At 32.5% G+C, this 72,089-nt stretch overlaps 3 protein-coding genes, 2 long non-coding RNA genes and 1 pseudogene across 5 annotated transcripts; 3 read left to right on the forward strand and 3 right to left on the reverse strand.

The window, feature by feature from the left end:
* The first annotated feature begins 680 nt into the window (after positions 1-680).
* On the forward strand, positions 681-3,165 carry LOC107914005 (prefoldin subunit 6). The gene is made up of 5 exons (XM_016842706.2): positions 681-1,050; positions 1,141-1,211; positions 1,318-1,442; positions 2,035-2,095; positions 2,833-3,165. The coding sequence occupies exons 1-5, from the start codon at positions 969-971 to the stop codon at positions 2,887-2,889; spliced, it is 396 nt and encodes a 131-aa protein (XP_016698195.1). The 5' UTR covers positions 681-968; the 3' UTR covers positions 2,890-3,165.
* Positions 3,166-25,328: 22,163 nt separating this feature from the next.
* On the forward strand, positions 25,329-26,149 carry LOC107916065 (uncharacterized). The gene is made up of 2 exons (XR_001689366.2): positions 25,329-25,594; positions 25,935-26,149. It is a non-coding gene; the product is annotated as an uncharacterized lncRNA (long non-coding RNA).
* A 9,866-nt stretch (positions 26,150-36,015) lies between these two features.
* Positions 36,016-40,077, forward strand: LOC107913785 (potassium channel KAT1-like; annotated as a pseudogene).
* Positions 39,447-40,162, reverse strand: LOC121222318 (uncharacterized). The gene is made up of 3 exons (XR_005919556.1): positions 40,021-40,162; positions 39,704-39,905; positions 39,447-39,581 (listed from the first exon to the last, which is right to left on the reverse strand). It is a non-coding gene; the product is annotated as an uncharacterized lncRNA (long non-coding RNA).
* Positions 40,163-44,845: 4,683 nt separating this feature from the next.
* Positions 44,846-45,829, reverse strand: LOC107915212 (G-type lectin S-receptor-like serine/threonine-protein kinase SD2-5). The gene has a single exon (XM_016844376.1). The coding sequence runs from the start codon at positions 45,827-45,829 to the stop codon at positions 44,846-44,848; it is 984 nt and encodes a 327-aa protein (XP_016699865.1).
* Positions 45,830-54,295: 8,466 nt separating this feature from the next.
* Positions 54,296-57,378, reverse strand: LOC107914979 (probable hexosyltransferase MUCI70). The gene is made up of 4 exons (XM_016844060.2): positions 56,992-57,378; positions 56,696-56,899; positions 56,005-56,565; positions 54,296-54,941 (listed from the first exon to the last, which is right to left on the reverse strand). Exons 1-4 carry the CDS (start codon positions 57,242-57,244, stop codon positions 54,586-54,588), a joined length of 1,374 nt encoding a protein of 457 aa, XP_016699549.1. The 5' UTR covers positions 57,245-57,378; the 3' UTR covers positions 54,296-54,585.
* Between the last annotated feature and the right edge of the window lie 14,711 nt (positions 57,379-72,089).

Genomic DNA, 72,089 nt, shown 5'->3' on the forward strand with positions numbered 1-72,089 from the left:
TTATATGAACTTTTTCCACCACCTCACATATGGTCCTATTCAATTATTTGGTGTTACACCAATAGGTTTTTCCAACTCAAATTAAAATTAAAATAATTTCCACGTCAAATTTAAAAAATAGAGGGATTACAATGAAGAGATGATGAAGAATGGGAAAAATCAATAAAATCACCAAAACTCTAAAATTTTTTCTTCTAATAGTAAAAGACGGTGAGAGGAAGGAAAAAATTCACATAAAAAAAGAAGAATAAATTGAACAAAATTAAATTTGACGTGAAAATTGTTTTAATTCTATTAAATTGAGTTGGAAAAAGTTGTTGATGTGGCACAAAATAATTGTATAAGACCAAATGTGAGGTGGTGAGAAAGGTCCATGAAATAATTTATTATTTGATGTTTGTTAACCACCTAGATTCCTTTTATTAGGATTTCTCTGTGGCGAAGCAAGGGCTGCCAGGGCCCGCTTCTTCTTAAAATATAAAATTTTTTATTTAGATCTTTTTATAATTTATAAAATTTTAAATTAGTAATAATAAAATTAAAATTTAACCTTCTAAAATAATAACACTTTGATTTACTTTTTCAAAAATTATAAAAATATAAATTATTAAAATAATTAAATTATATTTTTACTATTATAAAAATATAAAATTTAATTCTGTACCTTAAAAAAAAGTTTGAAGCCTCGTGTCTAAGTTTTCTTAGTTTTGATTTACTAGGGTGGTGGTTGTAAGGAAACATTATTAATAATTAATTTCCAAACCCAATTCATGTCCCAAATAAGGTTAAGACTGAAATCTTGACGGGTGGCAGTGTCTGGACTTCACTGTGTAAATCTCCTCAGGCTTTCAGCGCAGGGCATTGTCCGGCCCACAAGAATAGAAACAAGTCATTCAAGTATTTTGCCGAGCATCTCTCGATCAAATTAGAGACTCGAAGAACAAAAGCAGCAGCAAGAAGAAAACACAATGAGTTCCTCCTCCACAGCTCTTCGAGACCTACAGAGCGACCTCGAGAACAAAGCCAACGATCTTAGCAAGCTCCAAAAAGGCAAGCCAAATCGAACCGTTGTCTTATTTATTCACTATTTGCTTTCAAAAGTTTCGATTGAGAAACAATTTTGTTACCTTTTCCCACCAGATATAGCTAAGAACCATCAAGTCCGGAAGAAGTACACTATTCAGTTAGGAGAAAACGAGTTAGTCCTCAAGGTGTCAATGGGTTTTCGTTATTTTTCAGATATAAAATGATTGATTATTTAATTAGCCTTTTAAAATGAGTCTCTGTTGATTGCTTTCGTTTTTTTGTGATATATAGGAGTTGGATTTATTAAAAGAGGATGCGAATGTGTACAAGTTGATTGGTCCAGTGCTTGTGAAACAAGATTTAGCGGAGGCCAATGCGAATGTTCGCAAGAGAATTGAGTACATCTCTGCTGAATTGTACGCTTCCTTTTACATTTTCACCTCTACTTTTTTTGTTGCTAAAAAACAATATTATGGATGATTTGTCTATTTCAGTTTCTATTGATCTAGTCTAAGAATCATTAGTGGTATCTATGTTTGCCGTTGTGATTTAGGTGGTGTTTGGATTATGAGTTTTCAATGTAAAGAGTGGTGTTCAATTATGGTTTTGTCTGCCTGAGTTTTGCAAACCAACCTGCCAAATATGTTAACTTACATGTCATTGTCCTTCTCACTGGTTTCTTGACTAAATATCTTGTTTCATGTGTAAACTTTCCTTCTCACTGGTTTCTTGACTAAATATCTTGTTTCATGTGTAAACTTTCCATCTACGGCGATGTTAGTCACTCCATAATATTGAAGGTCATTTTCTTTTTTAGTTGAAAGAAGAAGTAGAGGGTGCTTCTCGCCCCTATCTTTACAAAGTTCTAATCAAATGCACCACCTCTGTTACTCTTTTTCACATGTTTGGGCAATAACCTTTTATCTGTTGTGTTTTACTCTACAATGTCTTATGCAACATTGTAACTATCATACGAATAACTTTAGAACTTTGTTTCTTTGTCCTCAGGAAGCGGCTTGATTCATCTCTTCAAGTTTTGGAAGAGAAACAACACAGCAAGAGAGAAGCGGTTGGTGTTCTTCTTTTTTATGTGCCTTAATTGTTTTCGTTGATGCTATATAAGTCATTTCTATATGACGTTAAACAACAGTGGTGCAGCATGTTTCTGTTCTGCTTTTTGCAAATTAATACTACTGAATAGCTTTTAGACAATCATTAGAAAGAATGCCTATTTGTGACACATGGAAGAGCTATGATTGAGATTGTTTGTTAGTATGGTTCAACCTGCTACTAAAGCTGCACATAATAGTTAAGCCGGATTCCAAGCTTTTAGAACATTTGCTTTGTTTGATCATGAATCATGGTTATATTTCTTTTCGAGTCTTAATGGCTATATATATTATTTTGAACATCTCTGTTGTTTACCAAGTTTGTTGGTTTATCTTTTGCATCTCCGAGTTAACTTGAGTGCTAATATATGAGATTATACTAAGTTTTTTCTTTTAATACCATTACCATTTACCATACACTTTTTACATGAATCCATATGATTTTTGGGTTTTATGGAAGTTTGTATCTCTTAAACTGGAATAACAACCATCAGTATGAGTTTCTATTAATGTCCTCTAGATATTAAATCAAATTGTGTTGAATTATATTGTAAGACCACCGGAAAATGTTTGTGTCCTCTTAATATCGAACTCTAGAGTCTAGAATCCAGGCACCTCGGTGTGGATAATAGATTGTAACTAGATTTATCTGCCAAAGTGACAATTGAATCTGATCATTTGGTTTTGCATCCTCTAGATATTGAAGGTGCAGCAGAGGAGTCAATCTCTTCAAGCTGGAAAAGCCAAGGCTTAGCACTTCTTCAAGTGGAATGTTATTTAATGTTGCATTCCATGGTTGTTTATCTTAGTCGGAACTTGAATTCAGTGTTATTGAAACAGGGTTTTGTAGCTACCTTGTGTACTAGCTTCTTTAACCATGATGGTTTATGTATGACAGAATGGTAAGCTATTCAAACCAGTACATTTTCTCACAGCCTTTTTCTATTTTGGACTGCCCTTTTCGGTGAGACTGATGATTGATTGCTACTTAAATATGTAGTTTGATGGCTTTTGAAGCTTTTATGGTTTATGCATTATGCTCCTGGTCTTTGTACTCTCTGTATATTTTTAATTTAAGGAATTCAGTCTTGCTGCTCTTTGGATTTAACAATTGAAGATAAAGTCAGTCAAAATCTGATATTGTTTATAGCACCAAGGGACTAAAATCCAGCAGGAATTGATGGGCCTTATGAAGTACCGAGCCCATTTTTATTTTAAATAAATTAAGCCTTTATTAACTTTTGTATTTTTCCTCAAATGTTTGAAATATTATTATTTTTTGTATTGACGAGGAAAGAATTTTACGGATCGAGTTTTAAACGTCATGTCAATCAACTTAAAATCCGAGTTTATCACTGAGTCGGTGAAGTGATTAGCAAAATAAAAAAGAACTAAACATACCCATATCCATAATCGGTAATAAATTTAATATTTGATCTGCAAATTATTTATTTATACAGAATTCTCATCCTATTTCAAATGCCTTCACCTTACTAGTGTTATTGTCGATATAATTTTTTATTTTGGATTTTTTTGGGTGTATAACGTGGCAGAACTTTATCGATGAGCTAAAATTAGTGACGGCAACTAACAACAATTTTTCGAATGTCATGTCGCCATACACTTTGGTGAAGGCAACGAACGGATTATTTCCAGGCATTCCACATGTTTGATAAAATGCCACTTTGAATTTTACATGCCCGTAAAACGTTGATGGGGCATACAAAAAGTTTAGATGAGATGGACTTTCATTTGGTCCCGAATCTAACATGTGGGCATGTTCCGAATCGATGTGGTTTCATTTGGTGTTTTCCCATACAAAATAATTAAAACACAACCCCACTCCATGTCCAAATCAACAGCAGTCGAAAATGGCGGTCGAGGCCTCGATGCTTGACGTAATTATTAATCGGCCTAATGTCATCTTTTTAGCCACCATTGAAAAGCATTGGCCAAGCAGGTTTTTCCAATTTCCAGTACCTAAAAAGAAATGAAAATTGTGAGCATTGGATCCAACCCATATATGTAAATTAAGGTTCAGCTATGAATATGATATTCGGCTAAGTTCTTTGACATTAGCCTCCCATGGTTGGGGATAACAGCCACTTATCTTAAGTGATCCAGGATATTTCTATGACCCAATTTCCTATTCTACAAGGCAATTGAATGCAGATCACAAACCACCATTATATTTTTGTCTAGACACAATATTTTTCAAGGGCATTGTCCTGCCCACTCAGGGCCACCATAATGCCCCTCTCATCCATATAGAAGAAAGTTCCATCAAGTTTTAAAGAGAATTTCCTTAAATAGAAGATATTTTCACTTTTTTTTCTTTTGTGGTATTGATTTTCTACATCTATGCTACATCTATGAATATGTAATTTAAGTTGATTGATATAACTTAACGAAAATTTTTTATACATTATTTGAGATTCGAATTTCAATATTTTCTTTCTTCTATAAATATGGCTATATTGAATGGATGGACACTTATTTCATGTTAGAAAAACAAACATTAATGGTACAACGAAGAATCTAAGTGGATGAATAGGTAAGCCGGTGGATTGAGCGAAGGGGACTCACAAAAGGGAAATTTTATTTTATGAATCCTTCTTATCATATCATTTATTGTCACTAAAAATTAAAAATAAATATATATATTTTTTCATATTATACGTATAGTTAATAAGAAGAGATCATGAATAATATGAAAAAAAAACATAGTGTATTTATTTTTAATTGATAGAAACTATAAATAATATAATAAAGAGGGTTCATAAAATAAATTTTCCTTTATACCATGATGGAATTAGCCAAGGAGCACTGAGAAACCTATCACTGTTCTCTCAATTAATAATAGTGTTTAGAGCACTAAAAAGAAAAACAAGGCGTCAAAAGTAGTTGAATTTTAACACGTGCAGTACTCTAAACAAAAGCTCTATCCATAATTTTCTTACAAATGATAAAAAATTTAAAATTTTAGACATAATTAAAATTTAAAAAATTGGATAGATATCAGATCATTTGTTTTTTTATTTAACTAGTTCGATTTTTGGTTTAACAATAATTAAAAATTCATAAAAATTATAAATTAGTTCAATCCATTCAACAAATAAATTTTTTGTCTCGATTTTCAATTTTTTATCGGGTTTGAACTGTTCACTCAAAGGTCAATTCAATGCTTTTGCTCAACTAGTTCTTGACCTAATAGATCCTGTCCGGTTCCAACAAGATTGAGCACAATATTATTAAGTAAAAAAGTTATTATTTTTAATTTTTCGATTTGGCTTAAAAATAAACTTTTCAAATTGATTTAATTTGAAAAAAAAAATCATATTTTAACCTCAATGATAAACATGAATAAAATGTGAGATCTTAAATCTGAATTATGGTGATTAAAAATTGAAGTGGAAAGGAGAGAATGATTGAGGCAAAGGGGAACACTAAATCCAGATTGCTTGGCTCAATCATATTTGCATGACCAACAAAGTAAGTGCAGTCACCTTGAGTTTTCCCTCTCAATTTGTACTAAGTTGCCCCACCTTACTCTGAATTCTTTTATTCTATTTTATTTTTATGCCATGCACTGTATAAATATATTTGGAGCAGTGCTTTAGAGTTTGGACACAACTTTTAGATTTTTTTAATAATATTTTCCACCGCAACTCCCATGGTTTTTGGAAATCTTGTTTGTCCCCACTTTTCTCTTTTAAGTGGCTCAACCACTAATCAATCACTACATTTTTGAGTAAAAACATTGGTATTTTTTAAGTAAAAATAAAACAGGTGATTTGATTTATTTAAGTCAAATTACGTCTAGCTAAAATAGTTAAAAGTTTTAAAAGTTTTAAAATGGGTTTCATCCTTATATTGGATATGGAGCAGTTTTATACTCTTTTAATGGACTTACAGAATGTGGGGAATTAATTACTGAGCTCGTTTCGGTTTATACCTTGAAATTTTTTTAAAATGAATAAATTATGATTTAGATTGAATTCTCAACATAATCACTAAAATAATATGGATATGATTAAATTTCTAAAAATATAAAATGGTATTAAATAAAACTTTATCTTAAAGTTAATGTTTTTATTTTATTTTATTATAGGTCCATGTATGTATATTTTGAACAATCTCGTTATAGATTCTGATCATATAGACTCTTTTTAACACAATGTCTAGAACTACCCATAGCCTCTCTTTAACCCTTAAATAGGAGGATAATGCGCTTAAGCGTATTTGAATCTACATCCTCTTGCACTGACAACAATACCCATGCCAGTCGAGTTAAAACTCAATCGGCAGGATTTTGAAAAACTCTTTAATATGGATAGGCTCAAAACCTCATTTAATTTTTTTATAGTATTTATCCAAATAAATAGCTTTATTCTTGAAAATTTTTAAATTTTAGTAAAAATGAAAAATCTTCTCCAAATCTCTTCCCCAATATTAATCAAATTATTGTAGCCTCAATTTTCCATTATTCTCAGTTGCAAACACCTAATTTCCACGCTGATTAATTGATTTTTACATTCAACGACGACATGATCATATTTTCAACTATTCCCAACACACAAAACACAAAAAGAAAGAAGAAATAAAAACCCTTTCACAACACCTACCTTTTAATTATTCTTTACACGTGTAACAACTAAGGACTTCGAAAAAAATTTCACTTTTAAATTATCCAAGTCAGCATGAAACTCTTAAAAGTAGAATTTTTTTTTAAGAATTCCCTCTCGAGATCTTGCATTAATTATATAAATTAAATTAAAATTTTAAATTCATGTATAATGTGGAGTTTTGAAAAGAATTTAAACTCTAATATTTATTTCCTTTAGAATTATAATTAACTTAATAATATTATATTTCAGAAATTATTCTACTAAGGATGGAACAAGTAAAATAATAAATTCACTTGATATCTCTTTCAAAAAAGCAACTATTGTTTAGAATAATTATGTTTAAAGTAAGGTTTCGGTTTATAACAATTGTCATCCTAGTGTAGTTTTTTATTAAGAACAGCTCTTGTAGAGAGCAACTAAAGTTTGGAACTAACTTTTGTTTAGAATATTGCATTATATGAGCAACTATGTTCAAAACAATCATTGTTTGGAACAATTTCTATTTAAAATAATAGTGATTCTTAAGAAAAGTTATTATTCAGAATAAGCGATTTCTAGAAAAACATTACCACAACACAACTATTGTTTGGAACAATTTCTATGTTGAGAACAACTCACAAAGTTAGAATAATCCTCTTTCAGGAGAAACCCTTATCTTGCATTTCAAGAGATGTTCTATGGAAGATGTTTCACATGGTGCTACTTCACTGAAGTAGAAGAAGTGGAAGTAATCCGAGAATATGACAAGGTTATTAAGACTCTTGTGATGTTCTAGAGATTTTGGCTTGATAGATCAGATATGGGGGTAATTAGAGGTTTCCTCTTAACCTTCTTCTATAATATTGAGTGCTTCTCTTCTTTCAGAAACATAGTGAACTTTTCTTTACTATTCACTATCTCCATTACCATCATCAACAAAACCCTTCACCACCCCCTTTTAACCATTAATCATTGTACTTGAAAATTAATTTCATTACTCATTAATTATTTAGCTTTGTAACTCCCATTCTTCAAACACTATAAATAGGAGCCTTTCACAACTAGTGAAGGGATTTTTGGCACTTTGACTCTCAAAATTCTCTTTAAAATTTTTTCAACGTCTTTCTTTGTTTAGTCTTATCGTCAACCACATTTCTCTTTCTCCGCCTTACCAACCATCACTTGTCATTATGCTCAACATTACTAGATCTGCTCTAGTTTTCTTATCCGTCTTCTGTTGGTACAAATAATAGAAAAACAAGGGACAATAAGTTGTTTGCGTAGTTCGGTTTCCTTATGTCCGCGAAGCCTAGCTTAGTGAGATAAATTCACTACCTTTAATCTTAATACAAACAGTGATCCTAGTTCTATCACTCCCCAATATAGGATCCTCTCTTATACTCGGATTAGATCTTTCACCCTTAAATTCTCCCCTTAAGAACTTAGTAAAATCACAAATAAAAGGTTTTACTTTCTCAAATGCACTCTTCACATTAATGTTCCTTAAAGAATTGGTAAGTGCTCTCAGTAATCAACCCATAAACCTATACAAGTCTATCAAATTATATAGAAGTTTTCAAGACTTGCTAACATACTAAAGATCAATTACAATCCCCTCTAAACAACAACTAAAATAGTTAAATACAATATAATAATAACAACCAAAGTAAGGTAGATTGTTGGAAGATAAGTCTTCAAGTTTTGTCCCGATCTAACATCCTTGATCCAAGAGATTTGGTATGATTAATCCAATTCTATTTGATCATTAAGATATGTTCCTCCAAATGAATTGATCTTCATTGATGGGCTTGGATAATTCCACAATATCAACATCGAACAAAGCTCAAAGATTTTATTTCGATAAATTGCCAACTTCAAATATGGTAGGTAGCACTTTATTGCAGTGTAATGGAAATATTGGCACATAGCAGCTGCTTCAAACACTTGCCTTGAATGAACTTGAGTTAGCTCACGTAAGATGAAATTGGTTGTAACAAAGTCAAAGTTAGTTTGGGTAGTTCTATAGTTTCATTAGGAGCTGTTATGGAACTTTTGCTATTGAAGCACAGAAGATCAGTTTCTCTTCTCTACAATTTTCATTCTTTTTCCCTTATTTTTTTTTCCTTGTATTGTCCTTGCGACCAAAATCATTTGTCCATGTAGGGTTTTGAAGAAAAAAAGGCTCGTGGCTTCGTTCTTTCAATTATGCCATGTTTGTTATTATAAACTTAGAACTCATGGGGAGTTATGCCCACAATACTCCATGCACTAGTGGGCTCGTGAAGAAAGCAATAATTAAGTTGCTTCAACTAAAATTATTGTGTATAAGAGTAGTAATAGCTTATAGTTTATACGGTGTGTTTTTCATGTTTCGGATCCAATCCTAGAGCATGATTTGTCTGATTAAATGGACCACCTTGGAGCAATATAAGTTTGGCGTTTTCACCGGGAAAAAGACTTCTCAACTTTCCTAAATCTTTCATGCGAAGAAAGAGGGAAAAAAATCCATCTGTTCAAGATTTGCAGAGATTTACTCACATGTATTATCTAGGGTTTTTGGCATATATAAACATTTCGTTTATCAATAATACATGCACATTCGAGCATGAAAATATTTGTTTTCTTTCAATTTCATTAGTGTTTCCTAAGGTCAAAAGTATGACAAATAATTAATTATCTTGCTATATATATAAATACTTGTGATCTTATTATTATCCTAAAATGTTATTTCTCTTGCTAATTAACTATAGATGCATAACCAACATGATTTTAAAAATTAAATGTTATTTCTCTTGCTAATTAACTATAGATGCATAATCAACATGATTTTAAAAATTTTAAGGTCTTAAGTTCAAGTCTCACTTTATGTAAATATGCGAGTTATTTTTAAATTTATTCTAGTTAGTTAGTTTGAATTGAGTTAATTGTTGAATTAATTATTTGATTTGATGTTTATAATGATAGATTCTATTAGAACTATTCTAGCTTTTTACGTGCATGAATGGGTGGTCGAAAAGGTGTTGAAAAAGCCAATAATTTAGGTGTTGAAAAGGTGTTGAAAAGGTGTTGAAAAAACCAGTTAAGTGGGCTTACATGCTGAAATAGATGATAACATGGGCTAATAAGTAAAGGCAAATGGTTGGTCCCTTAGTAGGGAAAGATAAAATGGCAGTGCCAACCACTAAAGACAGTGTGGACCATCAAAAATTGCTCCTCATCACATGAGATGACTAAGAAAAGGAAGACTAAAATGGCACACACACATGCAAAGCTATAAGCCAGCAAAGCTATGGTCTCTTTGCAATGCCAATTGCAATTGCAATGGCAATGGCACCACCATGCATTGTAACAGATGCAACAGCTTTTGGTTTTGCAGGACAATGGTGAAAAGATGCGATTGGCCTTTGGGACTCATCAATTTTTGATTAATTGGTCCCCCTCTTCTTGTGTCCTTCAATTTGAGTTATTGGTCTTTCCAAACTCTTGATTTGTTGTTGGAATATCTTTGCGTATCTTTCATTCTGCCTTGAATTCAACACTGAAAAGATTCGGATTTACTCGGATCGAGCTTGTGGTAAAAGAAATAGAACCCAAGAGACAACGTATCAAAGCAGTTTATATGCTTAAAGAATTAACACTTTTTAACTATATTCCTTTCCTCATTATTATCTCCTTAATTTTAAAAGGCTAAAGAAGAAGTTTTATTAAGGGAAAATAGGATTCCATATACCATATACAATGTATGTATGTATGTATGTATGTTTTTTCTTTTAGGGTTGGGCTGTTTTCTTTACAATATAATGCATCAACTTAAATTGGCTTGTTTCCTCCAAAACCATTGCTTCAATGCCATTTAAATAAAATTTTCTTTGAATTTTGAGGTTAATTTTAGATTAGTTAGACATAGTTCAAAAGTGATTATATGAATTAATGTATTAACAAAGTTATCAATAGCATTTCCAAAACATTTTTTCCCTATTTTTCTTTAAATTACTCTAGGCAATATTTGATATAGATTAAGGGTTCATTCGGATACCGTAAAGTAACGGGATGAACGTGTAATAACAAAAAATTCTAATATTCTAGATGTATTTGGCGAAAAAGTACAATTATATCGTAATTTTCTATGTTATGTTTAATAGTATAAATTATAATTACACATCCACAATTCTAAAAAATATTATTTATTATTAAAAAAAATTATCAATAATACTTAAGAAAAAAAATTCTCTAAACAATTAATAAAACTTAAAATTAAATCATCGCATGTAATATGTTAGTCCAAGAAAATATTCAACACTACAATTTTTAATAAAATTAACAACAAAATGTCCTATGCAATTTTATTCGATTAAACTAACATTTCGTATTTGTTGTGCTATTTTTCCTCTAGCATTAAACATATATTCCTTGTCATCATTGGGTGATCTTTGCCAAGTAAATATAATTAATAATAAATACCATGATTTATTTAAACATTTACTAGGTCAAAATTATGAGAAGTTATCTCTCGTCGATAAAATTTTACGATTATTTAAACGAGACTACTAAAATGACAGAAAATTATATTTTGAAGATAAAATATACTTATTAAAATCAAAATATTATTATTAAAAGTAAATTATGTACGGGTGTGTTTGGAAAGCCATGAAATAATTGGATTTGAGTGTAAATTGTTTGTAATTACTCACGCAATTTCTCCAATTCTCACAGTAACAAGCTGATTTCCAGTGGTGTCAAAAAAATTCGGTTTTGGAGTTGAATTGTTAAAATGAGATGGTTAAGCTCGGAAATGAAAAATTTACATTTCATCTATGAATTGATTAATAATTATAGTACAAGGGTTAAATTGTGAAAATAGAATCGCTATTGAATTTTTTATTTAGAAAATGGAAAAGGGACTTGTTTAGAAATTAAGTTAGGGGCTATAAGATAATTTAACCCATTGCATAATAGATTATTGGAATGGAATGATTAAATTCACTTATTATTAATGTTAATTATAATAATTATAATATACATATAATGGTTTAAAAAAGAAAGGTAAATTAAAGTTAATAATTTGTTAAACTAAAATGATATACATATTAGGAGTTAGTGGGAGAAAGAATACAGTTTTTATTCTCTTTTCCATTGTTCAAACAAAAACCAAAAGAAAGAAAACATTTCCTTCTCATATTTAACCCATTGTCGTACCTTCCTTAGGACAATAGGTGAGTTCTTTCTTCACTTTTTAGTTGAATTTTGGTTAATTGATAATATTAATTTAGAGATTTAGCAAGTTTAAATGTAGTTTTTCATCATTAGAAACTTAAAAAAATTTGATGTCAAGAGATTAAGTTCATGCGTGAATTAGGTTAGTTTAAATTAGGCGTGAACATGATAGATATGTGGTTAGTGTCGGTAAATCAAGTTGAAATTAAGCTTAGATTATTAACAAAGTATGTTTTATTAAGGACCTATTTGTAAAAGGTAAAAACTTTGTGGTTTCTAAATAAATAATGAAATTAGGGAGTCCCTGTACTATATTATTAAGTCATATTTAGATTCAATCAAGTAAATCGTATAATATACAAATGTTCCAGACATTAGGAGTCCAAATGACTAAATTGTAATAAATGCATTTGTGTTTAAATTATTGTAAATTATTTGAATTGCATGAATAATGAATTTTTGTATTTGGATTTAACTTTTATAGCTAAAGACGACGTAAGTCTATCTCGGGACAAAGAAAAAGCTAAAGTCATTAACGAATAGTCGTTTCTGGTTTGTGCTTCTATAATTCAATTTCATTTTACTTTCGTAGATTAATTAGTCATTATAATTAATGTGACAATGCCTAGAGGTAATGGTATTTTTCCCCTAAAAACTTCGAGTAATGGATTCGATTGGTAATATTCAAATTATGTGATAAATGTTTAAAATTGTTTAAGATGTGAATATGAATATTTGAATGTTTCAGATGTGAATATGAATATTTGAACATTGATATTACAATGATATATGTTAAAAATGGTGATTAAGATGTTAATGGCCCATTAAACGAACTTAGATGTAGCCCGAGTATTGTTGGCATGCCCTAGGGTCACTAATATAGTGAATTGCTAGCCATCATTCCCGGGCAATTCGGGATGGCTAAATAAACAGTGCGGATAAATATTGAAAATCATTGTTGCCAGGAAACCTGAGATGGTAGAATAAACAAATACTAAAAGTCATCGTTGTCGGGCAACCAAGGATGATAAAATCATATAGTCCTAGTTTTCAGAGGGTGTGGACTTACTCGATATATAGCTTCGAGTATCTATTCTAAAAATAAAATGAAATGTATTTGAATTATATTATCATCACTGAGTTTTCAATACTCAACGTACGATTTATTATTTCTGTGTGTAGGTCTTGGATGAGGATTTTCGTAGGTTGGAAGTGTCAAAGCATCCATTCTCAACAACTTAGCCCAGGAATCATTTTGCTACCATTTTTATATGTATATATGTGTTTGAGTTGGAATGACATGTACCTAGGTTATTTGGGGCATGTTTTTTAAATGGTCATTTTGGTATATTTGGTATTTGGCATATAAGATTTTACAAGATGAACTTTAACCTTTAATTAGTAGATAATTATGTTAGTTTGTACAAGTTTGATTTTGAGAAGTAGTTGGTTAAATGATGATGCATTGATGATTATGATTTGATGATGTTTGTCTGTGTTTATAAGTGTTAGATTGATGGTATTACTTTGATGGAAAGTTTAGGTATACTTAAGGTGCCATTTGGTACAGTTTGAACAATTGAAAATGTGCATTTAGGGCCACTTGACCATTGAGTCTTGAGGCAATGCGATCATGTCTCGAGACCATAAGAATAAAATTTACCTTATATTACGACCTACATGCTTAGTGTTTCGAGACTTGGGAAGCTAATCACGAGACAACTTTATTTAAGTCTTGAGATAAGTGGCCTTTGTCTCGAGACAAGTAAAATTCAAAGCTAAATTAGTTTTGTCCTGTTCCAGGTCTTGAAACAAGAACCCCTTATCTTGAGACATTCAAACATCAAAGCTAAATTAAGGAAATAGGGGAGATTGATCTTGAGACCTAGTCTCAATACATAAAGAACCTTGCCTCGAGACACCACCTCTAGTGTCTCGAGACATGTTGACATCGAAACAAAAATACCTAAAATAAAATGACGCCTGTCTCAAGACAAGAAATCTTCTGTCTTGAAACACAACATTGAAACTTGATAGTGGAGTTTAAATTCGAGTTCTAACTTTAACTTTAACTTTAACCCTGCATAACCTCGTAACATGATGAATTGAATCCTAAATACCATGAATGCATGTGTGAGAATGATTGATGATTTAAATCGGTTTGAATGATAATTATGATTTAAAATTTATGTTTAAGTAAATGAATTAGCCTGAGTTGCTTCGGCAAGGTAATGTGACATCACACATTCGAATCCGACGATTGAGTCAGGTGTTGGGTGTTACATTTAGTGGTATTTGAGCTAGTGTTTAGTCAATTCTCGAACTGAACCAGTCCCTGAGATTGAGTCTAGAGGTACATGCCATAAATAGTGTCAATTCCAAGTTGAGTTTGGGCACTAAAATTCTTAATGTTTGATTTGATATAGTTAAAAGATGTCTGACAAATTAGAAAACGAGATAATGAGCTTAAGTTGAAACCTCTTCGAGTAGCTAGAGGAGACGGATATGAACATAATGCACCAAATGAAAATCGACATGGTTTTAGACATATGATTGGGAACCCGAGACCTCGACATCAAGGCTAAAGAGATGAGGTGCTATTACGGATTATAGCGGATGTACTCCAGAGGGTTGCCGGTGTTGCACCGCAATCCGTTTCCTCAGCAAAAGCCTGAAAAGCTCCAATTAAAGAGTTACGAAAGTATGACGCCATTGAGTTTAAAGTCGTGAAAGGTACGGATCCTGAAACAGCTGAGTATTGGATGGAATTAGTTGGTTGTGTGTTTGATCAATTGGAATGTAGCCAGCTAAACGAGTTATATGCATCATATCTCTACTGAAAGAAGAAGCCTACTAGTGATGGCTAATGTGACTCGCCATATTCCAATTGAGCAAGTTACCTGGGCCTTTTTCAAAAGTGATGGCGTAGCACAATATTAGAGTGCATGTCACTATATGGACCAAAATTGAAAAAAAAATGTCAAATTCAAATTATTAATAAATACTCAACCAATTGAGCCAACCTATATTAGCATTAAATAATAACACTTTCCTAAATGTGTAATAATATTTCAAATTTTATCTTGACTTGTATGGAGCGGTGGTTAAATTTCTTATTAGACATCCATTTGACACGAGTTCAAATCGTGTGACCTCTAAACCCTAACCCCATCAAAAAAATAATATTTCAAGTTTTTAATGAAAATTTTAATTTAAAATTTTTAAAAATACAATAAAAGTTGTCGAAACCATTTTTTTTGAAAACAAAAAAAATTAGGTTGTTGACTTTAAAAAATGAAAATTGGGAGTCGCCACCAATCTTTTATTAAGATGTGATTGGGTCACCTAAAAACGACTTTGGTATACGAATTTTAGAAAAAACGGGTCTGGGAGTCGGTTACGTATGAGGAAGCATTAGCACCCTTATTACGCCCAAAAATTGGTACCTAGTTAATTGATTAATGTCTTAAGGTCGAGAATTTGAAAAAACGTAATCCTTAGCAAAACTTAAAAGGCTATGTATTAAGACCCTTATTTTTTCAGAGAAAGAAGATACCACACCCAATGCGTTAGGGCACAGCATTCTAATTTTCCCCAAAAATGAATTGGGCCAAAATACTTGTGCAATAAAACTTTAAAAGAACATCCACTTATCCAAGCTTTAAGAAATCACACCCAATACGTTAGGGCACGATTCCTCTAAAATCCCAAACTCGGAAGATTTCCTTTACTTTAAAAGAACATCCACTTATCCAAGATTTAAGAAATCACACCCAATACGTTAGGGCACAATTCCTTTAAAATCCCAAACTCGGAATATTTCCTTTATTATTTTTAAAAGAAATCTTCATTTCGAGAAATCAATGCGTCACATCCAATACGTTTGGACACAACGTGAGAAATTCCCAATAATGAATTCTTATTTTTTGATTAAAGAGAAATGCTCGATTATTGGATTTAACAAAGAAAATCAGAATCCAATACGTTAGGGCTCAATTCCCTTGAAAATCCTAAATACGAGCATTATCTCAATTTGGAAAACTTTCTATTTTTTAAAATTGAGTAAAATGATGTAATGTTATGTTGAATGCATGTATAAATATTGCAATAACAAATAACAATAATAAATACGTCAATTGTATATAAATAAGATAAACAAATAAATAAATAAAAATTAAAAAAAAACCAATGATATGCAAAGTATCAAAAAAAAATGAAAACATAAATCAACAAACAAATGAACAAAAAATATAAAGGAAAAAATGCATAATATATACATTGAAATTAAAAAAAACTATAAAAATTATATAAAAAAGATTTATATATATAATACATTTATGAGAATAAAGAAAAATATATATAGAAATTATAAAAATATGGGTAGAAAGTATAATATATATACGTACATATATATGTAAGTTAATAAATATAGACCATAAAGATAATGACTGCATATATGTGTATATATATATAAATTATAAAATATGTATAGAAAGTATAATATATATATGTACATATATATATATAAGGTAACCAATATAGACATCATAAACATAATAATTACACATATAAGCTTAAAAGGAAAGAAAGAAAAAAAATATTTTGAAATTAATTAATTAAAAAAAAGACTAATTTTAAACTGTGATAAAAAAATTAGGGCAAATTCATAAATAAATAAAGTCTGGAGGATTAAATTAAGCGCGCAGATTACATAGAGGGGTTGGAAGGAAAATTTTCCCTTCTCCTCTAAAACGACATCGTTCCAGTAGGGCTAAATTGAAATTGAAAATAAATTAAAGGGCAAATTTAAAAGATAAAAAAATAATTGAAAATATATTAAAAGGCGGAGGGGCTAAAAGCGCAATTTGCCCCTCCGCATAAAAACACGCGGATCCTGAGTCGGGGTCGGGTCGACGCGCGGATCTTGCCCCCTTAAACGGCGCCGTTTCAATTTTATTATAAAAGCAACATTTTAAAACAAAAAGAATCACTTTCTGCCATATTTATAAAAAAACAAAACTTATGAACCCTAGCCTCCTCTACTAGGGTTCCCACAGTCAACCGCCGCCGCCGTTTCAATGGATTCAAAGTCCCTTCAACCCTGATCTGATTGGAGCAAATGGGGTTTCTCGTCTCTTTCCCGCAAGTAAGTATTCCTTTTCTCCCTTTTTGTGTATTTTAAAAAAATGAAAAAAAGATTCGGGTAAAATAAATAGAAAAGAAACTGAAGTTCGAAAAAAAACTATCAACCTTTTGATTTTTTTGATTAATCTTTGCTCTTTGGTACTTTATTTGCTATGAAAATAATAACTTTTTTTTTGTATTGATTTTCGATCCCTCATTATAGTGTATTCAAAGGCTTTTTATAGCCATGATAATAATAAAGCAAAGAAAGAAAGAAATCTGCTGATATCTTTGATTCGAAAATCCATGATTTTCTTTCCATATGTTGTTTGTTTCTTTCTTGATGCTTGTTTCCTTGCAGGTGAAGATCATGGAGATCCAGAGGACTCGTCTTGCGGCGCTGTTGAAGATTAGAAACCCTAGGGTTTTATTATCTGTTTTGGGCCTCTGTATTCGGGCCTTTGTTTGTTTTGGTTTGGGCCTTGTGGCCCATTTATAATTCAAGATTTTAAACCCGGGCAAAATTGGGTATTTACAGCTGCCCCTCTTTACTCGTTGTCGTGTAACGGGAACAGAGCAAAGATTTTAAAAATGCCCGATTTTGCCCAGACATGCTGGACCTTGGTACTTTTCTTCTTCAAAAAGCCTCGTCCCTTCCTACTGCATCTTCAAAGGTATAGGAACTAATGCTTCAATCTACTCCTCTGCAACTTCAGGGAGATAAGATTTGATATCTTCAGTCTGCCTCACTGCAACTTCAGGAGGATAAGACTTGCTTATTTAGTCTGCTCCACTGCAACTTCAGGGAGATAAGACTGGATGCGATCTGCTCTCTACAACTTCAGAGAGATAAGATCTAAGATTCTAATCCGCTCCACTGCAACTTCAGGGAGATAGGATTATCGGCTTTAATCTGCTACACTGCAACTTCAGAGAGATAAGACTTGCCGATTTCAGTCTTCCCCACTGCAACTTCAGGAGGATAAGACTTGCTTACTTAGTCTGCTCCACTGCAACTTCAGGGAGATAAGACTAGATGCGATCTGCTCTCTGCAACTTCAGAGAGATAAGATCTGAGGTTTTAATCCGCCCACTGCAACTTCAGCGAGATAGGATTACCGGCTTTAACCTGCTCCACTGCAACTTCAGGGAAGTAGAATTATTGGCTTCAATGTACTCCACTATAACCACAGAGAGGTAAAATCTGCCATCTTCGATTTGCTCCACTACTGCTTAGGGAGATAAGATCTGAAATCTTCAATCTATTCCACTGTTGTACAGGGAAGTAGAATTACGGGCTTAAATGTACTCCACTATAACCATAGGGAGGTAAAATACACCATCTTCGATCTGCTCCACTACTTCTTAGGGAGATAAGATCTTCAATCTTCAATCTATTCTACTGTTGACCAGGGAAGTAGAATTACTGGCTTCAATGTACTCCACTGTAACCATAGGGAGGTAAAATCTGCCATCTTCGATCTGCTCCACTACTGCTTAGGGAGATAAGATCTGAAATCTTCAATCTATTCCACTGTTACCCAGGGAAGTAGAATTACTGGCTTCAATGTACTCCACTATAACCACAGAGAGGTAAAATCCGCCATCTTCGATCTGCTCCACTACTGCTTAAGGAGATAAGATCTGAAATCTTCGATCTATTCCACTGTTGCCTAGGAAAGTAGAATTACTGGCTTCAATGTACTTCACTATAACCACAGGGAGGTAAAATCCGCCATCTTCGATCTGCTCCACTGTCAATGCAGGAATGCAAGATCTGCTATCTCACTAATCTGTTCTCTGTGGAACATGACCTGTATAATGAACCTAATTATGCCTGATGATTAGGATGACATGATCAAAATACATCAAATGCTCCTAACTAGACATGTGTGAATGGTGTTTGCGTGAATGCAAAATTTTATTTTTCTGAGAATGATCCCGTTTAGGTTGTCATTACTCGAACTTTATTAAGGCTTTGTGACTGACGTGCTGCAACGCCTTCTTGCTTGACTGGCTTTTCTGAAGAAACATTTAGCCAGGCTGCCCCCAGTGTGAACCTCTAAGTTTAATCCATTGGGGCGCACAAAAATTCATACCATCGTTCTTCCCACTGTAACCCAAGAGTATATGACTTTTCCTCAATCCTCTTCTATCACAATTCAAGGATACATGATCTAAATCTTTCTAGTCTTTTACACCATTCCCAGGGTGTCGTACCAAAGACTCATGCGCAAATGAAGGCTCTCTTCCCCGAGATAACCTCTTTCTGGTGATCATTACTTGCTTATTGATTTAGGCTTTGTCATCAACACGACATCCAATGTTTTTGACAACAAAATCTAAAGAGAAATTCCTAGTTTAGACTCTTCATTTTCAGATTTCCAACCTTTAAACCTGGTGCGTTCTAAACAATAGTCCTGTTTCAGGTTCTTGTATTATTTAGAAACTTCTAGAGTAATATGCAAAACTTCCTTCGTGAAAGTTTTATTAGTCCATTAATCATTATTCTAATGCAACATGCTTGCAAAAAAGAACAAAACAATGGATGAAATAGAGATAGTTCTGAGCATAGCTCGAAATGAATAAATTATCAAAGATAGTAAAGAAGAATAATAAAGAGATTAATTGGGAATGCGTGTCTTGGAAACAAATGAAGTGTTCCCAAAATAGCAAATTCAGTATAAATAATATGAATATTGGGTGCCCCAGATATCGCAGTTTGAACTTCTCTGTACAAACTTTTTGAAGATCCTTCTGAGTTTGACATGTGTTTAGGAGATCCACCGTACTCTGCCAATGCCCCAAGATGGTTAAAATTTGAGTTGCTCTAATAACCTCGTGCCCCATTCTGATCAATATTTGAGCCACCCTTTTCGAGTTTTTAACTCAAATCCCTTTTGGTATCAAAGTGCCCTTTGTGGGTTTTCACTTTGGCATCTCCATTTTCTTTTCTTTTTCTTTCACTTTCATTTTTGTTGTTGTTGTTTTTTTTGAACCCATAGGATTAGACAGGTCCTCGTTATCCCTTTTCGATCAGAACCAATGTAAGATCTTCTTTGTGATCAAATTTCTTTCATAGAGCCTTTTGGGGCAAAATTTAACTATGACGAAAACTTTGGATCTTCCTCTTCAATTAATATGAAATCCAAAAACGGAGAAATGACAACTTGACTTCGACAGGATAAACCATGATGAGCCAAAGAAGAAGGCATTGCCCCGGCAAAGAATTCTAAATGCATTGTTCATGATGTTAATCTTGAACATACTGTAAATTTTTGATATCGCATTGTTGTACAGATTACAATGTCAGTGCTTACCCAAGCATGACCATATGAAGACATCTTTGAACTCTTTGAAGTAATTCAACACGGTTCTGCTTCATTTCTTCAGTTATGCACGTTCCCTTAAGGTCACAATCTCCATTGTTTCCTCATGAGGTAAGATTTCATTCCTGTTCTACCATCCTCAACAAGTCTGAAAATAGGCTACAATCTATGTCATCTTTAAAGTCATGAGATCCCTCTAAATAACAGATCCCACTCAAAAAAACTTCTGAGTCCGTAACAGCATCACTCATGTCATTGATATCTGGGGACACATAGTAGGTACCAAAGAATATACAAAAGAATGTATGAATGATCATTATGAATGAATAAAAGAATAATATGGAAGAAGATTCGAAAGAATGAAAGTATAATTATTCGAAAAGAATGAAAGAATATTGGCTTAAAAAATGAATGCATAGATGTATTTTATTAGAATAACGACGTTCAGACATGAGCCTATTTCATAAAGGAATTCTCATTGCCTCTAGGCTAAAGGCAACAAGTGTTTTGAACATTACTCTGAGTAATCTCTAAATACTACAGGGGTTTCTTCTGCAGTCTAATTATTTAGAACACTCCCAAGTCTATAAGGGTGAAAATCTGACAAGGTCCCTTCTTCAGTTGTTTCATCATGAACATTTCTCGACACCCCTTCATATATTACATTCAATCATGACTGGGTACTAGACGGGCCATCCATCTTGACAATACCCATGTTGATGAATTTTTCAACTAGCTTTTTGAAGGTAATGCAATTCTCTATTGAGTGTCCCGTAATTCCCGCATGATAATCGCATTGTGCACTTGCATCGTACCATTTGGGATACGGAGGCTGTGGAGGCTTCACATGTAGAGGAGAAACAACATGCGCATTGAATAAGCTTTGATATAGCTCCTTGTACGGCATTAGAATTGGCGTGAATTGGAGTTTTTCAGTACCTGGCTTCACACCTAATTCTTGTCTTGTTGAACCCTATTGATTAGCAATCAATTTACCGTACGTATTCACGCTGTTCACCTCATTTTCCTTTTCTTTTGAGGCTTGCTTTCTGTTATTTCCTCCAGCATCAATCTTTTCGCTCCTTATGACGCTTTCAATCATTTCACCATTCATGATTATGTCAGAAAAGCTTTTTGTCGCACTCCCTAACATATGTGTGATGAACGGAGCTTTCAATGTATTTATGAATAACATTGTCATTTCCCTCTCCAAGAGCGGTAGTTGAACTTGGATGGCGACCTCCCTCCACCTCTGTACATACTGCCTGAAGCTTTCATTTGATTTCTTTTCCAAATTCTGTAAGGTGATTCTATCAGGAACCATATCTGTCACATGTCTGTACTGATTTATGAATGCCTGTGCCAAATCTCTCCATAAATTAATTTGGGTACGGTTCAATCGATTGTACCACTTAGATGCTGCCCCTGTGAGGTTATCCTGGAAGCAATGAATCAAGAGTTGGTCATTATTAACATAACCGGTCATTCGTCTGCAGAACATGGTAATATGAGCTTCGAGGCTACTAGTTCCATTATATTTCTCAAACTCTGGCATTTTGAATTTGTAAGGGAGAACTAAATCCGGAACCAGACTCAATTCTTTAGCATCCATCCCATAGTAGCCTTCTGCACATTCAATCGCTCTAAATTTCTCTTCCAACGATTTGTACTTTTCCTCTAGCTGTTTTGGCAATTCATCATTCATTTTCTCTTTTCTAGCTGTCTCATCGAAATCAGGGATAGCATGATTAACAAAGTTGGCTCCGGGGTGAGAGCTTGATCCTGCCTGGAGATTCAATAGCGTTGCAGCATCACCCGGAGGATTAATGGTAACAGAGGACCTACGCGGGTATATCTCAACTTGTTGGGGGTAAAGTCCAGAGGATAAACAGGTCCCTCATTGTCTCCTTCTTCAATATTGAGCACAGAGGCTTTTCCTTTATCAGTTCATTTGTTGAACCATTGAGTTAACTGAGCCATCATACTCCCTTGAGATTCTATCATTTTGTTTATCATTTTTTGCTGCTCATTCATTTGCTTTTGAAGCTGCTCATGCATTTCCTTTTGGGATTGTTCTAGTCTTTCCATCCTTTGATCCATATCCTTAGTTTTTGATCGAGTACCGTAGTAGTGTTTGGTATGTTGATTGGTTTCCAGATTAACTGAGGAGTGATTTAAATTAATTAGAATCTTTTAGTGGACTTTAATGCTATGATATCATGTAATGCGAATGCATGAAATGAATGCATAAAGAAACGTTGATTCTGATTCAATTCCATTTAAAGAACTTTACTAGAAAACAAATCTCTTTACATAAAATGAATATTTATACGGCCTTGCCCTCATAGGCGAAGACATTCGATCTTCTTCTTCATTCGAGCGTTAAGATAAATCTCACGAACTTTTCAAAAAGGACGTCTCTTCTATTTCCTTTTTTTTGCTCGATCCGGGCCACAATTCGTTACTCACTCATCCTCGTGATACTCGTTGGCTTCTCTTTAAGAATGTTCAGCAGCTCTCGAATAATTTTTGTCATCTTGAATCCTTGGGCAACGGAGCCGTAGTCGTGTAGTCCTCCATTAAATTATCATCCTTCTCCTATCACGTGTTCTTGGACCATATTCGGACAACCATATTGTCATCCACTTTATCAAAAAACCCATTTTCTTATGACAAGCTCTCTATTTAGCAACTGAACGTGAATCAACACCTCTTTTTTTTATGATGAAATGAAATGTCATGTCATGCAATCAAAATAAAACACAAGAGGTCAGTAACATATATAAACATGGAAAATAATCAAGAAATAATAGAACATCTATTCAGATATCTACCAGGGTTTAGGTAAGCTCCTAAGGCTCATTATATGCGGTTCAGTTCTAAAGTAAAGGTACCCAAACCAGTAGATTCCTCAATCCTCACCCATTATAGGCTCATATGGATCGAGTTCGGTTCAGGGGAATACATTTCCCTATGGCTGCACGGAGATGAAAATCTCACGAAGACATAGGTACGGATGTATCCCGGAAGCAATCCACTACCCTACACGGAGGTGAAAACCTCACGAAGGCATAGCTTCTCACTCCCACTTAAAAGGGTAAAATTGTTCAGCTCATGAAATGTATAATGCAAACAATTTTTAAACAACAAGATAATGAAGGATGTCATGAGTTTTTTATAAAAAAATATTTTCTCGACTATAAGGCAAGAATTAATTAACTTTGTGGCTCGACTCTCTTATTTTTTTTAAAAAGTCCCCAATGGAGTCGCCAAGCTGTCGAAACCATTTTTTTAAAAACAAAAAAAATTAGGTTGTCCACTTTAAAAAATGAAAATTGGGAGTCGCCACCAATCTTTTATTAAGATGTGATTGGGTCACTTAAAAACGACTTTGGTCTACGAATTTTAGAAAAAATGGGTCCGGGAGTCAGTTACGTATGAGGAAGGATTAGCACCCTTATTACGCCCAAAAATTGGTACCTAGTTAATTGATTAATGTCTTAAGGTCGAGAATTTGGAAAAACGTAATCCTTAGCAAAACTTAAAAGGCTACGTATTAAGACCCTTATTATTTCAGAGAAAGAAGATACCACACCCAATACGTTAGGGCACAACATTCTAATTTTCCCCAAAAATGAATTGGGCCAAAATACTTGTGCAATAAAACTTTAAAAGAACATCCACTTATCCAAGATTTAAGAAATCACACCCAATACGTTAGGGCACGATTCCTCTAAAATCCCAAACTCGGAATATTTCCTTTACTTTAAAAGAACATCCACTTATCCAAGATTTAAGAAATCACACCCAATACGTTAGGGCACAATTCTTTTAAAATCCCAAACTCGGAATATTTCCTTTATTATTTTTAAAAGAAATCTTCATTTCGAGAAATCAATGCATCACATCCAATACGTTAGGACACAACGAGTTGAATTCCCAATAATGAATTCTTATTTTTTGATTAAAGAGAAATGCTCGATTATTGGATTTAACAAAGAAAATCGGAACCCAATACGTTAGGACTCAATTCCCTTGAAAATCCTAAATACGAGCATTATCTCAATTTGGAAAACTTTCTATTTTTTAAAATTGAGTAAAATGATGTAATGTTATGTTGAATGCATGTATAAATATTGCAATAACAAATAACAATAATAAATACGTCAATTGTATATAAATAAGATAAACAAATAAATAAATAAAAATTTTAAAAAAACCAATGATATGCAAAGTATCAAAAAAAAATGAAAACATAAATCAACAAACAAATGAACAAAAAATATAAAGGAAAAAACGCATAATATATACATTGAAATTTAAAATAAAAAGCTATAAAATTTATATAAAAAAGATTTATATATAATACATTTATGAGAATAAAGAAAAATATATATAGAAATTATAAAAATATGGGTAGAAAGTATAATATATATACGTACATATTTATGTAAGTTAATAAATATAGACCATAAAGATAATGATTGCATTTATGTGTATATATATATATAAATTATAAAAGATGTATAGAAAGTATGATATATATACGTACAGATATATATAAGGTAACAAATATAGACATCATAAACATAATAATTACACATATAAGCTTAAAAGGAAAGAAATAAAAAAATATTTTGAAATTAATTAATTTAAAAAAAAGACTAATTTTAAACTGTGATAAAAAAAACTAGGGCAAATTCATAAATAAATAAAGTCTGGAGGATTACATTAAGCACGCGGATTACATAGAGGGGCTGGAAGGAAAATTTTCCCTTCTCCTCTAAAACGACATCGTTCCAGTAGGGCTAAATTGAAATTGAAAATAAATTAAAGGGCAAATTTAAAAGATAAAAAAATAATTGAAAATATATTAAAAGGCGGAGGGGCTAAAAGCGCAATTTGCCCCTCCGCATAAAAACACGCGGATCCTGAGTCCGGGTCGGGTCGACGCGCGGATCTTGCCCCCTTAAACGGCGCCATTTCAATTTTATTATAAAAGCAACATTTTAAAACAAAAAAAAATCACTTTCTGCCATATTTATAAAAAAAACAAAACTTATGAACCCTAGCCTCCTCTGCTAGGGTTCCCACAGTCAACCGCCGCCGCCGTTTCAATGGATTCAAAGTCCCTTCAACCCTGATCTGATCGGAGCAAATAGGGTTTCTCGTCCCCTTCCCGCAAGTAAGTATTCCTTTTCCCCCTTTTCGTGTATTTTAAAAAAAATGAAAAAAAGATTCGGGTAAAATAAATAGAAAAGAAACTGAAGTTAGAAAAAAAACTATCAACCTTTTGATTTTTTTGATTGATCTTTGCTCTTTGGTACTTTATTTGCTATGAAAATAATAACTTTTTTTTTGTATTGATTTTCGATCCCTCATTACAGTGTATTCAAAGGCTTTTTATAGCCATGATAATAATAAAGCAAAGAAAGAAAGAAATCTGCTGATATCTTTGATTCGAAAATCCATGATTTTCTTTCCATATGCTGTTTGTTTCTTTCTTGATGCTTGTTTCCTTGCAGGTGAAGATCATGGAGATCCAGAGGACTCGTCTTGCGGCGCTATTGAAGATTAGAAACCCTAGGGTTTTATTATCTGTCTTGGGCCTCTGTATTCGGGCCTTTGTTTGTTTTAGTTTGGGCCTTGTGGCCCATTTGTAATTCGGGATTTTAAACCCGGGCAAAATTGGGTATTTACAAAAGTGAGAACGGATATATCAATTAAATTGTTCATTGAATTGAGTTGACTTTTGAATATAAATGAGGAACTAGATGAAGATTGTCATTCAAAGAAAATTTGATTGCAAAAAGAAGAAACTAAGATAAGTTATAATGGGAGAGGGTGTGTTGGTGGTTAAGTAGGTGGAAATGGACCTACAAAATTTCAGTTGGTACGACAGACAACTTGGGTGAAATCTTAATTGAAATGAAATGATGAGAACTTTTGATTTTCTTTTCCATGTGCTCCTTCACCCAAATGGGTCAATTTTAGGATATATGTATGTGTATATGTGCATATATAGAACAAATAAAATACCAAATAAAGTCAATAACTCTTCGGAGAAGGCAAAAGCCAATTCATGCACACATATCAAATATTTTTGCTACTTTCGCAACAATACCTATAAATAAAATTTCCTATAATAAAAAAAATGATAAATCAGATTTTCAATAGAAAAATGATAAATCATATTTTTACTCTTAATTTTTAACATTTTTAGTTGAATTTAAATTTTTTTTAGGATGAAAAAGCTGAAAATCATGAGAAAAATTTGATTTGTCATTTTCCTATTGAAAAAGGAATAAGAATGACGTGGAATCATAATTTTATATGATCCCTTCGTTATAAAAATAATTAAATATATGAATTAAATTTTATAATATATAAATTATTAATGTGTCAAAATATATAACATATAATATTTCAAATATAATTATAATTTGATGAAAATAATATAATATCATTAAATCAGGCAAGGGAGGGAAAGAAAATTTTTTTTTGGCCAACACAGAGAAGAGAAAGGGAGAGTAGTACGGCGAACCCACTTACATATTTGGTCAAAATGTATTTCGATTTCAATTTCGGCAAAGGAAATTAGGTGAATGATCTCGAAAAGTTTAGTGGTACGATTATTCCTCTATTGCCTCTTTTCTGGGAGGTTCAATCCTTGCCCAACATTTCGTATTCTTTGTTCTTTATTTGGTCTAGAAATTATTATCATGAAAAGGCATAAAATAGTCAAAACCCTTAATTTCATGCGCAGAATCGTGAAGTTCTTTCGTGAAAAAAGGAAGTGTTACAGACAAATAAAACAAAATGTATAGAAAGAAGACAGAGGGGAAGACTAGAGCAGTCCCGTAATATTAAACTCAACAGCATGCGGTAATTGTTAAGGCGGAGAGTTGGTGAAATAAGTTATATGTGATTGAGAATAAGGTTGAGCAAATGAACAAGTTGTGGTGGGTTTCTATTCATAGATTTCAAGAGTACGAGTTACAAATCCAAACATTTAGTAAGATTAATGAGATGAATTTAGGTTACAAAAGCCTTGATTTTTTTTTAGTAATAAAGAGTTTAAGTTGTTGGTAATAACGATTATTGACCGATAGTTTATTATGTTTCTAAAAGAAAAGAAAACACTAAACGTTTCGAGAAAATCTCTTAATTATCTCTATATCTAATTCACCAAGCTGAGCTCTTTAGAATATTCTAGTGGTGAAAATAACCAAAGAATCCTTTCATATGTTGAAGTTATTTCTGCTTCTACTTCTTTGGGAAAGTAGCACTTTATGAAACATCTTCTACAGAACATCTATTGGGTGTGAATTTTTCTTAAACAAGAACTATTCCTGAATAAGAGTTATTCTAACCTAGTCTAAATATCAAGTTTTCTCCAAATAGTCGTTGTTGGTAAACAATGTTTCAAATAAGAGTTGTGTTGTGATGCTTTTCTTGTAAAGAACTTAGTCTAAATAATAATTATTCTTGAAAAAAAATTGCTCTAAAGACAAGTTATTATGAATAACGGTTGTTCTCGCAACACAAGTACTTTAAATAAGAGCATTAATTGTTCTCAAAAAGATAATTATCCCAAACGCAATGATTGCTTCCAACAACAAATATTCTACATTTTACCTCTGCATGAGAATTCTGTAAAAAATATCTACATTTTGCTTCTAAATAAGAAATAATATAACATGGTAAAAAGAAAAAGAAGATAAAACAATCATAAACTCATGACAAAAAGAATTCATGGTGTGTTTCTAACTATGTTAAATTGTGCTTCGCTAAAGTAAAACATGTGAGTGTAATTCTGATTTTGTTCTCCCTTATATGAAAACTTCTTTGATGAATAAATTAAAAAATTGTTTATGCATATTTAATAGAGTAACAAAAAAAAAATTTCTTTTTTAAAAAAATGGCAATAGCATGACATTTTTTCTCCTAAAAAAAATTTGAGAACATCATTGTTTTTCCTTTAAAAAATCAGGAATAACAAGCCATTCTTTTTCTTTAGAAAAAATTGCCAAGAGTATATAATTTCTCTTTCATAAAGCAAGGTATTCCACCCTTCTCTCTTTCTTTAAAAGAAATTAAGATTAATAGAAAAAAAATAAAAAAAGGAAATCTTTCTCTTTAAAAAGTGAGAATAGTATTGTTCTCGATGGGAATTTTTTTGAAATAACAATTACATTTGATGAAATCGTTTGTTCTAATGAATAATTTTAATTATAATTATTTGTAATTGTAATTGTGATTCAACTTACAAATTCTTTAAAAAAAATTATAGTTTCTTTTTAATATACATCGACTTGGAAATTGGAATAGCAGTTTGTTTTTATCCTTTATACAAAATTGGCCATACTATGCAATTTTGATTTCCTAAAAAAATTCCGTGGAGGCATTAAGCTACTCTCTTGATTCTGGATAGCTCTTTGCAGTTGCCAACTTCAAGCAAACTACTTAGACATTCTTTTCTTTCTTTCTTATTGATGCAATATTTCAGTGCACTCAAATGCGTACCTTCCATGTTTACATTGACAACAATATCCATATCAAATTAAGACTCAATCAACCTCAATACACAGGGTTAGATCCTACAAACTAGGTAATGCCACATATAGATGGGTCCAATATTCTTACATCCTCTAAAAAGGAACTCAAATTTGAGAAATTCATAGGTGGAAAAGAAATCTAATTAATTGGCTTCTCATTTACATTAACACCGGCCAAGATGATATGTTACATCAAAATCCCAGTACCTTTATTTTATTATTATTATTTGTTCTAAATGGCATATTTTTTTACATGATAATCATGCATTAATGGAATTATATTCTGATATATGTGAAGCTAAAAGAATTTGATAAACCCAACGAATATATATACATATATTATATTTATTCTTTGATGGGTCTGTTTCCATATATTCCTGAATTCGATTTATAATATATGCTAAGGATGGACATCTCCAAGCGAAACCTTTATTTCCAAGTCTAGAATCTAATTTATGTTCTTCTTTCCATTCTTAACGGATGTAATAAGAGCCTCAAGGATCTTTGATCCTATGGAAATTATAATAAATAAATTACTAGTTTTTAAATATTTTTTTTTATTTTATCACTAATCAATCATTAAAAATATATAATTACACATAATATAGGTACGAAACATAATTAAATTGAAAATCGACGTATGATAAAACTTGAATCTAAAAATAAATCAAACATTTAACTATTATAAAGTTTAAGTCTAAAAATTTGAATATATAAAATTTATAATATATTTGTACTTCAAATCTTTGACGAAGTACAAATCATAAATTTTCTTTTGGAGGACTACGATATTTTCTTTTCGTATAATTCTTCAAATTTTAATATTATCCTAAATCTTTTTCATTGTTGTCATGATTAGAAGAGGTGACAATCACCATCGTATAGTGAAAGCATAATCAAGAAAGCATAATAATTTCAAAATTCAACCCTATTCTTTGTAAATGATATATTCTATAAATATAATGTTTAATAACTGGTTTATTGATCATAATATTTTTCAAAATATGTTTATAAATTTAAGTAAATTATTAATATGATATATATTGTTGATATACGATATCAACGGGAGTAAAGAAGGAGGGGAGGATGTTTTGGTGAAGAAACAGATCAAAGATACCGTCTGGATAGAATTGTTATAAAATTATAATAAAGTATATTATAACTCAACCCGAAATCCGACCCAAACCCTCCTTTAAAGGAGGACGACTACACCGACGATACCTTTGATCTGCTTCTTCTTCAGAACATCCTTCTCCTCCTCCATTTCTGTTGATACCATATACCGACATACATATTTGTCATACTTATAACAACCAAAATCAAATACCAATAATCACCACCATTAATCATTAGCAGTACTTTGATTCGGTCCCAAAGGTCTATATATCACTAAGTTTAACATTGTCTATATATAATGCTAGGAATTCAACAATGATTATGGTCATAGATTCCAATGACACATTACAAGTTTCTATCCATCGTTTTTGGACTCCAATTTGCATTGAAACGTAAAATTAGTTGAAATAATTAAATTTCAATGATCGAATTAAAGGACCACAGTATGACTGGAATATATATTGACCTATTGTTGGTGGTGACCATTGCCCAAGTAAAATCTATATTTATATTTTTCTTTTTCTAATATTATCACAAAATAATGAATGACCACATGTTGCACAAGTATTAACTAATTAATACTTGGACCATTATTCCATAGGACCACTGCCGTATATATTTGATATTCCTTTTCTAAATTCCTTCTTTCTTTCTTTCCTTGGCTCTCATTTACTCACTTAATATTCCTATTTTTTTTTCTTTTTTGAACATTAATCTCATTATAGTTTCTTATCATATTCTCTCTTTTTGATATAATGTTTAAAACTACCCATAGCTCCTCCCCAACTCAACCCCTCCTACACGAACAACAATACCGATATCAATCGAGCTAAGACTCAATCAACAAAATTCCTAATTTAAATTGCTTTCCAAGTTACTATTGATTAGCATTTAGCACATATAAGAAAAACTGTTGCAAGAGGTTGAAATTGGTATTTCAGTTAAATATGATTATTTGTGCATTTGTATCATATTTATATATTTTTATATACTATATATAAAAGATTTAATATGTTAATAATTTATATTGTATTGATATTTTGATATGTTTTTCTCATATTGTAATGCATATCATTGTCCAACATTTTCAAGGTTAGTTTTAATGGTTACGTGAGGTTTTTGGTGTTTCCTATCGCGGAGTGATTATTAGGGTAGGGGTGAGCATTCGATCGAATTGAGTAAAAAAATTTTGAGTTTGTCGAGTTAATGAATCCTATTTTATCATCCTAAATCGATTTTAAATTTTTTCGAATCGATTCGAGTGAAATGAAATTCAAGTTGATCAATCGAGTAAAATTGTTCAAGTTAAATTAAAAAAATTAAACATGTCAAATTAAAATATTGTTACGGTATAACTAATTCAATGTTAGAGCACATAAATTTAAAACCATATATATTTGAAAATTTTTCCAAAGCAAAAAAGAGAGAGGTACTTTAGTATGATATAACTTAATCATTAATTAACTTATTTAGTTTCCAAGATTATTATTTTAGAAAAATTTTAACTTTCTTTATATAATTTTTAGATTTTTTTTGAAAATTTTATAATATATTTTTTAAAAATATAAATTTTGGAAATTTTATAAATATTTTTTTATTTTAAAAATTATTTTAAATTTTTTTGTAATTTTTGTTGAGAGAGAGACCAATTTACTCATTTCAAAATTGATAGGGACCAAAATGATATTTACACTAATCCATTATTCGAATTATTTGAGTTATTCAAATTGTGAAATTCAATTTGACTTCAACTCGAAACTCGACTTACTTATTCGAGTTGACTCGATTAACTTAAAATTTAATTTTTTTTCAATTTTTTCGAAATGAATCGAATTTTGCTAGCCATTAGTTGGAGCTATCTGTTGGGTTGAAACCGAACAACCGAAACAAAGCGAAAGCACAACCGGTGTTCTTTCTCTCCTTATAACTCCTGTCAAAAATTATGGCAAGCACAATAGCACAAGATATGTTCTCTAGCAACCTTAATCAACCACAAATCAACTAATGCAACCACAACAAAAATAAATAGAGACACCGGTATTTTTACGTGGAAAACCCCTCTAAATCAAGGGTAAAAACCACGGGACTTTAGAGTCCGATAAAGAGCTCTACTATCATCAAATGTTCGACTACAAGATCACAATATCAAGCCTACAACAAGCATTCAACTCCGACAAGGCTAACAATATGTAATCTTTAGCAAAAGAGAGAAAAATGAGAGAATATCACCAAAAACGCAGCTGCTGAAAAATGGGTATTTTCGATTCTACAAGACTCAGATGAAAAATCCGACCGTACAAAGTCAAGAACACCTTATCGCCTAGCTGCTGTCCAAAAATCAGCTCAATCGAACCACGGATGGACCTTCGATCGAAGAGTTGATCACTGCTGCACCAAGCTTGAAAAACTGATTTTTCTACTTCAATCTCACTCTCTGTTTCTCTCTGGATGTAATTGAGAATTTTGCTCTCAATTAAGAATGCTGCCCACTCCCACGTTAAAAGGCCAAAAAAATTGGCTTTTGACAAAATAAAAAAAGAAGGCAAAGCATTGTGACAGAAAATATGAGTTTCCCACATAGTGAGACTGATACCCAACACTATCATGTCATGAACCATTAAGATTTTCCCACTTAGAGATTTTCTAGAAATAAGTAAATAACTAACTTGGTAGTTGATTAATTAATTTGCCATAACTGCCAAACCACCTTAGAGAGGAAAAAAGGGACAGAACACTACCGTCTATTTATCATCTTATTCTCGTTTGAATGCCTTTTTTATTTTATTTTTTTATTCAATTTAATTCAACTGATTCATGTTATTTTAAAAAAAAATACAAGTCATTTTTCTCTAAATGATGATATATTTATCTATGTTATTCATAAAAAAGTAAAATTTATAATAGAAAAAATAGAATATCCGTGACTCTTTGTAGGGTAAGATAGATACCTTAGAAATTGGACCTATAAATGACAGCCTTAAATCAGGAAGAAATGGTAGTAAGGTTAATTTGCAAATGGAAAGGCACAAACGTATAGGAATTGATATTATGTAATTCTTTGATCCATGCCCTAACCTCCACCACAAATCTCGGTTAAATCCTATGTTTTGGTGAATTATAAAAGAAGGATAAAGTTTTAACAACAACACAATTAGCGTGACTCGAATTCAAACTAGACTTAAGGCGGTGAATACTCTAACTATTAGGCTAACATACAGATTCTAATTTCAATTTTTTGTTTTAATGACGGAGCTATTTTTACTCTCTTGAAAATTGGTATAATATGAAATTGGCTACACCGTTCCTTTTTCCCCCTCAAAGCTCTTTATAAGTGTTGAAAGGTGGTGAAGATTAAAGAAGCTTAGAGTTTAGTTTGATTATTCGAGAACACCCAGAAATTGTTGTTAGTCTAACCCTTTTTCCAAGTGGCTTCTAAATTATCCACGTCATCAAAGTCTCCTAGAATGTGGGATTTAGTCACGAGGGTCATGGTGAGGTTAACCTACCAAATTTCATTTGGAGTAGCAAATAAGCCGAAACAAAAGCAAAGGCTGAGCTCCAAAACAGAAAAAAGAGCAACTAACAAATATCAATTAAACACCCAACTGCTTCAAACTCACGTGCACAGTGCCAAAATGAAATCTACTTTACTTTATCTATATTCGCCTTTATCCCTTTGCTTTTAATATTACTATTTAATGTTGATTAAAATAAACCTTATCTGCCACGTGTCATCCTTTGCTCAAGTTCAACTACAATCAAACATTATTTAATCCCTAAATTTCCTCATTTTAATTTCTAATTTAGATTTCATCAAATGTGTTTTTCAAATATACCTGGACAAATGCATGTCCAGCTTCATCCCGTTAATAATGATTAAAAACCACATTTAGAATAAACCTAAGTGCAGTGGCAGGTGCCTTGCTCCTAAAATAAATTTTTTTATTTAGATGATTTATAAAATTTTAAATTAGTAATGCTAAAATTACATTTTGACCTCTTCAAATATGATAAAATTTTGATTTAATCATTTAAAAATATAAATATATAAACTACTCATAAAAATATACAATTTAATTCCGGTCCCTCAAAAATTTTTTTTAACTTTGCCGCTGGGCAAGTGAATGTCCAAATTCAAAAGAACTTAAAAGTCAATTATCTAAATTCATTCTAAACGTGTACTTTTAGTAATTTTTTTAGATATTATATTATTTAAAAATAATCAAATGATGTGACACTTTAAGAGTGAGATATGATAAAATTTTAACTTTATTTAAAAAACAATTAAACTTTTGATAAAATTCAAGTTCAAAGATTAATATAAAAAAAATTCGTCAAATTCAAAAATTAAATGTTATTTTTTTTAAAAAGAATTAATTCCCATGCACTGTGAATAAAAAATCAAACATACATTTATTGAAAATGACAGTTTAAAATAGACATTGATATTAGGGTGGGATTGATATTATTGTAACTTTAGGATTAAACGTAATGCATTTTTTAAGTGGACATGATTAATTAGCTGTTTGAGAGATTACAAATAGATTGGAATTTTCAAAAGAAGAAAAGAAAAGAAAAGAAAAAACTTAGGCAGGTGATGGTAAGAGAAGAGGGACCGACTTACCAAAACTGAGTAAGGTTGAGGTCAAGACCCAGAAGAGAATGAGATGGCATAATCACATTCACTATTAGAGAGAGATTGCAAAAATGTCAAGAATGCTTTTTGATAAATTATAAAAGAAGGTAAAACCCTAAGAACGGGACTAATATTTGGAAACCGAAAGAGGAGGAAGGTATCAAGGTCTTTGCAAATAGATGGTTGGACCTGACAGCTCATCAAACATACACAGAATCTTCAAGGGATATACACTTTGGGGGTCCCAAACTTCCTTAACATCTCAAGTTTTATAACATAAAATTGACACAATCATTACTCTACTACAGACTTTTCGACTAATATTTTACTTTACTTTTTCGGCATCGCATACGGTTACAGTCTTAAAGAATTTGTCTTCTACGAGTCCTTCATTCCCCTTTTTCGGCTCTGCTTTTTTATAAAGCTAATTAAGTTTTATCTAACTGCCGTTAAACGCAATCATTAAGGACTGTCCATATCAGAATACAGATGGAATAAGCAAGATGAAATTATCATCAAATCATCAGAAACAGAGCAAAGAAGTCGGCAAAGAAATAATAATATTGATAACGCGTCGGCTGAACATGCAGAAAAAAGGGTCAAAGCATATGGGAGGTGGCAGGTGGTGGTGGTGGTGGTGGGGGAGGGGGATTGAATTGTATTGCGGGAATGCATGGTCACAAGTATGATCCTAATTGCGTGGCTAAAATAAACAACTTCAGCTGTTATTAGGAAGGAGAAGAGGGCAAGGGGATTGTATTGAAAACGAATTTTAGCAAAAGAAAGATGTCATATACCTGTAACCAACAATTTGATTGGACCACCTGGCAACCATAAATCAAAACATACTCCCCCATTCTACCACGGCTGTCTGGTCCACCGCTGGATTCTGAAATGAAAACACCAATACAATGGTTTTCATTATAACCCGTCCTAGCAACAAGGGTTGTCTATATATCAAACATACCTGCACATGCTTTGATGTTGGAACTCTCACATCCACCAGCTACACCATTTCACCACCCCAAGCACCATTACTGTTGCCATTGAAACCTCTCTCTGTTTCTCCTTCTCTCTCCCCTTCCTCTTTTTCTCTCCCATCCCTTTTTTTTCTCTCTGAGATTTCATTGCTGCAACTGGCAACTGCATTGCTGCACACCCATGTCTGCCACTTCCAGTGCTTTCCATTTTCATGGTCTTTCTCCTTCCACTCGTCAAGTTTTTCTTGTTCCTTGTTTATCATTTTTGTCCAAACAAGATGGAAAATTTGTCTCAGCCTTGTCCAACTTTCGGTTCCTTTCTTAGTTGCTTGAGCTTGAATGTTCTTTTTTAAATATTTCAGAAAACAATTGAGGTAAAGGTTTTAAAAAGGAAAACTAAACCCGTGTCCCTCTTCACATGTTTGCTATTTATAAACCATTCCTTTGAGACTTAACCCCGCCAGAAGTTTAATAGCATCCTATTGTATGTGTAGCCTTGAGTATTCAAACAACTCGATGTCATTTTCCTGTACCAAAAACTTCTTCCAGCGGTTTTGTAATGATGAATTTCAAATGGGAAGTGATATTCATGGCAATTTCTTCTCAAGTGATCTCCTTCCTTCACTTGGGGCCAGAATTAACCAAACGACGAAGCTACGTAGATACATCATTTCTCCTTTCAACCCTTACTACAGGTGATGACCGTAGCCGTGGTTTACTCATATATTCTTTCAATATATTAAAACTGCTGCTTACATCCTATTCATTATTTCAGGGCATGGGAGATGTGGCTGGTTGTTCTAGTCATTTACTCTGCCTGGATCTGTCCATTCGAGTTCGCATTCCTGACTTATGAGAAAGATGGACTTTTCATTTTTGACAACATTGTCAATGGCTTCTTTGCTGTTGACATCGTTCTCACCTTCTTTGTTGCATACCTCGATAGCCACTCTTACCTCCTTGTTGATGATCCCAAGAAGATTGCAATCAGGTAAATAAGATTTTGCAGCATTGTTCAAAAAGCCCTTTTCAACTAAGAAAACCATGTTGACTATTCGAGCAAAAACTGAGTTTATATGATCCATCCAACATCCAGGTACATATCTACCTGGTTTGCTTTCGATGTCTGTTCCACTGCCCCATTTCAGTCTCTCAGCCTCTTGTTCACCAACCATGGTAGTGAGCTCTGGCTTAGGCTACTCAACATGCTCAGACTCTGGCGTCTGAGACGAGTCAGCTCCCTTTTTGCAAGGTAATAACCAGATTCTATCCATGCCTTTCAAAATTCTTAAACTATTACAATGGGAAAACTACAATATTTACTTACAGGTTTGCTTTACTTCAGACTTGAGAAAGACATACGCTTCAACTACTTCTGGACTCGGTGCACCAAGCTCATTTCTGTAAGGCACTGAAACTTCCTTTTTGTTTTTGTCTAACCACTATCAGAAATATTGCCTCAGTCAACTGAAATATGGGTTGTTTTCCTCTTGGGTTGATTTCAGGTGACCCTGTTTACAGTACATTGTGCGGGATGTTTTAACTATTTGATTGCAGAAAGATACCCTGATCCTTCGAAAACCTGGATTGGTGCTGTCTACCCGAATTTCAAAGAGCAGAGTCTCTGGGACAGATATATAACTTCAATTTACTGGTCCATTACAACGCTTACTACAACTGGTTATGGGGACTTGCATGCTGAGAATCCAAGAGAGATGCTATTTGATATCTTTTACATGCTGTTTAATTTGGGATTAACAGCTTACCTCATTGGGAACATGACAAACCTCGTAGTTCACTGGACAAGCCGGACCCGTAATTTTGTAAGTTCCCTGACACCTTCCAAATTCATCATTAACCTGCCGGGAGAACTTAACATATAAAATAAGTTCTACAGTCACAATCAGGACACGCACAACTGCACTGGATAAAAGTTAGTTTTTGTAAGGCATTTTTATATTGAAAAAAATTCAAGCTTAAAACCCAGTTAAAGGTAATGCCAAGAGTCCTTGATATTTTATGACATAAAAAATCAAGTAGGAATGCTTAGTATTTTTTAGCTCATTAGAGCATTACAAACTTCGAGTCCCTTCTTCAGGTTCAACCATGTTTTCTTTTTGAGAAGGATGCAATCTCTAGCGTGGAAGTGCTTATGCAAGAAATATTTACCATTTGTGGTGTTACAGAGGGATACAATTAGAGCTGCTTCGGAATTTGCGACACGCAATCAGTTACCCCCCGCATACAAGATCAAATGTTGTCACACATATGCTTGCGATTCAAAACAGAAGGATTGAAACAACAAGAGACCCTAAATAGTTTGCCAAAAGCCATCCGCTCAAGCATTGCACAGCATCTCTTCTTCCACATTGTGCAGAAAGTCTACCTCTTCCAAGGAGTTTCTCATGACTTCTTGTTTCAGTTGGTAATAATTCTCAGGCTAACTATATTTGTCTATACCATAATCTTTTTAGGCTAAAATAGTATTTTAATTAGAAAGACCAGAACTATGGAAAGATCTACAAGTTCTGGAGTATTTTGATGCAGTGATCACTACACATACATCATTTTGACTTTTATTCATTTTCACAAGATGCTAATGCAATTTATTACTCTGTGAAAGGTTTCAGAAATGGATGCTGAGTATTTCCCACCCAAAGAAGATGTCATTCTGCAGTATGAAGCCCCAACAGATCTTTATATACTTGTCTCGGGAGCAGCAGTAAGTAAGCTTATTCTGATGTATGCAGACTATAGAAACTAAACAATGTCAATTTCTCACATTAATTTGATGACTGATTGATTCCTGATTGCAGAACTTGATCTCCCATGCTGATGGGCATGATCAGGTAAGATATTACTTTAACATCTGTAATCTATAGTATTTTCTTTATGGTAAATCAGAAACACTACGAAAAATTTAACATGTCGAAATGTGATTTACAGGTTATGGGAAAGGTAGCAGCTGGGGATATGTTTGGAGAGGTTGGAGTTCTATGTTATAGGCCACAGCCATACACAGTTAGGACCAAAGAGCTTTGTCAAATACTACGACTGAGTGGAACTTCACTGATGAACAGCATACAAGTAAATATGGAAGATGGACGTGTTATTATGCATAATCTTTACATGGTAAATATTGCTTATGTAACTTCTAGAGTAATGAAACATTATTATTGTTATAAACAGTATGAAGTGATGGTTTGTTCTCGCAGAAATTGAATGGGCTAGAGAGCAGCAGCTTTGACCAGCCCGAGGAAGGAACAATGAGAGGAAGTTGTTCAGAAACTGGATTTGAAGATCAACCACAGAGATATGCATCAAAGAAAGAAGCAACAGACATAGGTTTCTTGGGATCAGAGGCTATAGAGAAGAGTCAAACAAGTAGAATTACAGATAATGGAATTCCAACAGCTGAGGATGGCCAAACAGCTCTCCATGATGCTGTTCGCAAGGGGCACATTGAAATGGTTAAGATTTTGCTCGAAGGAGGAGCAAGTGTAAATAAGCTAGATGCAAGAGGAAGGACACCAAAAGTGTTGGCAGAGCAACAGGGAAACAAGAGCATATATGAGCTCTTACTTAGTTATGAAAACAAAAGAAAGAAAGATGAACATATGATAGAGATTATAGAGCCAGAAATAGCAGATGACCCCAAGAATAATCAAAGCAAACATAGAAGCGGGGCCCAAAATTTCTTCAACTCGCGCAATTATAGAGAGGTAACAATACCGACCAAGAAAAGAGTTACAATTCACATGCAGTTCCAGAGCAGCAGTACATCAAGTAGACAACTTGGAAAGTTGATACTCCTACCTGATTCAATACAAGAGTTGCTCAGAGTGGCTGGTAAGTTTGACAGAAAAGAGCACTTGAAATAACCTGAACATATGGGAAAAAACAATTAAAAATCAAATTCATAGGTGACTAGAATCCAAATAGGTTAAAGTAAAGAAATAACTAAAAGGATTTTTTCAAACCACGAACAGGAACCAGAAAACCACCTTTGTTTATTTGCCTGCTTTTGCTTTATTCATTTCTCATTCCATAACCTTGTGAAACTGCAGGTGAAAAGTTTGGATGCTACACATTTACAAAAGTTCTTAATTCTCAGAATGCTGAAATAGATGATATACATGTCATTCGAGATGGCGATCATCTGTATCTCCTTCAAGATGAAGATGAAAATGTAGGTTTCAATGCGACCTGATGATAATAAAAGTCCACTCGTTAATAGATGCACAGTCTGTAACCTTGCGACGGTGCCAATGATAATGAAATAATAAAAGAACATAACAGGATCAGTTGATTTGGGACTCACAATTGCAATTGTGTTGTTAAATCAGAGAAGTCAATTACATCCGGTCAATTTCACTCATATTTTGGTTTGCAAAACCCTATCCTCACATAACCTCAAAAATTGTCTATCAGAACAAATACATGTTACAATCCTGTCATGATTAGGTGGACCACGTAAATGGCAACATAACTTTTCTTTTGTAGTCGACCAAATGCACACCAAATCACCGGACGTTGAACACATGTAAAGTTAAGCCACCACCTCATTAAACCGGATCTTTGGCAAATAACATGGAATGCTTTCATAACAAGATATTAATGTACAGAAAAACTACGTACTTGCAAGTAGGCATGGTGAAAGCCTCCTTCTCGTTTTGTTGTTTCGCTTTTGATACTTGGTTAGTTTACTAGTAAACTTACCCTAACTTTACATCTGGATATAATCAAGGAGGAAGCCGGTGTGCGCTTCTCCAAAGCTTCATGTTCCTGATGCAACACCAATAACATCCTTATATTCTTCATTTCTCCTAATATTGCCTGTTTGCCATATTCAACATGAGATCTGCTAAGCCAAAGACCCTCAGGAAACGTCATTGTACTAAAACATGTACATATGCACCTCATGGTACTAGTAGGTCGGCCTGTGATCATTTGGAATGGAACATGGAAGAATAGAGAATATTCTCAAATCAAACACCTACTAACTTTAACATAAAAAAAAAGTAAGACTTCTAAAAAATGCAGACTACTTAACAGTGAAAGAAATAAGCTAAGACAGCAACATTTTAGCCATTTTTCTACCACAAACACCTTTGAATTAAGTGAAACAGCGAATAGACTCTCAGTGGTCAACACCTACTAAGAGTAACTATTAGTATGTTCCAAGCAGCAAGCAAATGTCAAGCAATTAGTAGTGATGTGGAAACTGATATTGTAGAGCTTAATATGCGGCCTACCATATTACTCTAACCAAAATGCTAAATCTTAAAGCTCGCGAAACTATATTCAGTATGGAACTTAACAGGACTTGAATCAGAGCCGATATTTCCCCAATGATTTGGAATCTCTCTGATTTCTGCTCTAATTTCCTTCCTGATATTCTTCTATTTCTTCGTTTCACAGTGATCGCTTTCCAAAATATTGTTAAAACTACATCAAGATAAAGATCCGCAAAGCCTCTAAAGCAATTTCAACTTGAAATGAACAAAATTCAATTCATCACCTTAAAAATAATAAATCAGGAAAATCAAATAATAAAAAAATCTAAAACCTTGAAGAAAGAAATTCAATTACTGTTTAAGTTTTGTACTAAAAGAAGAAGTCCACTAACCACTGAGAATATCAATTTTTATAAACAATTGCTATAGCAAGTTTTTATAAAACATATGGAGAGCGCATTTTGGTATACCAAACAAATGCATTTTAACTAATATTTATAGGAGTTCTAATGTGTCTTCATAGTTACTATGTTGGAGTAATTTCTATAACATTTGGCAAGTTTAAGTATCAAATTAAAAAAATGTTAAATTTAGGTATCAAATTCGATAAAAAAAGATTAAATATCAAATTTAAAAAAGTGTCCAGGTACCAAATTTGACAAAAAAACATCTAAAGTACTAAATTAAGAAAAAAAATATAAAGTTCAAATATCAAATGTTATATTAAGCCAATTTTATATAATGCAGGTAAAAATTTTACATTTAAGATAAATAGTTAATTATATAAAAAAATTAATTTCCTTTATTTAATTATATTTTATCTATAACAATTTGTTAAGTGAATATTTTAAAAATTTATGTTTAAGATAAACATTTAATTAAATAAATGAAATTTTACAAAGTTAATCTATCAATTGAATTTAACTTGTATAAATGAATTATTTATTTTATTCTCTTTAAAAGAAGTAAAAATTATAGAAATTAAATACAAAAAAGAGAAATACACCACTTGTGTCACTATTGATACTTGTGTTAGTGTATTTTGCTATTTTATTATATACTAGATTTTACCACGCAATCTGGGTGAATGAAAATATTTTTATAAAATTATTTTAATAATTTATTTATTGGTGGAGTCATGAGATATTTTCATATGAATTTGCTGGTAATGTATTCGATTCTCAAATAATGTTTTTAAATATTTTTATTTGAAGATTATCTAAAAGTATGAAAAGATTAAAATATCATTATAATTAAATTAATTACCCCTTAAATTAAGGGTATTTTAGTAATTTTACAACTAAGTTGATGTTGAGTTGACTCGTGACACCAACTTAGTCCATCATTTTACATATAGTACAATTGACAGAGGTAAAAAAATGTACATAATAAAATTAAAAGGTCAAAAAAATCCTCAATAAAAAAAATCAATTGAGTCATTATGAACAAAGTGCACCCAATTATGCCCTCGGTGATTAAAAAAACAATTGAGCCCTCGATGACCCAAAAAAAATTAATTAGAACCTTTTGTCAACAAAAACCATTAGTTGATTGGTTTGATCGATGGCCGTGTTGACATGGCTGATGAAAGCCACCAAAAGTTGCCACATGACAATATGCTAACATGGCTATGTTGACGTGGCATACCACCTCAGCAAAACTTTTTAAAAAAGAAATACTTTTTACAAAAATAAAATATTTTCTTAAAAATTAATTAAAATGTGCATATAAAATGAACCTGGACACCCATTTGTCTAGATTCATTTTGGATTGGTGCAAAATTAAAAAAATTTTAAAATTATAAAAAATATTGAAAAATTATAAAATACATATAAAAATTTCAAATTTGTAAAAACTAAAAAATATATAATAATTTTTTAGATTTGATTGAGAAATCAAATACATTATCCATAGTTTAATTATTAAAACAAAATGAAAATGATGTGAATATAGAGCACTCTTTTATTTAATTATTTGACTTAAAAATTAACTTAATCATAAGTTCATAATTATTTTCAATAACAATTTTTTTAATAAAATAATTTAGTAATTCTTTGAGGTAAATTATAATTTCGTAACTTTTATATGGAACGATAAAATATGGGAAAAATAATTAATGTAATAGGTAAAATATGGTACTAGAAAATAAGAACAAGAAAAGAATACAAGTAAATATTAAAGGCTAATAAAAAAATATAGGTTGTTTCTTTTAAGATTTGAATTTTTTTTATATATTTTAGAATAAATATATGTTGTTTCTTTTACATATTTGAAATTATATTTCACGAGTTTTTACAATTTTGAAATTTATATATTTTTTAATTTTTTAATTTTGTATTCAGAATGAATTTAGATAATTGATTATTCAAATTTATTCTATATGTACATTTTAATTAATTATTTTAAAAAAATATTCTTTGCTGAAGTGGCATGCTATGTCGATATACTGCCACATGGTAATTTTTGGTGGCTTCCGTCAACCACGTCAACATGATTAATGATCAAACTACTCAACTAACAATTTTCGTTAATGAAAGTGACCAATTGATTGGGTGCACTTCGAGCTCAATTGATTTTTTAAAAAAATTTTAGGGCTATTTGACCCTTTAGCCAAATTAAAATGTATAAGTAAATCAAAATAAAACATTAGTTGAATGGTAAATTTAAAGTTTTTCCAATAAAATTTGCATAGACTCAAATCACACGCATGCATATTTTTATTTTTATTTTTAAATTAAAAAGATCAAAATACTCTCAAACAATATTACTTATTTTAAATACGAAAGGTCATTTTTGTAATTTTCCTAATTGAGTTGGTGCCTGATTGACTCGTGACATCAACTCAATCAATGATTTTATTAATAAGTATATATATAAATATAAATATATAAAAATTAATATTTGTTCACCCATAGAACCCACCTAGGTTTGAGCTTCAGAAAGAACAAGTGGTAGACCTTTATTTGAGCAGCTTTCTTTGGACATAGTGTGTTTGTCTGTGGTGCTATTACATTTACTTGAAAGTTGTGAGTCCGTGCACGCTTAAACAGATAATATCCTTCAATTATTTATAGTAATAATATTCTTCAATAGAATTAGTTGAGATTTGAAAATTCACGAGTAATTAAAAGAAGTGTAAACTATATTAATGGTCACTAATTACTAGTAAGTTTATACTTTCGTCATTCAATTCTGAAGAACTATAATTTAGTCATTCAACTAATTGAAATTGATCATTTAAGCCATCCCTTTGTTATCTTGCTATCAAACGTCAATGTGGGCCATTAAATCACTACTCATCAAATACATTGTTAGACACCTAATTATAGTAAGTTTTGTTTTGATCACCTAATTAAAAATTATAACGTTTTTGTCACTCGTTCATTAACTCAATAACAAACTAATAATATTGTACATTAACTCATAGGTTTAATAATTAATTTGGTCCATAAACTATAATTAAAATATCAATTTGGTACTTCTATGTTTTTTCAATGGTAAATCCAAAACAAATTCAATAAAAACTCTAAAAAATATATTAAAAATTCTTTAAAAACTAAAAATTCATAGTTTACATTTTGGAATTATAAAAATTATAAAATCATAATTTTATGGAAAATTCTTGAAAAATTAAAATATTCATAAAATTCTAAGAAATAAAAAATTCTTAAATTTCCAAAAAGAAAATGATTTTTTTTCTATTAACTTATGTAATTTACTCTACAAATTATTCGTGTTTGTGAATTGTTTGCAAATATTAGTTCACAATTTGAACCACCAACGTCATTATTTTCCCTTCAAATACGTTTTGCATCTCACTTCATTAATAAGAAAAAGTAAATTGACATTGAATTGTCAACTATTGCTTGGATCTTTAAGAATTATAATTGACGAAGATACCTGTAATCGTCACCTCGGCCCAGATAATATAGAAGGTAAAATTGTTGAAGTGTCGGTCTCTGTCGCTTCAAGTATTAATCCATTTAAAAAATCTTCATTCAGGTTATCACTTACAACATCAGCTGAGCCCTCAAAAAGCTTCACCACGGTGGACATGGAAGGCCTCTTTACATATTCAGTTTGTAAGCACCATGCAACGACCTTCATCATCTCCACAACTTCAATTGCATTCGATTGCATATCACTATTGCACTTATCAACTAAATCCAGGAGTTGCCCTTCTTCTTGCTTTCTCCTAAACAGTTCCAATAAATGCCTATCTTCTTCCTGTTGAGATCTATCGATGTTTCGACGCCCGCACAGAATTTCTAGGACCACAATACCAAAGCTATAGACATCTACTTTCTCAGTTATGGTTGAAGTTAGCCATTCGGGAGCCATATAACCAGGGGTTCCCCTCATAGTTGTTACGACTTGACTTTGATCTTTTCCAATTAGCTTAGATAACCCAAAATCTGAAATTTTGGCATTGAAATTCTCGTCTAAAAGGATATTTTCTGGTTTGATGTCGAAATGAATTATCTTTTGGTGGCAATCTCCATGAAGATAGGCTAGTCCTTTGGCTATATCTAGAATGATTTTCTTTCTAATTTGCCAACCAAGAGCAAGTTTTTGGTTTTGGTTGAAGATCCATCGGTCTAGTGATCCATTAACCAGGTACTCGTAAACTAAAAGATTATTGAATTTTTCAGCACAAAATCCAACCAGACTTACCAAATTGAAATGGTGGATGCTTCCAATCGTCTGAACTTCAGCTATGAAGGACTTGTTAACTGGACCAAAGCCAACAAGATGTTTCACTGCAACTTGAGAACCCGAAGGCAGTGTTCCATGAAAAACAGACCCAAATCCACCTTCACCAAGTTTGTTGCTAAAATTGTTGGTAACGTTTTTCAACTCTTGATAAGAGAATCTTGTTGGCATCCCCAACATGTTTTCCAGACACTCTTCCTCAACTTCTAGGAACCCATTTTCTTTTGGTACATCTTTGAACCCATTTTTAAGTCTTATAAAAAGGTAAGCCACAAAAAAAGGTAGAACAATCAAAGCGGCTATAATTAGTGGGGTATTATATAATATAACTCCTAGTATCAGTAGAACTATCAGTATCAACAAAACTGTGATCAGTAGAAAGGCGATACAGGCTCTCCTATTCATGATCCTTGCTATCAAAGACTGGTAATGGCTTTCTAGGGAAGAGTAAATTAGCCGCAAGAATGGCTTCGAGCTTCACTAAACTAAATAAATAATTCATACTATCCCGTTGGTGCAAAAGAATATTTTGCTTTATAAGAAATCACCAACAAAGAGCTGTAAGTCAAAACAAGTTTTGCGAATAACAACAATTTCTTCGGAAAAAAACATGTAATACCTGTTGGTGACGATCAAATCGAGATAAATCAAATTTAATATAATGTGGGTTTAGCAAGAGTTTTCAAGAATATTCCTTTTAGATTTTCCATGGTCAAATTATATGTGGATAATAATAGTAAGAATTATCATAAACTAATATATATATAGATTTTAGGTGAAAAACTTTTATCTGAACAAATCACAGAGAAAAAGAAATTTACTAATGTTAGAAAAACAACGATACAATAAGTTTAATACTATATGCGGTTTTCAGCTCTCGAACCTTCACCCCCACAAATCTCCAATTTTACATTTTTATTTTTCTTTAATAAATAAATTATACCTCAAACTTTTCAAACTAAATCAAATAAAATTCGAGTCACACTACTTTATATGTTTGGGTAGATACAATAAATTACATTGGTTTCATCCCGGTCTTCAATACTGATCCTTTTTTAATCCACTCAGGAAATAAAACTATCACAAAGAAATGATTTTTCTTTTCATCTATTGTGCAATTTGATATTTTCTTTTTCTAATAATAATAAATTTTATTTTATTGTTTTAAATAAAAAATTTCATTGTTTTCAAGTAGTTTTTAATATTTTCTATCTCACACTATTGTGTTTGAATCAAAATATGCATCTCATCATTTTTTTAATTTTACCGTCATATTAACCATTTTTATTGCTACAATAATCAATTTCATTATTACAATAATTTATCTTATTGTCACCATTGTTTTAAACTCAACTATAACTAATCTCGTCATCCATCCAAAAAACCCTTAAGCCTTGATTTGGAAAAGGTTTAGTTTGCGGCTTCGTCAACGACCTCTTTTTTATATTTTTATGTCTTTCTTATGATCTATATTCGGGGTTCATGACTGCTCCTTCTAACAATGCCGTCACCAAGACTTGAAAATGTGTCTCCTATTGAAAATGACTCTTTGGTCTTTTCTTTTTTTTATAAACCACAGGTGCCCTCATCTGTTTTGACGATCTGAGTATAAGTTCCACTCCAAAATTCGGGTTCAACATATGATAAAATTAAATTATAAATTGTAAAAGAAAACAAATACACTTAATAAAATCATAATACATTAAAATATTCTTATTAAAATCGATAGTAAACTATTCAAATGGTCACTCAACTATGTTTGTGTTCCTGTTTTGGTGACTTAATTTTAAAAATTTTCAATTTAGGCACTAATGTTTATAATAGTTCTTATTTTGGTCACCCACCGTTAAATTGATAACAGAAATAATGATGTGATCTTTTTCTAACTGGTATAATAACACATTTAGTCTTAATACTTGCATATTCTATTGAATTGATTTTAATTCTAAATAATTCAATAAATTTAACTCTTTGTATTTACAAATTCTATTAATTAAAATTTTAAACATCCTAACCAAAACTTTCAATTTTTAAAACTGAGTTTTTCTAATTCCTGGTTGTTCTTAGATTGAGCACACAGATTTTGAAACCAAATAACTACAAAAGATTAGAGAACCAAACACTCAGACTCCCATGACCTGCATTTGGTGCTATCCTTCCTCCTCTTTGCATCCTGTTCCTTTCATTGTTTAAAAAAAAAAATTATCTATACAGAGTTTGAGCTACCGAACCAATCCCCCATGTGTCCCTTTCTTTCTTGTTTCATTCATTCTTTCAAACACTATTTTTAAAAGGTTTTTTAAGGTACTCACTCCACCATTTCCCAATTCTCAATTCCATTGCTAGGGTTCACGCTTTCTTTAATTTAATTTTTTGGTAACGTCAAAGAAAATATATATAAACAGGGATGACCTCTTCCTAGAATATACTATCTATATGGTTTATAATTTATGGTTTTGTTATTTTAATGGAAAATCTTCACCAAGCCTTGTTTACAAGACAATATCCACGGCGGTTGCCGTGATCCTATTGGTATTAATAGTATTAAATATTAGAAATTGTGTTTGAAGATTAAATTGATAAAATTTGCAATGTATAGTAGGGTGAGTGTTCGATCGAAATCAAGTTGACGAGTCTTATTTTATTATCCTAATTCGATTTGAAATTTTTTCGAACCGAGTCGAGTGAAACGAAATTCGAGTCAAGTTGAATCGAGTGAAATTGTTTGAGTTAAATTAAAAAAGTAAACATGCCAAATTAAAATCTTGTTACAGTATAACTAATTTCATGTTAAAGCAAATAAATTTGAAACCATATATATTTGAAAATTTTTTCAAAGCAAAATAATAAAAAAATACTTCAGTATGATAAACTTGAATCATTAATTAACTTGTTTAAGTCCCTAAAATTATTATTCTAATTTTTTTAACTTCTAATTTTTTTTAATTTTTTGAACTTTCTTTACATATTTTTTAGATTTTGTTATACTTTTTTAGAAAATATAAATTTTAAAATTTTTATAAATATTTTGTGTAACACCCTAAATCCGGCCTAGACGGAAAGACTAAGTTTAAAATGTCACGTTGTTTTACCAAAACATAGTCATACTTAAAGCGAGCCTTTCACCATTGTTAACTTAAAAAAAAACATCCAATATCCAAAACATAATAAAATCCTAGTAGTTTAAAAATACGAAATTAAAACATAGGTTTACACACGTATATAAATCCGCTAGATGGCCGAGTCCCACGTCTGCCGACCGCTTATTTCTGAGAGTTCACTGTAATTCATTTAAGTAGTTAGTGTGTCACATTGTAAAACTTAACATAAATAGACTAGCCTATGTATAAGAACTCATATATTATTGATTATTCAGATAACAGTTTGGTCTCCTCAGTCAGATCAACAACCTAAAATGAATCTAGACACAACAATCCTGATGCATAGCAAATTAATACAGATGCACGTATAAACAAATACGATTAGGTGCACATGTCACACATTACGGATACAAATGCAATTTTCTATTTCATTCTCTATGCACCATCTCCATCCACCCTACACACCTCATAGTGTCGGTATGGCACATTGCAGTGTTTACAATCTCACTGCCAGATCAGATAATACTCATCCATCCCTAAACCCCTGTCTCCTATTTATCAAATCAATGATTCACACGGCCTAGGCACACGACCGTGTGCTAGCCTATGTACCTCACACGGCTCGGCACACGCCCATGTGACTCCAAATCTAAACTCAAGAAGTTACACGGCTTGGACACACACCCGTGTGTCTTGCCCGTGTGACCCCAGCATTTCACTTCTCACACATGGTTTAACACACGCTCGTGTGACTTACCCGTATGACCCCAAATTCAAACTCAATGAGTTACACTGTCCACCACACGGCTTGTACACATGCTGGTGTGTCGTCGATAGTCCCATTTTTGACAAAAAAACGCAGAAAAAGGAAGGGTTTCGGTACCCACCTATTACCCGACGTTGTAGAAGCACTCAATTTCAGGTTCCAAGCCTAAAACAAGTTCCAAACACTCAATTCAACATTACATTCGCAAAACACAAGCATTGACAGTCAAGTTCCATCGAAAGCTTCAACTTCCTACACGAAACGAGCAAAAGTCTACTTACTGCAGAATCCCAATACACATTCAATTTCTAAGTAAAACGGAAGGTGTTAGACATCTCTTGAGTCTCCCCTAGTGCACCAGAACACAACGTACAACAAGATTATCAATCTTCAAAATTTTGGAAAAATCCCAAATTGCACAATAATGTAGTATAACGAAGACTAACGATTCAACTTACCTTAAAGCACACTAGAACAAGCAATAACACAATCCGATGTAGCAATTGAACAAGGCGAATAGGACCAAAAAGAAAATTTACTAAGAACGTAACAACAAAAAGGAAAAACAAGTTCTTTGGGAAGAAATAAAAAGAAAAACCTTCTAAATTAACAGTAGAGGGAAGGAGCATTTAAATTCCAGTTTTTGCAGAAAAGTGCAAAAAATATCATCCTTGTCACATACATAGTGACTCAAACACGAAACCAAAGATTAGTTAGACGCTTAACTAGTGAAACAACAAGCTCATTCTTATAATAAAAAGTCACCAAATTCAACTTAACCAAAGAATCCTAAGCTAAGGGTTCAAGTAAGGAACTTAACAAAATTCCAAAATTTATACAACTCAAACGTTGGATCTCAAGTGAACAAACAGAGCACGTAACCACAAAAGCAGACATATATTCACTAACACGACTTAGTAATCAAAACTCAAATTTTGGGGCGTTACATTTTAAATTTTAAAAATTATTGTAAATTTATTTTTGTAATTTTTGTTAAGAGAGACCAATTTACTCATTTTCAAACTTAACAATGACCAAAAGGGTATTTACATAATCTGTTATTCGAATTGTAAAATTCATCTTGATCCAAACTCGAAACTTGAATTACTTATTCGAGTTAACTCGAATAATTCGAATAACTCAAAATTCAAATTTTTTTTGATTTTTTCGAATCGAATCGAGTTTTACTCACTCCTAATGTGAAAAGTTAAATTTATCGAATTATTTAGAATTAGGATCAAATTGATAAAATATGTAAGAATTAAGGATTAAATATATTATTATATCAATTAAAAAAAGGCTACATCATTATTTCCATTATCAATTTAATGCAGGGTGATCAAAATAGGAATGAATATAAATATTAGTGTCTAAATTAAAAAATAAAAATTAGATAACCAAAATAAAAACACTAGCATAATTAGATTACCAATTATATAGTTTACCTTAACCGGAAAACATCTACTATTAAAATTTGTCGAATACAAATTTCAAGGGCAAAAATAATATTTTAAATGTTACAAATGTTTTAACATTTGCTTTCCACTAATTTTACCTAAATTAGATATTAAAAAAGAGAGAAAAATACATATAAAAGGAAGGAAAATAAGAAAAAAGCAAGGGATTCGTTGTTAAAGAAAAGGATGCATTTGATCAGATTTGAGGACAAAATTATTAGATACATTTTTTTCCCCTTTAAAGAGGTTTAATTTATAAGCAACTGAATTAAAATTTGAATGTACAAATAACAAGTGCTATACTGAGGAATCATTTTTTGATTTAAATTTGAGAGTTTTACTTGTTAAAATAAATAAGGCAAATTATCTAGTTGGTCCAATTTTTGGGGCATTTTTACTTTGGTTATTCAAAATGAAATTTTTGCAATTTCGTCATTCAATTTTTAGGGTGCTTTCATTTTAGCCACCCAACCAGTAAATCTCTAACGTCAGTTAACTTGTACATGGCACATCATGTTCACATTTTCATTTTGGTTACCTAAAAAAAATCATTTTTTAAATATTGATCGGGGTAAAAAAATAAAGATTAAAGTGAAAAAACGATAGAAACTAAAATAATGCTTTAAAATTTATCAAATTGTACTTGTTTACCTCCTTTTAAATATAAAAATTTTATTTTATGTTTCCAAATTAAAATCAACTTAAATAAATCATCTTTAATAATTGTACATAAAACCTAAATTTCTTTTTATTTTATGATCTTGAATCTTTCATACTAAGCTAAAAGCGAAGAAAAATTCTTATAATTAATTTTATCTTCCATGTCAAACAAAATCCAAAATTTTTTCATCATTTCTTTACCCAATCGAAGAATAAGCAATTAATTTAATTAATCAAAAGAAATTTAAGTTTTACAGACAATTATTAAAAATAATAGGGAAACATAAAATAGAATTTTAAAATTTAGGAGATTAATTTAATTAATTTCAATATTACAGTAACAAATCGGTTAACATTATCAAGGGATAAAAAATTTTCAACAATTTATTTAATTGATTTTTATGTTTTAAAATTTAAAATTTTAATATTGAAAAAAGTTAGAATTTTCAGCAATGTGATAAACAAGTGCAATTTGACAATTTTTGATGCATTATTTTAATTTAATACAACGATTGAATGGCTAAAATGAAAACATCCTAAAAGTTGAGTAACGAAATTGTAAAGATTTCATTTTGAGAGACACAAATGAAAGCGCCCGAAAAGTTGAGTGACCAACTACAATAGGTAGTTTACCCCGAAAAATAAACTACAAGAATATTAACTAAACTATGCACTTGGTTTTATTATCGTCACCTAAATATTATAATCACTCAACTTTTCATCATTAAATATTTTAGTGACTCTCCTTAGTTAGTTGTCATTATCTATTTAGGCTTTCTTATTATTATAATAACAAAATTAGCTCTCTAATATTTACATATTTTATCTATTTAATCTTCAATCTAAAAAATTCAACAAATTGAATTTTTAATGTTTACAAAATTTATTATTTTAATTTTAATTCTAAATTGGTAGAAAATGACGTTCCAAAAGCTTAATCATAACAACATGAATTCACAAGTTGGAGCTAATATTTAGTTCGCACATAGAGCTCTCATATTTGAGATACTTTTTTTTGTAAGTAACTCAGCATGAGGGAGCTAGTATTTAGGTCAGAGCTGGCATTTTTGAGAGGTTTTTTTTCTTTTTGGTAGCTAATATTTAGCTCGCAAGATGGAGCTAGCCATCTCTATTGAGGAATTGTTGAAAGGCTTCCTATGGGATGAATTGTTGGCCATTGAAGCTACGACCAATGGTCTTGCCAAAAATGCCAATATATAATACCTTGGAATGAAGTATTTGATGCCAATTTTAGATGAATGAGTAAAAGAAATTGACCTGGTTCAAATCTAAAACTCACCGTAAATCCACGAGTGATCTCAATTTTGGGGTGCTTTCATTGGGAGGAGCCACTTTTACTAATTTTTAGAGATCAGAGTTAGTCCAAACTCATTGCAGCAATAGTTTGGAAGAGAGCCATAAGACCAAATGGTGTTAGAAGTATGGTGGAAGAAAGGGAGAAGCTACAAGCTTTTCCAATGTGATGAGTCCTCCTTGGTGTTCATGAAATCCCCAAAAGGCTCTCCTCTGGGAGAAGAAGATAGAAAAGTGTAAGAAGATTCTCTATTTCTGTGGCCCTTCAAGGGCATGTACAGGGTATAGGGGACCTTTTGGTGGGCTCACACCCTGATACCCTACGATGTATAGGATGGCTATAAGAAATGGGGGATGTGATAGATGGGACTTAAAAGATTTATGTATAACAATTAAAAAAGTTAAATCTTGTTATTAGTCCTTATATTTTATGAAAGTCGTAGATTGAGTCCCTATACTTTAATTTGGTCATTTTTAGTTCCTATACTTCTCAAATTTTAAAATTACAATTCTCATCAAACAATAACTATTAAATTCATTCAGGTAATTTTTGTTATTTCTAAAATTTGATGCGACAAACATACTATCACATGTGTAATGTCATGTCATGTTACCTTGTGATTTTCATATTTTACTTAAAATCCAGTTAGCGGATTAGTACCCGTCATTTTACATCAAGGTTGAAACTTTAAAATTCGAAAAGTATAGGGACTTAGAATGATCTAATTGTAGAACATGTACTAAATCTACAACTATATGCATAGTACAAGAGTAGTAATTGAATTTAACCAAACAAATTTATTTATTTGTTACTATTTGGGTTAGGACTAAAATTTCAATTTTTGAAAAGCATGGGACAAAATTTTACCAATTCAAAAAGTACAAGGACTAAAATTGATCAAATTAAAGTACATGGACTAAATCCACTACTTTCACAATGTATAAGGACTAATAGCAAAATTTAACCATTAAAAATGTAAAAAAATTATTTGAGTTAATTGCACCATACATCCCCAAACTGTAACCTTCATTCTAAATTGGTCCTCAAACTTTAAAACATTCTAATTATATCTCCAACCTATCAAGGTTATATTGATAATGTCATTTTGTTACGAAAGTTATTAATATAATGGTTAAATGATATGCCAAATCTTATGTGACATAGTTTAAAATGAAAAGTTAAAAAAATAAATATTGCAGATGATGTAAAAATCTTAATTTTAAAATTTTTAAAAATTATACAAAAACTTTATCATCCACTTTTTTTTTATGTTTTATTTTATCTTTTACTTTTAAAAATTATTTATATATTATTTAATAATTTTAATAATTCAATAATTTAAATATGTAATTCGAATATTTTGAATGGGATTTAAAATGAGAGTAATAATTTTGACCTAAATCAAACTATAATATAAACCCCAAAGGCAGAACCACCTAAGAGAAAGCACCATAAATGAATGAAACAACTGCCCCAGCCGAAATATCATACATTAAAAGATCATCGATACCCTGCCAACCTGTACTCTTTGTCAGCTTTTCCCTGTGAACTGTCCCTTCGTTGGTTAGCTTTTTCTTTTTTGTCTTTCTCGAACAGACTAATAACTGTTGGTGTTGACACTTAAAAAGAAGACAAAATCAACTATGGGATTCACCCCACATTTTCAAAAGATAATTCTGACAACTACTGTCAGTCAAAACCAGATGCCCATGGCTTCTTTCCCTTTTGGTCTTCTTAGATACGCCCCCACCACTCGAAACAGCTTTAACGTTCCCAGTCTTTTTAAGGTTGTGCCTATATTCCACAACAATCTTCTCGAACACTTCCACTTCAAACATGTTCAACTTCAGCTTTGGGTTCATCTTGTCCCTTACAAATGCAAAACCCAGTTGGTCCCTAGGGTTAAAACCTTCCAACTCATTGAACAAAAGGCAAGAGAAAAGGTTGCTTCCCAATCCATGTTTTCTCAATATTAATGCACTATCTGGTACATCTGCAAGCCCAAAACCAATCAAATTTAAGACAAAAATATTATGTTATAATATATGAATAAGACAGGGTTTTACGTGTGCATGTCAAAAGCCACACACATTAACATTATTGAAAATCTCTCATATCTGAAATGGTATTTGATAAGGAAGTATGTAACATGTTTATTTTGATTGATTAAGACGTTTCTTTTGTATCTTTTCTTCTTGTGTGACCACCCCGTTGGGTATCTTTTCCTTTTGTGTGACCACCCTGTTGGGGCTTTCTATCATATTCCTATATGACTACTAGAAAGTATTTGATGTAGTAGCTAGCCGCCAAGTTAGAACTTTGGTTAAAAAACATATAAGTATATGAAGAGAGGTTACTATATGTTGTTGAAACTACCCTTCCCAAGTTCCTTTTTGGTTAAATTCTATAAAAACTCCATTTATTACGATTTCATCATTTCTAGTCCTACTTTTTAAATGTGTATCTTCAGTCCTCAAGTCAACTGTTTTCTGTTAATTCTATCCATAAGCGTAAAACATATGATGATATGACATATATATATAGTTATTCACCTTCCTCAGTTGTAGCCAAAATCCCCAAGAAAAAGCTCAAGGGAAATGCTAATGATAACATGTATCTTTCTCAAGTAATAATAAAGTTATTCATGTATTATCTCAGCTAAAGCCAAAAAGATTATGAATTGAGTTACAAGGAACGTCACAGCTACGCAAAGGAGTCATGATTTGCATCTTGAAGGTACCAAATTGTCAAAATGAACCATAGTGCTAATTAATGTTCATTTCTAATGATCAGAGACCTAAAGCACATTAAAAAAAACACACTTGTATAACAATTCATGCATTTCATTCGGTTGGGACAAATTAAAATAACGAAGTTGGTGGGTTATTAAAACTAAACCTAATAAAACTCAGCTTGTATAATAAAAAGCTAGATTGACCAATTAAGTTTAGTGTGAGGATGAGAATCTACTAAGCAAAATTTTGTCTCTTCGTAAAACAAATCATCAAGAAATAATTAAATTTAGTTTGAAAGAAAGATAAAGCGAATTTATTTACCTGTGGTGTAAGGTAGCTTATCAGTAGTCCATGGCTTCAATCCATTTTTACAGTAAGTCTCCATTTGCTGTGTCAAGCCATCAATATCCGACCATTTCTTCCACCGTGCCGTGGCCATCGCTTCTTCCATCGTATGAACATAATATGGATGCTTCGATATCGCCATATCCACGTCCTTCGATACAACGAGAGAATGTATCAGCAGCAACGGATCGACCATTAGTTGAAGCTTCGCGTCGATCCAAATGCTGAATTTCGAGTGTGGGAAAAGTCTATGAACTAGATACTTCGGTATCACGCCGTTCATTGCCGGATTTTCGTAGAGTTTCTCGGAGAAAACTTTAACGATTCTCCAAACACCGACTTTATAATCGGGCGAGTTTTGTGGGATTAATTTATGGTCGTAGAGTCCTTGAAGGGTTATATCATCTATGAACATGAAGAAACATGTGTCGACTAGGGTTTGGGATCCGAGGCCTACTGGTTGCCGGATTTTGTCATGATCGTTGAAGATTGCAGATACTACAACAACTCCATTGCAGCTTTCCATGGCGATTCGATCTGAATTTACACCATAAACAAACAAGTTACAAGAGAAATCAACCATAACAATGGATATTAACAAAACATGGTTAGATCATAATTATAGCATTATTTTCAAGAATAATTTAGATTAAAATAAGAAACAAACCAGAATCACTAACAGGAAACTCCTTTAAAAATCCACAAGGGACTTTAATTTCATCATTGGAATAATTAAAATAAGAAAATCTCTTCTGGGTTTCAAAATTTCCTCCAAAAGTGTCGGCTTTCCCTTGTAAATACCTCAGAGCCGGCAAAAATGCTGAAGAATTCGTACATAAATTATGGATCTCCCCCACCACCATTCCATAATCTAATCACGAAACAAAATACCCTTTAGCCCAAAATCACTAAAACAATCATGAAAACCGAAGCATTAAACAAAAAGGAAATCGAAGGAAATACCAGAGAAAAAAACAGGGGAGGAACAAGAATGTCGGTGAGTGGTGATGGCATACTTGTGTTCTCCATAGGAAGAAGGGTAATAAAAGAGAGGGGATTGAATAGGGTCGGAAGGGGAGGATCGAAAGAGGCAAGTGGTGGGGGAGACGGAGCGGTAAAAAGCAAGGAAGAGAGTGGTGAAGAGGTACAAAACAGAAATACAGAGAAGTTTTGATTGGAAGAACAGAGGAGTTCTCGTGGCCGTTACCTTCCCCATAAAAGCGCTTCACTATTATTATTTTTTCATTTAGTGTGTGTGTGAGCCTTCCTTCTATAACGTTTTCCCATATTGATGTTGTCATCATCCCTCATCTTTCATTTCTCCTTTCTTCTTTTGCTTTTTCAACTATTTTCTTAAAAAATTCTCCTTACTTGCTATTTATAAAGTGAATGAGGTATCCCATATGAATTCAGTTATACAGATACATCCATCAAAGAGTTTCAACTACATTTGATCAGAAATCGAAGAGCACTGAACTAGTTAACTTAAAAATTAGTATGGAGTAGTTGAATTGACGAATTGATGGTTTAATCGATTCGATCATTGGTTCAGTTAATGGGCTGGGTTACTTTTGCTCTTTCAAAATTTGGGAGGGTTTCGGTAAAAATATTATACCCGAAAATGGGCTTGAGTAAAAAATTAGGCCCACTTAAAATATGAGTCAGGCTTGGGCTTGAACATTTAAGGCCCGAGCCCGGCCCGACCCGACCCATTTTAAAGTTTATAATATTTTATATTATGCTATTTTTGTATATCATGTAATTTAGAACACATTAAAAAAAATAAACTTATACTAAAATATATAATACTACTCTAATGTAAACATTAAAATAATATGAAGAAGACTATATAAAAAATGTATAAAATTATTAAATATTAAAATAATATAATATAAATATTTTTAAAAAAAATTAAAAATTAATATGGAGGACCATTTTTAATCCCATATTTCGAGCTAGGTCGGGCTTGAATAAGCATAAAGTATATTAATATCATCCTTAAGTCCGGCCCGAATCTGACCCAATCCGGCCCATGAACACCTCTATATACATATACATGCATAATATATAAAACTTGAGTTTGGAGAAATTTTAAAATTGATGAAAACAAATCAACATTAAAAAAATAATTTTTTAAATAAAACCAAAACAAATTGAATTATATTTGTATTCATATCAAATTATACTTATTATTTTAATTTAATTAAGATGATAATCAACCTTTTCAGATAATAAGATAAATTAACTAATTATTGCCATTAAATTTCTTGATAATTTTTTTTGCTAGAGATATCTTATTAGTATAATGGTGGGCTATATTATTGATTATAATAAAAATTGACATTGAAAATATTTTTTATTGAAAAATATTTTTTATAAATTCATAATAATTTTAAATTAAATTTTTTATTTATATTAACTAAATAAACATTTAATTATTTCTTTTTTTTCATAAATTTTGTAGTATGGTTATAAAATTAAAACATAATAATATATAAGTTTAATTTTAAAAATATAATAATTGATATTAGACTAAAATTAAATAAGTAATATTTTATAGTTATTTGTAAAATATAAATATTATAATAAAAGATGGTGTGAATTTTTTTTATATAGTTTCTAACTTAATTTTAATTGTTAATTAATGGATGAAGATTGTTAATTAAATTTAAATATTGTAACCACTAAAAAAATTGTTGAAATTTTCAATATCTATTTCAATTTTAATAGTTTATTTACTTTTAAAAAATAGTAATAAACTTAAAAAGACTTTTTTTTAAACTGTCATAAAACTTATAGTGGCTTATTATGTAAAACTGAAAGTTGAATTATTGAATATAAACAAATTAGAAGGACTTATTATGTAAATATAACTTGCAGAACACCATTAAAAATTATATAAAAAAGTTGAAGGGGTTTATGTTGCAATTTTCTCCCCCAAAATGCTTACTTTCTTTTCTTGTCACATGTCAAAATTTTATAACGTGAATAAATTAAAAACTTAAAGGATCTTATAATATATAATATATACTAGTTTTTTTACCCGGAATTACCGTATGTAAAAATTGATAGAATAACTTTTTAAGTTGAAATTATGATAATATAGTCGTATCATTACAATAAGAATCAATTAGCACATTTTGAAACAATGCACAAATGAATGAAATATAACAAATTTTGAGTAAAACAATAAAACCAACAAGCAAATTGAATTTAAGATTTTTATTAAATAAAATAATTATATTTAAAAAATAAAAAGTTATATTTTCTATTAGTCCCTATACTTTGTGAAAGTTCTGGGTTTAATCCATGTTCTTTAATTTGGTTATTTTTAGAACTTTATACTTTTCAAAATTTAAATTCTAATCCTCACCAAATGAACTATTAAATCCATTAATTTAAGTTTTGTTATTTCAAAGATCTGATGTGCCAAACATATATATTATCATATGTATAATGCCATGTCAGCTTGTTATTTTCACATATTAATCACTAAAAATCCAGTTAATATATTAACGACCGCCATTTGCGACAAGTTCGAAATTTAAAAAATCTCGACTTGAAATAATCGGATTGAAAAATACAAACTAAATCTATAATTGTACGTATAGTGCACAATTAGTAATTGAATCTAATCAAACAGATTTAACCACTGTTGTTTAGGTCTGTGCTAAATTTTCAAAATTAAAAAATTACAATGACTAAAGTTGACCAATTCGAAAAGTATAGGTGGTAAAATTGATAAAAATTAAATATAAAGACTAAAATTCACAATTTTTATAAAATACGGGGACTGATAGCAGAATTTTACCAAAATAATATGGGTGGACCATGTATAGGTCAGGCCCAACCCAGTAATACTTCTACTTAGGAACACAGTTTCATGCTATGCTTCTTGAACTTGTGTTTGAGTGTTAAAAGTGTAAATATGTCTAACATAGATATATTCAATTTTTCTTAAAAGTTTCATATGTTTAAGGTTTAGGTATCAGTACTCAATTATTTTATGAATTGTGCAATGTTAGGAGTCATATTTGCTCTTTTTGATATAATGGTTAGAACCATCCATAGCACTATGAGAGGATAATGCACTTCAATGTATTCGATCTCACATCCTCTTGCATTGATAATAATACCGATTCCAATCAAACTAAGACTCACTCGGTAAATATATAACAAAGTTTGATCTTATAAAATACAACTATGTTGCATTGTATAATTCATTTTCCAACACCTACTAAACAGAAAACCCCCCACTCTTCCAAGAATTGTGAGAAAACAGAGGGTCAAATTGATACCAATGAATGGCAGTATTGCTTATTCAATATTTATTGATGCAATTCTTGGTACTTCAACATCTGGGCTACAAAATGAATTTGCGTAAGGAAATTAAACCCGTTTAAAGACCCCTACTAAAAAGGCTTTGAAAGGCATCTATTCACCATCACTTGATAAGAAATAATGGGTATGCATTGTTGATTAAGAGTTGTTCAATTACTTTTTTAAAATTATATTTTTCTACACTAGCAACAATGTCAATGCCAATTGAAATATTTGGTTCTTTTTACACAATATCTAGAACTACCTATAGCCTTTCCGAACCCATAAATAGGAGGATAAGCGTTGCAGCGCACTCGAACACACACCCTCCTGCATTGACAATAATGCTCATACCAATCAAACTGAAACTCAATCGACAATACTATATATATTAATTGTGCGGATCTTTGATTAATTTGATATCTAGGGTTTTTACGTTTCCCAAACAAACATTACTTTTATCATTTCTCAACGGGTTTTAATCTAGAAAATAACAATGGTAATAAATGGTTAATAATAACACGTAATTCATAGCAAAAAATTGTAACACATTAGCTTTTTAGAGCTCAGTAAATGTTGATGCAGTCCTAATGATGATAGGTTTATATTTGAGGTAGCCGGATTTGGTTTGGAGACTCGAGGTTTTTGAATGTGAGTTTGGGAGTATTGGAACTTGTGTTTCTAGAAATTTAAGTCAGGTGAAAAGGAGTAAGGAAATGAGATATAGCTTAAATTGGTAGTGAAGTTGAGCATAGATAGCTTAAACTGACAGTAAAATCGAGAGTGTAGAGAATAAGAAAGGAGTTGTATCTCGGTATATACATTAACTTAGAAACTATCATTAGATAGTCAACTATTTAGGTTAGAGTCAGTTTAGGAAACAAGAATTTGGAATACAAATAAATGTCTTTCCTAAATTAAAAATTGACTCAAAAACATTTTTTTGCAGAAACTGAAAATTTTAAATCAGGCTTCAATGTGCTTACTACGTAAAGATTGTTCATTAGTTAGTTAATTGATCCTAATAGCTTTGTATCACCCAATATAACCAGTTCTTTAGTCAAGAACGAACTAAGCTAAATGTTGATACTTCATATACTTGAGTTGTAACTTACTTCCATATAATTTTGCTTTGGTATAATGTAAGAAAATGTATTAAAAAATGATAAATAAATAATTCATTCTTTATAAAAGTTTTAAACAACTCAAAATCTCTCGAATCTTTAATTCAAAAGATGAAACACACTTGAGTAAATTTGAATCATGTCCTCCTAATAATTATAACAACAATAACATCAATTAGAGATAGATGAAGGGCAGGCAGTGGCCTTGACGATCCCCATAAAGATAAAATTACCTTGTAATTCCTTCAAAATTTAAAATTTTAAAAATTAATATAATTAATAAATTTTCATTTTCACATTTCAAAAAAATTATGATTAATCCTTGAATTCTAAGACAATTTTCTAATTTTAGCCTTGTTGAATTCACAATATATAAATAAAGCTTAACCGACATCTATGATTATCCGACATGTCCATTCTTGACATTTTTAGGATCCTAGGCAAAATAATAAATTAGAGTCCCTTTTAAAAAATATATAAAATGTAACACGGTAAAATAAAAATGTATATTAGTAAAAAAAAAAAAAAAATTGGGGGCCCTTTTCTTTTCTATTTTCTTGCCTGAAATAAACCATCGATCAAAAAATTTAAAAGGCTGAAGATTTTTGTTAAGAAATGGCTTAAAATTGGTAGTGGATTGTTGTTGTTGGTAGTGGGTTGTTGGTGGTAGTGGATTAGTGGATGGTTGTTGGTGTCCATTTTCAACCACAAATCTTTGCCAAAGTTTTGGACAATTATGTCCTTGAACTCTCTTATAAATAGAGAGGTTCATTAGCCATATTAATCATCCCAAACCAAGAGAGAGCAAAGCTTGTTCTTTGAAAGCTAGGATTTTAGCTTTCGGGTTTTCTATAGGGGTTGAGAGTTGTGAGGTTCTCGGGTTGTGTCTTGAGTGTAAAACACTTGTAATCTTCATCTTGTTATAGTGAAATTTCTTTTCGCCTCTGCCCGTGGACGTAGGCATTAAAGCCGAACCACGTAAATCCTTGTGTTCACTTTATTTTTCGTTCCGGTCAATTTACTTGTAGTCATATCGGAGTTCTCGAATCGACCCTTTCCGCAACAAATTGGTATCAGAGCGTAGTTGAAGGAGTGATAATATTTTCTGAATTGCCCTGTGACTGCAGCTTTGTCTGATCTTTCACATCAGGAAGAAAATATTATCATTCATTCAAAGGTTCCAAATTATGGCTACAAGTGTTTCATCGACTAAGTATGATGTCGAGAAATTTACCGGGAAAAATAGTTTCAGTTTATGGCGCATCAAGATGCGGGCAGTGCTGGTTCAACAAGGATTGCTAAAAGCATTGTCTGGTAAAGATAAATTACCAAGCACGCTTTCGGAAGAGCAAAAGGATGACATGCTAGAAAGAGCACATAGTGCTATTCTGCTATGTCTAGGAGATGAAGTGCTACGAGAAGTAGCGGATGAGAAAACCGCGTCCGGTTTGTGGCTCCGGTTAGAGAGCAAGTACATGACGAAGTCATTGACGAACCGGCTCTACCTCAAGCAAAGACTCTATGCCCTGAAGATGGAGGAAGGTACACCTGTTTCCCAGCACCTGGATAAATTCAATTCCATTATCATGGATTTGAATAATATCGATAACAAAATCGATGATGAGGACCAAGCAATAATTGTTTTGTGTTCTTTGCCTCCCTCGTATGAGAATTTTGTTGATACAATGATGTACGGTCGTGATGACCTGACTCTAGAGGAGGTGAAAAATGCCTTAAGTTCCAGTGAGTTGAGGAAGAAAATCACTGGTAAGGTGGTCGAAAACAATGAAGGCGAAGGCTTGGTTGCTCGAGGAAGATCCAAGGCAAAGGGTGGAAGTTCAAGTAAAAGCCATCCTAGATCGCAGTCCAAGAAGAGAATACAGTGCTACTACTGTAAGAAGTACGGGCACATGAAGGTAGATTGTCCGAAAAGGAAGGAGAAATCAGAATCACAGGAGCAACAAAATGATCGTGCGAATGTAGCTGATGCAGATTCTTCAAGTGATGCCGAGATCGTTCTTGCAGTATCCGACTCTTACGCTGGTGGGAGATGGATTCTTGATACGGGAGCTACATTTCATATAAGTACTTCGAAAGATGCATTCTCAACATACGAGAAGCATTCTGGTTCAGTACTAATGGGAAATGACCACGCATGTCAAGTCATGGGGATTGGCACAGTTCGTATAAAGATGTTTGACGGTATTGTTAGAACTCTAACTGATGTTCGGCACATTCCAGAAATGAAGAAAAATTTGATCTCTTTGAGTACGTTGGACAAGAAAGGCTTTCGGTACTCTGCTGAAGGTGGAGTTCTCAAGGTATTCTCGGGTGCTTTGACTGTGATACGTGGTAATTTGGAGCGGGGCCTTTACTTCCTCGATGGTTCCTCGGTTACAGGTGTTGCGGGAGTGTCATCATCAGATGATCTAGATTCTGACACCACGAAGTTATGGCATATGCGGCTCGGGCATATGAGCGAGAGAGGCTTATCGGTGCTAAGCAAACGAGGATTATTGTCTGGGCAGTGTACAGGAAAGTTGAATTTCTGTGAGCACTGCGTCTTCGGTAAGCAGACTCGGGTAAAGTTCAGCACTGGGATTCACAAGACAAAAGGCACAGTGGATTACTTCCATTCTGACCTTTGGGGGCCTTCTCCGACAATTTCTAAAGGTGGTTACAGATATCTGCTTACCTTTATCGATGATTACTCGAGAAAGGTTTGGGTGTATTTTCTGAAGAGCAAGTATGAGGTTCTCATCAACTTCAAGCAATTTAAAGCTTTGATCGAAAATCAAACAGGAAAGAAGATCAAGCGATTCCGGACGGATAATGGCTTGGAGTTTTGCTCAGGTGAATTCAATGAGTTCTGCAAAAATGAAGGAATAGTGAGACACCGCACTGTTCGTCGAACACCACAACAAAATGGAGTTGCAGAACGCATGAATAGAACTCTCTTGGAGCGAGCTCGTTGCATGCGATCAAATGCTGGGCTCGGTGAAGAATTTTGGGCTGAAGCTGTTAATACTGCTTGTTATTTGGTTAACAGATCTCCGTCAACAGCTATTGAGCTGAAGACTCCTGAGGAAGTATGGTCTGGTTCTCCTGCTGATTACTCTGGTTTAAGAGTGTTTGGCTGCCCTGCGTATGCTCATGTAAATGAGGGAAAACTCAAACCGAGGGCGAAGAAATGCATATTTCTTGGATACGGCCAAGGGGTGAAAGGATACAGGTTGTGGTGTCCTGATCCGGTTTCGTCCAAGTTCATCATCAGCAGAGATGTGACTTTTGATGAGTCATCCATGCTTCGATCCACCACAAATTCCCGGGAAAAGGAGGTGTCAGATAGAATGGGAGATCACGGTGTTGAGAAGCAGGTGGAGTGTCAGGTGGACGCTCCAATTCCTACGGAAGGTACTTCAGTCCAGGATGATCAAGTTGAGGTGCAAGATTCCGATGAAGATGAGTCACCTCAAGAAAAACCATATAGCATTGCCACTGGAAGAACGAAGAGACAAATCAAACCAAATCCGCGTTACGCTAATCTGGTGTCTTTCGCGCTCAGTGTGGCGGAGTCCATTGGTATAGAACCTTCCAGTTATAATGAGGCTGTCACGTGTGATGAGTCGGCACAGTGGGCAATTGCTATGAGTGAGGAGATAGAATCTCTTCACAAGAACCATACTTGGGAGTTGGTTAAGCCGCCAAGTAACCAGAAGATAGTTGGTTGCAAATGGGTCTTCAAGAAAAAGGAAGGCATCCTAGGGGTTGAAGCAACTAGATTCAAGGCACGATTGGTTGCTAAAGGCTTCACTCAGAAAGAGGGGATTGACTACAATGAAGTTTTCTCCCCAGTCGTAAAGCATTCTTCCATTCGTGTATTACTTGCCATGGTGGCCAAGTCTGATCTAGAACTTGAGCAGCTTGACGTAAAAACGGCGTTCTTGCATGGTGAGCTCGAGGAAACAATCTACATGCGTCAACCAGAGGGTTTTACAGTTCCTGGTAAAGAAGACCATGTCTGTCTATTAAAGAAGTCTTTATATGGATTGAAACAATCCCCAAGGCAGTGGTACAAGCGGTTTGATAGCTTCATGATTCAGCATGGTTACACAAGATGTGACTATGATGCTTGTGTCTATCATCGGAAGCTCTCAGATGGTTCGCACATTTATTTGTTGCTGTATGTTGATGACATGTTAATTGCTTCCAAAAACATGTCGGAAATCAACAAGTTAAAGTCGCAGTTGAGTGGTGAGTTCGAGATGAAGGATCTGGGTGCTGCCAAGAAAATTTTGGGCATGGATATTCACAGAGATCGCAAGGCAGGCAAGCTTCGTGTGTCGCAGAAGAACTACATTGAAAAGGTTCTTCAACGCTTCGGCATGGATAAAGCGAAAACTGTGAGTACTCCGTTGGCACCACATTTCAAACTCTCTGCAGAGTTGTCACCACAATCTGATGAAGAAAAGCAGCAAATGTCTCACATTCCATACTCGAGTGCAGTTGGAAGCGTGATGTATGCAATGGTTTGCACTCGTCCAGACATTTCACATGCAGTTAGTGTGGTCAGCAGATACATGAGTTGTCCTGGCAAGGAACACTGGCAGGCCGTGAAATGGATTCTCAGGTACTTGAGAGGTTCTGCAGATTTATGCTTGGTATATGATCAGAGTGACTGCACTAGCAGTGTCACGGGCTATGTGGACTCTGATTATGCTGGAGATCTGGACAAAAGAAGATCTCTGACGGGTTATGTTTTCACTTATTCTGGAGGAGCCATTAGTTGGAAAGCTGTGTTACAGTCTACCGTAGCCTTATCTACGACTGAGGCGGAATATATGGCGTTAGCAGAAGCAGTGAAAGAAGCATTGTGGATGAAAGGTCTAGTAAGCAGTTTGGGTTTACAACAGGATTTCACTGTTGTATTTTGCGATAGCCAGAGTGCCATACATCTGACTAAAAATCAGATGTTTCATGAACGGACCAAACACATTGATGTCAGATATCATTTTGTTCGGGAACATGTTACGCAAGGTGACATTGTTATCAGCAAGGTTGCTACCGAGAAGAATCCTGCAGATATGTTAACTAAGGTGATCCCTGCATATAAGTTCAAGCATTGCTTGGACTTGATAGGTATTCGGGATTGATTAGCGCCAGAGAGGCGTTTGGAAGAGGTGATCCAGTTCGAGGAATTCACTATGATGTTCAGCTTGGTAAATTTCAAGCCAAGGTGGAGATTTGTTAAGAAATGGCTTAAAATTGGTAGTGGATTGTTGTTGTTGGTAGTGGGTTGTTGGTGGTAGTGGATTAGTGGATGGTTGTTGGTGTCCATTTTCAACCACAAATCTTTGCCAAAGTTTTGGACAATTATGTCCTTGAACTCTCTTATAAATAGAGAGGTTCATTAGCCATATTAATCATCCCAAACCAAGAGAGAGCAAAGCTTGTTCTTTGAAAGCTAGGATTTTAGCTTTCGGGTTTTCTATAGGGGTTGAGAGTTGTGAGGTTCTCGGGTTGTGTCTTGAGTGTAAAACACTTGTAATCTTCATCTTGTTATAGTGAAATTTCTTTTCGCCTCTGCCCGTGGACGTAGGCATTAAAGCCGAACCACGTAAATCCTTGTGTTCACTTTATTTTTCGTTCCGGTCAATTTACTTGTAGTCATATCGGAGTTCTCGAATCGACCCTTTCCGCAACAATTTTCTTTTTTTCACATTAAAAACTGAAATTTTTATTTTTGGGTCCCTTTCAATTCTGAATCCTGGATACCCACACTCCCAAACTACTCCAAGACAGAGCCTAATTCTTTTTACTCCTAAAATTCTCTTAAAACATCAAAATTATATAGATGTTTATAATGTAATAATTTTGATCTCCATTCTAACATAAAAGAATTTCGGGAGAATAAATGACCATGAAGATATTTGTGACTGGTTTGAAAAAGATTAGGTGTTTTTTATATGGGGCCATTTTGTTTTCATTTTCTTTCAACTATACTGTAAAACCATATGAATGCATGAACTGACCAGACCTTATCTCCGTCTCCCACTCTCATATTTTTTCCTGGGTGTGGCCCTTTTGTTTTTGCAGAGAGCGCCGTGCAGCTGCTAAACACAAACCACGCTGTGTCCTTGGGTATCCTACGTGTCGACAGTCAACACCAACACCTCCGAAGAGAAAACCACGTGTGGATCGTTCCATCCGTGGTCCCTTTTTACATGAATGTTCGCATCCCACCATTTTAATCCAACTTTGACAACTACTTTAACTAAAGCGAATCAAGAAAGTGACATGTCAATAGTTTCTTCTTCATTCATTCATTCATCCCTACCTTTTCTTTTACTTTTACGAATCAAATACTGACGACATTTCATGGTCAACCCCACTCCCCATTTGATTCTATTATTACTCCCCACTAATGTTTCACAAATCCTACTTGCTGCTCACGGGAGAAAGTCAATAATTGTATGGTGAGGGTTCGACATAAATTAATTATAAAAAAATTAAATTTTTTTTGAATAAACTACACCATTAGTCACTAAACTATAGGTAAGTTTTTGTTTTGGTCACTAAACTATTCAAAAGTTTTTATTTAAATTATTAGGCTACTAAGTTTTTTCTTTTAAATTTTTGCCAGCGAGTTCTAAGCGACGATTCAACGATCGGTATGATGGATCAATATCTATCAGTGAGAAGAAAAACATACTTTAGGTCCTAGTTGATTTGACGGTTAGTGCTGAAGATTGGAGAAAAAAATTATTTGAATTTTGGTTCGCAAATTTGCGACGTTCAAAATCGTTTCATGAGAAAAATGAACTGTAGAAGAGAAGGAGAAAAAGAGATTTTTCGATTAGTACAAGCAATGCGAACAGAGAAAGCCATATAGCATCGATTTTAACATTCTAGTAATTTAAATAAAAACTTCTGAAATAGTTCAGTGACCAAAATTGTAACTTTTTAATTAAGTGAACAAAACAAAAACTTATCCATAGTTTAGTGACCCATTATATAATTTACCTAAAATTTTTATTTTTGAGAAAAGTCCCTAAATAAAAAGTCCAAAATGGATTATGTTGATTTATTAGTATTGGAGAGCCAGGGCCAAGCTACAGCTAACCCATATTACATCTATTTTGCCTAGGAAAGGAATCTAGTCCAGCTAATTAATGAACTAGATATATATATATATAGCTAGCTTACTATATATATAGTTTATTCTCAATTCTTACTTTTATTTCAACTATTTAAGGTTACGGAATCTTGTTGGGGGGTGTTAATGTATAGAATTGGGAAAGATTAAAGGACAAAATTGGGAGAGTGATAGAAAGGGGTTGGGACCTAAAATAGTGACGGAATAGAATAATTAGCGACGACGACAAAAGGGAAAGCAGCTCATCGTCGTTAAAAAGGTAAGTAAGAGTGTAGGAGTACATTTTTGGCAGCTGGGCGAGGCCAACCTGTATGCCAATATCATATGTAAGCTAAGGCAATGGGAAACCAGGCCAGCCAGTGAGAGAGATAGCTGCGTGTCCTATGACTGATAATGTGATTAACGGGCGAAATGCTGCCACTTGTAATCAGTACAGGGACTCTCCCTATCAATCCACGTGTCAAGCGCACAACGACTGGGGGTGGAATGAATTCTGAGCTTAATATTATGGCACGTGGGCTTTGTTATAGTAGAAAATTTTAACGGTTTTATGTTGGGCTATAAAAAGATATGACTGTTATTAGTTGCGGATTTTGAGATTAATTGTTTTAAAAATTTTATGGGAGTTGCTGTTATTCGCTCTTATGTAGTGAATTTAGTGATAATCGAGTTTAATATTTTTAAGTTAAATTTATAAAGAAAAAGTAAGAGTCGAGATAATTTTTATCTTATTTTAGAATAATAGGAACTCAGTTCTAAATTTAGGTAGGTTAAATACGATGACTAAATAATAAAGAATTTCATATGTTAAAGGGCCCGGAAATGGAATCACAAAAAGAGAGGGGTAGCTGAGCAATTGACAGGCATGCAGGCTGGCCAACGTGAGCGACATTGATTTTTTTAATTACAATTATTGGAAAAAGAAAAAAGAACTGAGAAAAGGGCAGTGGAATGTCATCTGTCATTGAATTATGGACTGTGTATCTCATTGCTTTCATATAAACGCCGTCATTAATTATCGATTGGTCCACTAAAAGAAACGACTTGGAAAGGAGCCTTTCTTCCTCTTCATTCTAAATTAATTATTGACCTTTCTAAGTACTAATTGAATAATGTTTCATTGTCCTTCTCTTCATTCCCGCCACTGGATTTTCAATCTTTTTCAGCTTAATTGCATTACAGATTTCCAAGATCTAGATTTCAAATGTTTTAAGAAAGTATTCGTATGGTGTGAATTAAGCCTCTCAATTAATTCATCAATAAATTAAATTTTAGATGTTAAGTCAAATATGAAATAGAATATATTTAAAATAATAAATTAAAATATAAATATATATAATTATTGTATAGAAAATTTAGGTTTAGCGTATTAAAAATAGAGTGAAGTGTTTGATAAATAGAGTTTTGAGCTATTGTAGTTGATTTGGACACAAATAGAAAATTAGGTAGTCAAACCCTCTAATTGTAATGTTTGGTGAATTGAGATTTTGCAATAGCTTGTTGAATTAAAACCTCCAAAACAAAAAACATAGGGATGAATAACTTTTTTCATTGGTGATAGTGTTTTATTTTAGTAATTTCATCCAATAAAAACTAAAATATTGTAAACAAATAAATATTTAACAATAAAATGTGTCATGCCTTATTTGTCATTTTTCACACATCAACTTTTAGCTATTAGCTAAATTTTCTTAAACACTTTAAAATAAATAGTTAATAAAATAAAATCAGTTAGTCAAACCAACGTGACAAGGGAGGTAGCTACTGACTTAAGTGCCAATTTGGGTTTCTCTAGAGTGGAGGATTTGGGAAAATATCTTGGCATGCCTCTCTTTCATCGTAGGGTTAGGAGGAATACTTTCTCCTTTGTGCTGGATAAAATTCGGAACTGTTTAAATAGATGGGACGCTCGTAAGCTATCTTTTGCTAGAAGGCTCACTTGGTAAAGTCTGTTCTTTTGTCGATCCCAAATTATTTTATGACAATCGCCCGAATTCCAATTACGATTTGTAAGGAGATTGAAAAGGTTGCTCGGACTTTCCGCTGGGGTTCTAATAATGAAAGGAGAAAGGTGGCTCTAGTAAGTTGGGGTGATGTTTGTAGACCAGTTAATGAAGACGGTCTTGGTATTCGATGATTGTATGACCAGAATATGTTATTTCTTTTAAAATTGGGCTCTAATTTGGTGACTAATACGGATGCGCTATGGGTAAGGATTCTTAGAAACAAATATAATATTCATGGGATCATTCCTAAGGATTTGCAGCGCAGTAATTGTTCATACGTCTGGCGATCCATTGCAAATGTTTGGAGTGAGGTGAAGAAGGGACTCGTTTGGATAAGTCATGATGGACGATGGTTAATTTCTGGAATGACGTTTGGCTACATGATTTGGGGCCTCTAAAATTCCATTTCAATGGTAGTGGCACTCTTGATGAAACTATTCGCGTTTGTGATGTAATAAACGCTAAAAAGGAATGGAATTCCACTTGGCTCTTAACAGTTCTCCCTAGAAAGGTGGTTAACCGAATACAAACTTGCAACCCTCCTCTAAGAGAGTCGAGAACAGATCATTTCTCTTGGAAGTGGATGCTGTCGGGAAATTTCTATGCGTGAGTCATACAAACATCTTTGTTGCCTCATGATTAAATGCTAAAGTTACATATTTTATGTAATTAATTTGGTTAATTTATGAGAATGCACCACTAATTTTGCCATATTTATTAAATTTTGTGCAGGAATGCAATTTGGGGCTAAATAGAAGAAAAAGGAAACAGTTGGGCTAGATTGAAGAAAGAAGCAAAGAATGAGGGCCAAAGCAGAATTTTTTCAAGAATAATTAGCTGAAATTGTTGACTTAGTGGGAGATTATTTTGGGATATTTTTTATATTATGAAATATTTTCCTTGATTTTCTATACTAGTTGGCTCTTAATTTAGCAAGGCCACTAGTATAAATAGAGGCTACATTTGTTCATTTTAATCATCAATTGAAATATCAATCATTCATCTTTCAATACATTCTCTCTTTTCTCACAAATTTATTTGTTGTCTTTAGGTTCCTTTACTTTCAATTCCTAATTTTCCAGCTTGTTACCACTTAAACCATTTTCAATTTCCTTTTCAAACTTTCTTTCCATCTCCAGTAGCTAATTCACTTTATTACTTTATTTCACCACCAAAATTTCAGCCCCCCAAATTAAATCACGCTTCCCATTCCTTTCATCCATTTTACCTTATTTAATTATTCCAATATCAACATGCCTCAAACCTTAGCCAACTAAACTCATTTTCAGCTTTAGGCCGGAATTAGCCTCGTCAAAACCCATGAGTTACGAACCCGAGCGATTTAACTCCTAAATTCCAGTACTTATTATTTCTCCGGATTAAGAGTATGATTTTGTCAACTCACAAAGTCAGATCAACATTAAGTCAAAAAGACGTCATTTGATTTAGTGTGGT

The sequence above is a fragment of the Gossypium hirsutum genome, chromosome D10 (assembly GCF_007990345.1).
Source record: "Gossypium hirsutum isolate 1008001.06 chromosome D10, Gossypium_hirsutum_v2.1, whole genome shotgun sequence".
Classification (NCBI taxonomy): domain Eukaryota; kingdom Viridiplantae; phylum Streptophyta; class Magnoliopsida; order Malvales; family Malvaceae; genus Gossypium; species Gossypium hirsutum.

Bases quoted from the DNA above. Each gene is read 5' to 3' on its own strand.
- LOC107914979 (XM_016844060.2), bottom strand. From the start codon at position 57,244: ATGGGGAAGGTAACGGCCACGAGAACTCCTCTGTTCTTCCAATCAAAA. The intron at 56,900-56,991 runs GTATTTCCTTCG...TTTCGTGATTAG, and splicing joins CTCCCCTGTTTTTTTCTCTG to ATTATGGAATGGTGGTGGGG. The intron at 56,566-56,695 runs GTTTGTTTCTTA...GTGTAAATTCAG, and splicing joins GTTTCCTGTTAGTGATTCTG to ATCGAATCGCCATGGAAAGC.
- LOC107915212 (XM_016844376.1), bottom strand. From the start codon at position 45,829: ATGTTGGGGATGCCAACAAGATTCTCTTATCAAGAGTTGAAAAACGTT.
- LOC107914005 (XM_016842706.2), top strand. From the start codon at position 969: ATGAGTTCCTCCTCCACAGCTCTTCGAGACCTACAGAGCGACCTCGAG. The intron at 1,212-1,317 runs GTGTCAATGGGT...TGTGATATATAG, and splicing joins AAAACGAGTTAGTCCTCAAG to GAGTTGGATTTATTAAAAGA. The intron at 1,443-2,034 runs GTACGCTTCCTT...CTTTGTCCTCAG, and splicing joins GAGTACATCTCTGCTGAATT to GAAGCGGCTTGATTCATCTC.